Source organism: Thamnophis elegans, chromosome 4 (genome assembly GCF_009769535.1).
Source record: "Thamnophis elegans isolate rThaEle1 chromosome 4, rThaEle1.pri, whole genome shotgun sequence".
Taxonomy (NCBI): Eukaryota; Metazoa; Chordata; class Lepidosauria; order Squamata; family Colubridae; genus Thamnophis; species Thamnophis elegans.
Genome location: NC_045544.1, coordinates 134,958,342 through 135,019,289, shown reverse-complemented (window position 1 = coordinate 135,019,289; position 60,948 = coordinate 134,958,342). Strand labels below are relative to the sequence as shown.

The window sequence follows — 60,948 nt, the reverse complement described above, 5'->3', positions numbered from 1 at the left end:
GGGAAAAGATTGAGAAGGGGGAACAAGAGAAGGAGAAAATATGGAGAAGAAGGAGGAGGAGAAGGGAAGGAGAAGGAGGAAATGATTGAGAAGGGGAGAAGAGAAAGAGTAGGAGAAAATATGGAGGAGGTGAAGAAGAAGGCAGAAAAGAGAGAGAGAATGAGAAAATATGGAGGAGGAGGAGGAGGAGGAGGAAAGGAGAAGGAGAAAAGATTGAGAAGGGGAGGAGAGACAAAAGGAGAAAATATATGGAAAAGGAGAAGAAGAGGAAGGAGGAGGAGGGAAGGAGAAGGAGGAAAAGATTGAGAAGGGGGAAAAGAGAGAGAAGGAGAAAATATGGAGAAGGAGAAGAAGAAAAGGAAGAGGAAGAACAGATGGAGAAGGAGGAGAAGAGAAAGAGAAGGAGCAACTGACTTTCTACCCCACCAGAGAGTTACAATTGGAAAGTAGGAACAGGGTGAGAATAATATTCTAGGTTCAGCCGCTTAAAATTCTTGTGAAGACGCAGGCGTCATTTGGACCGCATGATTTTGGCACGAGAATAATTCATGTGTGGTACATTGGATCGCTCTAACGCAGGAGAACCTCATCCAGAAATCTGTCTCTGCTAGGAGATCCTGGCCCTCCTGTGAAAGAGATTCCAGATTGTGGCTGGGAGATGCCGAAGGCTTTCAAGTGGAGGAAGCCGGGCCAATTCAATGCAAATTATCCAGATGTTTCCAGTTTCTCTTCAGGAGACCCAAGTGAAGGCCAGGAACGCTGCAGTGGGCACCAGCAAGAGAGCGCTTCTCAAAGGCAGCAGGAGGTTTGAGTTCGATTTTTGGACAATCCGGGCACCCAGAGGCTGAACGGGTCGAAAATTGTCCACCATCGGAAGATTTTTCTCACGGTCGAAATACACCTTTTCCCAGAACTCTTCGATCTATGGACCAATAAGAAGGACAAGTATTGATTTTCTATCTTTCCAAGTCAGTGTAGAAAGAGGAGCTTCTATTGACTGGATAATGCACCAAACTATTAATATTCATTCTTTCTTTCTTTCTTTCTTTCTTTCTTTCCTTCCTTCCTTCCTTCCTTCCTTCCTCTCCCTCCCCCTCCTTCCTCCCTCCTCTTTTCCCTTTATTTTCTACCTCGCTCCCTCCCTCCTTCCTCTTCCACTCCTTCCGCCCTTCTTTCTTCATTCCTCCCTCTCTCCTTCCTCCCCCTTCCCCTTCCTTTCCTTTCCTTCCTTTCCTTTCCTTCCTTTCCTTTCTTTCCTTCCTTTCTTTTCTTTTCTTTCCCTTCCCTTCCTTCCCCTTCCTTCCTTTCCTTCCCTCCTGTTGCCCAGTGGTGGCATTCAGCCAGTTTGCACCACTTCAGGAGAACCGGTTATTTACTTTCTGAGCAATTTGGTGAACCGCTTGTTAAATTATTTGAATCCCGCCACTGCTCCTGCCTCTCTCCCTCCTCCCGCCCTTCCCTTCCCCATTCTCTCTCTCTCTTTCACACATACACACATTCCCTTCCTCTTCCTTCCTTCCTTTTGTCTGCCAGCATTCAAGGAGGTTAACAACATTTCAAAACCCACACCGTTGTCCAAAACATAGAAGCAAAAAACTACTGACACAAAAATTAAACCACAGCTGAAAACCCGAGACCACCGTATCCATAAGGAAGGAGAATCGCAGCCCTAAACAGCATTGCCTCATTGGGATCCTACCCTAACCGAGCCCACCTCATTTGCGCACGCATTGCGCTAACACAAGCACATCCAAACAGAGGCACAGCTTATGATGGAACAGAGCAACCAGGGCCCCCACATAGCTGCACCCCATTGCTTTGCTTGTCCCTTTTTTAATGCTTTGAGGGACCCCCTCCCCAAGTCTTCCTTAGCCCGGGTCTCCTACCTGCTCCCACTCAAGTTCAATGGGTTCCTCAAACAGGGTCCAGATCACCTCCTCATTGCAGGCAGGGGTTGTCAGAGAGCCAGTGTAGCGATAGAAGCTTGTGAGATCCTTCTTGTCCGGGATCAAGGATTCCAGGGGCAAAGCTGGAATCTCTACTTTTTGCTCTGAATAAAAAACAGAGAGAATTGAAATGTGTTTGACTTTTATTTCCTTTGGGAGGGGCCATTCATCATCCACCTGTGGCCTTACTCCCAAGTCGACCGCTGTTCTTTAGCTGTTCCCTTCGTCTGGCAACTCTGTGTGTGCGCACACTGGGAACAGGCTCCAGCTGTTCAACTGCCTCGTTGCTGTCTGAAGGCAGCTGATAACTGGCATACGGCTCTGCCCCCCTCTCTGCCTCCAACACAGAGCCCTCATCAGAGTCTTCCCCAGACTCCAGGACTGGCCCATCTTCTTCCCCAACCTCCTCACTGGCCGAATCTGCTGCCAGCTCTGCTGGTCACTAGCGGGACACAACAATTTCTGAGTCAAGGTCTGATTTCGGACTATTTGATTGGCTGGCTGTTGGCTGGCAACATTCAGACTAATTTGCATCTCATAAAAGGTATTTAAAGACCTGTGTTCTGACAGACGAGCACAACTCAAAACGCACAGACGATGTCGCCTGGAATGGTGATGAAACATTTGCAACCAAAAGGCCAAGCTCAATATCTCAGGTAATCCTTCACTTTTCCCCCCATGTTTTGTTTGGTGAACCATTTGAAGTTATAACAGCATTGACAAAGATGACATGACCATTTTTCACACTTGCAGCCATTACTACACCCCATGGTCATATGATCAAAATTCAGATGCCTGGCAACTGACTCATATTTATGACGGTTGCAGTGTCCCGGGGTGATGTGACCATGTGTAACCTTCTGACATGCAAAGTCAATGCAGTAGTCTGATTCACTTAACAATCACGTTACTAACTGAACAACTAGCAGTGATTCACTTAACAACGGTGGCAAGAAAGGTCATAAAATGGGGCATAATTCACTTAACTGTCTTGCTTAGCAACATAAATTTTAATTGTGAGCTGTTCAGAGTCTCATTTGGAGCTGAGTGGAGCCTCTAAAATCCAATGAATTAAATCCAATCATTAAATTCACTTTCGCATTAGGTCTCTTCTCCTTACCTGGAGCCCCAATCTTTTCTAAATTTGAAATGAGTGGTTCATAGTTTGAGTTCTTTTTGCCAGCCTGTAAATAGAGCAAAGCATATTAAGAATTGAACCTGGAACATTTTTTACTAGCTCAAGGTTGACTCGGCTTTCCATCCTTCTGAGATTGGTAAAATGAGGACACAGATTATTGGGGGCAAGAGGCTGACTCTGTAAACCTCTTAGAGAGGACTGTGAAGCACTGTGAAGTGGTATATAAGTCTAAGGGCTTATTGCTATTGCAGGAAAACTCTACCCACTGCCAGGAGTTCGATTCTGACCGGCCCAAGGTTGACTCGGCCTTCCATCCTTCCGAAGTGGGTAAAATGAGGACCCAGATTGTTGGAGGCTTACTCTGTAAACTGTTCAGAGAGGGCTTTATGAAGTGGTATATAAGTCTAAGTGCTATTGCTATTTGCTGTTTGAAGCAAATGCAAAAAAGAGGGTTTCCAGTTTAAGAAAAGCTTTCCTTCCTCCCTCCCTCCCTTCCTTCCTCCTCTCTCTTTTCTTCTTTATCCTTCTTCCTTCCTTTCCTTCCTTCCTTCCTCCTTCTCCTCTTTCTCTTCCCCCCTCTCCAGGCCTTCCGGAAAGCTGTCAAAACCTGGCTGTGCCGGCAGGCCTGGGGTTGATGAGTTCCCCTCCCCTCTCGTATGGCTGTATGACTCTTGTGTATTTTAATTACGTGTATTGTGTTTGTATCCCCTTTCCCCTTTTGAGTTGTTCGCCGCCCTGAGTCCCTCCCGGAGAAGGGCGGCATACAAATAAATTAAATCTTGAATCTTGAATCTTCTTCTTTACCCTTCTTCTTTTCTTTCCTTTCTTCTTCCTTGCCTCCTCTTTTTTTCTTCTTTTTTCTTCTTCCTCCCTCCCTCTCCTCTTTCTCTTCTTCTTTACCCTTCTTCCTTTCCTTCCTTCCTTCCTTCTTCCTTCTTGCCTCATCTTTCTTTTCTTCTTTATTCTTCCTTCCTTCCTCCCTCTCCTCTTTCTCTTCTTTACCCTTCTTCCTTTCCTCCCTCCCCCCTCTTCTCTTTTTCTTCTTCTTTACCCTTCTTCCTTCCTTTCTTCCTTTCTTTCCTTCCTTCCTTCCTTCCTTCCTCCCTCCCTCCCTCTTTCTATATCCCGCTCTCCTTTCCCCCCTCCTTTGGGAGAACACAGTATAGCTGGTAAACGGCAAGAAAGATGAGCCGAAACATTCTGTTGCCCCAGGACTCTAGAAAAATACTTCAAAGTTTGGCAACTTTTGAGCTGGGTGGACTTCAACTCCCAGAATTCCTTAGCTGGCTGGGGAATTCTGGGAGTTGACGTTGTCATAGCTCAAAACTGCCAAGGTTGAGAAACCGTGCTCTGAGAGGAGAAAGCTGTGGTCAAGGGGGACTTTCAGAGGTGGGGGGGGATCTTGCCCATCCCAAAGAGGTCAGACCAAGATGTGTAAATGCAACCTGCCCCATGTAGGAGGATGGCTTAGTAAAACCACGATGGGTGAGGATTATGGGTCTTGTCCTTCAACTTTAATAAGATTTCAACTTTAATAAGATTAAAGGCATTGGATGAGACTGACCCAAGTGAGTTTGTTCTAGGTTTTTATGTTTGTTAAAATATATACATATGATGGAACTCAAATCTATTCCATACCTTTATAAAAAATCCCAGCACGGCTACGCCTTTTTCTTTGATTGCTGATTCCACATTGCTAAATTTCTCCTTAATGTGGACAATGTGAAGCTGTAAGAAAGTCACAGGTTGGATTAACTCAAGACCCTTTATTATTCAGTCACAATGGGTTAAAAAACACTTTTAATAATAAAGGAGAATATTTGTAGATCAGGGTTGACAAGAGGGGTCCTTTGCACTCTCTGTGCCTGGTTGTTTTCTTGCAGATGTTTCACGACCCAACTAGGTAACATCATCAGTGCTAGAAGGGAGTGGGGTGTGCAGAAGGAGGAAGAGGAGGAAGACGACGATGACTATGGGGTCTTTGGTGCCCTCTTAACTTTGTTGTTTTCTCGAAGATGTTTCATTACCCAACTAGGTAACATCATCAGTGCTAGAAGGGAGTGGGGCTTGCGGAGAGAAGGAAGAGGAGGAGGAGAAAGAAGAGGAGGAGGAGGAGGAGGAGGAGGAGGAGGAGGAGGAGGGGGAGGAAAAAGACTGTGGAGTCCTTGGTGCTCTCTGAGCTTGGTTGTTTTCTTGCAGACATTTCATGACCCAACTAGGTAACACCATCAGTGCTAGAAGGGAGTGGAGTTTGTAACATTCCCACAACACACAATCAAAATTTTGGCACTTGGCAACTGGCCTGAATTTACAACAATTGAAGCACCCTGAGGTCATGGGAACCGCATTTCTGACCCTCCCAGCTGTTTTCCACCAATCAATGTCAATACGTGAAGGCAGCTTCATTTAACGACTGCATGATTTACTTAATGACTGTGGCATTTCCCTTAATGGGGTGGTGGAAAGGTAGTAAAATCAGGAACAACTCAAGTAGCAGGTGTCTTGTTTAGCAATGGAAAATTCCGGTTCTTATTGTAATCATAGGTTGAGGATTCCCTATAATTATATTTTCACACACACTTGCACACACACACACACACACACACAAACTTATATAATTATATATGAAGAGACAGACATCACGATCTCCAGAACTTAAAATATATTATCCACTTAGCTTTCGTTAGCCTCATCTAGCATCCTCAGAGTGTAAAAACTACCATTGAAGAGATATTTGCCTTTATACATCATTGATCAATTTAGCCATTGAGTGTGTAATGTATAAAGGCAAATGTCTCTTCAATGGCAGTTTTTAGACTGTCAATATTAGCAGAGGCTAACGAAAGCTAAGTGGGATAGATAGATAGATGGATAGATAGATAGATAGATAGATAGATAGATAGATAGATTGATTGATTTAGATTTAGATTTAGATTTAGATTTAGATTTAGATTTAAATGATTTAGATTTAGATTTAGATATATAGATATATATACACAAACAAACACATACGTATTTATATAAAATGTTTCCTGATGCTAGATTTTGGAGATGAATGTTTCTGGATGCTTTTACCTCCATGGGGTACCTCTCTCCATCGATGCTGTGTTCAGATCCAGGACTCCGCGTCTTCCCCACCTGGCTTCCCCAGTGGAAATGAAACTGTACCGCCTTGTATTTCCCGTTCAGACCCCCACTCTCCACCTTCCCAGACTCATCCAGCAGAACGATGACTGCCGAGAAAAAAATTGATTCAGTACAGCCTAGTCCAGGGACAGGGGTGAGTTTCAAATTTTTTTACTACTGATTCTGTGGGCGTGGCTTGGTGGACATGGCAGGGGAAGGATACTGCAAAATTTCCATTCCCTCCCCACTCCAGGGGAAGGATACTGCAAAATCTCCATTCCCTCCCCACTCCAGGGGAAGGATACTGTAAAATCTCCATTCCCTCCCCACTCCAGGGGAAGGATACTGTAAAATCTCCATTCCCTCTCCACTCCAGGGGAAGGATACTGCAAAATCTCCATTCCCTCCCCACTCCAGGGGAAGGATACTGTAAAATCTCCATTCCCTCCCCACTCCAGGGGAAGGATACTGTAAAATCTCCATTCCCTCTCCACTCCAGGGGAAGGATACTGCAAGATCTCCATTCCCTCCCAACTCTAGGGGAAGGATACTGCAAAATCTCCATTGCCTCCCTACTCCAGGGGAAGGATACTGCAAAATCCCCATTCCCTCCCTAGTCCAGGGGAAGGATACTGCAAAATCCTCATTCCCTCCCTACTCCAGGGGAAGGATACTGCAAAATCTCCATTCCCTCCCGATCAGCTGGGACTCGGGAGACAGAGAATAGATGGGGGCAGGGCCAGCCAGAGGTGGTATTTACCGGTTATCCAAACTACTCAAAATTTCCGCTACCGGTTCTCCAGAACTGGTCAGAACCTGCTGAATACCACCTCTGTCCAGGGGTGGTATTCACATACCTTTCCTACCGATTTGCAAATGTGAGTGGTGTGCATTGGCAGAGCTCTCATGCCACCACCGATGCCCCTGAAATGAATGGCGTTGGGCTGGCCATGCCCCCTGCCCTCCCAGCCCCCCCCCCCTCCGAGGTCAAACACAACCCCTATGCGGCAGTCAATGAAATCAAGTTTGACACCCCTGACTTATCTGGTGTTAAATACCAACGACACATCATTGTATATATATATTTTTTTAGATTATGACTTGGTGTAAATTTTAGACCTTTCATCCACATATTCTCCCATTGTGTGGAATACCTGTGTGACTTGTCTGAGGTATTCCTGCTTCTCACCTGTGTGTCCATTATTTTTCATGTTCCACTTGTGCCTGGATTTGACATCGTAGTCTATAAATTTAAAAGCTTTCAGAGAATCGTTGCATGTTGCCTGCCGGGTGAGAATATTAACCGGCGATTGTTTGTCTTTTCCACATTCTGAATAGAGCTTCGGCCATAGGCGAGGTTCTGTAGGAGGGAGAGGAGAAAAAAGACTTTTGAATGGGAGAGACGTTGGATCAAGACCAGTGGTGGGTTTCAAATATTTTTAGAATCTCTTCTGTAGGTGTGGCCTGCTTTGTGGGAGTGGCTTGCTGGCCATGTGACTGGGTGGGAGTGGCTTGCCAGCCTTGTGACCGAGTGGGAGTGGCTTGGCGCTTAGCAACCAAAATGTTGGCTCAGGAACTCTGGCATTGAAGCGTGCAAGTCTTAAAGCTGTCAAGTTACAAGACCTTTGCACCCCTAACCCTTCAGAAAAAAAACCCCAGGGGTGTTCCAACTTGACAGCTTTAAGACTTGTGGACTTCAACTCCCAGAATTCCTCCTCCAGTCATGTTGGCTTAGGAACTCTGGCATTTGAAGCAGGCAAGTCTTAAAGCGGTCAAGTTACAAGACCCTTGCACCCCTAACCCTTCAGAAAAAAAAACCCAGGGGTGTTCCAACTTGACAGCTTTAAGACTTGTGGACTTCAACTCCCAGAATTCCTCCTCCAGTCATGTTGGCTCAGGAACTCTGGCATTGAAGTGTGCAAGTCTTAAAGCGGTCAAGTTACAAGACCTTTGCACCCCTAACCCTTCAGAAAAAAAACCCCAGGGGTGTTCCAACTTGACAGCTTTAAGACTTGTGGACTTCAACTCCCAGAATTCCTCCTCCAGTCATGTTGGCTCAGGAACTCTGGCATTGAAGTGTGCAAGTCTTAAAGCTGTCAAGTTACAAGACCCTTGCACCCCTAACCCTTCAGAAAAAAAAACCCAGGGGTGTTCCAACTTGACAGCTTTAAGACTTGTGGACTTCAACTCCCAGAATTCCTCCTCCAGTCATGTTGGCTCAGGAACTCTGGCATTGAAGTGTGCAAGTTTTAAAGCTGTCAAGTTACAAGACCCTTGCACCCCTAACCCTTCAGAAAAAAAAAACCCAGGGGTGTTCCAACTTGACAGCTTTAAGACTTGTGGACTTCAACTCCCAGAATTCCTCCTCCAGTCATGTTGGCTCAGGAACTCTGGCATTTGAAGCCGGCAAGTCTTAAAGCGGTCAAGTTACAAGACCCTTCCACCCCTAACCCTTCAGAAAAAAAACCCAGGGGTGTTCGAACTTGACAGCTTTAAGACTTGTGGACTTCAACTCCCAGAATTCCTCCTCTCGCTCTTCATCTTGATGATGTGCCGACGGGCGGGGGGAGGGAGCTGGAACCGGTTCTAAACGGCACTGTAGATTTGTGGAACCTCTTCTATAGAAGAGGTTAGAACTGGCAGAGACCCACCCTGATCAAGACCAATACAACCGTGATTTCTGCAAACTGTGGTTTAAAAAGTTGAGGTCTTTAGGACTTCCTGGGCTATAAGCTGGAAGAAGTCTAAAAACCCCTAAAAGAAGCCACCGAGAAATCAGAATAACAGAGTTGGAAGGGACCTTGAAGGTCTTCTAGTCCATCCCCCGCTGAAGTAAGAGACCCTATACCATTCCGGACAAGCGGCTGTCCAATCTCTTCTTAAAAACCTCCAGTGTTGGAGCATTCACAACTTCTGGAGGCAAGTTGTTCTACTGGTTAATTGTTCTAACTGTTAGGAAATTTATCCTTAGTTCTAAGTTGCTTCTCTCCTTGATTAGCCTCATTCATTTTAAACCATTTTATAACAATGAAATCATCCCAATCATCAAAACCTAAAATCAAAGTTTTCTTTTTATTTTCAGGTGAAGCACAAAGCCCAGAAGTGGTTTCCAATTCAATAAATCCTTTTTTTTTTTTTTTAGTTAAAACAGTCTGTTTCGCCATCTCCTATCTATTTTCAATTCCAGTCCCTGAGTTCAAACTAGCCATGACTAATAGACCTTCATTCTTCCTTGGAACATTAGAAGTAATCCTTGACTTACAACCACTGGTAGATTCCTACTGGCTCAGACCTACTGGCTGAACCAGTAGAAGCTTGGAAATCTGGGTCGCTGGAACCAGCAGCGACCCAGGCCTGCCAAGCCCCCGATCCAGTTCTCCTGGTGGCGCCATAGGCGGTGCCATCTTGTTTTTTTGCTTCTGTGCATGCGAAGAGCAATTTTAGTTGTACTGCACATGCCCCTGAGCGAACTCTTCCAGAACCCACCACTGCTTACAACCATTCATTTAGCGACCCTTCAAACTTACAACGGCACCAAAAAATGGGTTTTCACACTTGCAACAGCAACAGCAGCCCCATGGTCACATAATCAAAATTCAAAATAATGGGCAATTGGTATGTATTCACGACAGTCGCACTGTCCTGGGCAGTGGTGGGTTTCAGCTGGTACGCACTAGTACACCCCGGTACGGGCATACCGGTGGCTGCTGGGAGCAGCAACTATCGTACCGCAGAGGTGGGTTTCTACCAGTTCGCACCTATTTGGTAGAACCAGTTCGTCAAATCTACCAAACCGGTTAGAAGAGGTTCGCACCTATTTGGGAGAACCGGTTCGTCAAATCTACCAAACCGGTTAGAAGAGGTTCCACCAGTGGACCCAGAAAGCAGGCCACACCTACAGAAGAGGTTCCAAACTTTTTTGAAACCCACCACTGGTCCTTGGATATGATTATTCTACACTATCATGCTCATATTTATAAAACTCAGTGCCTCTGTGAAAGGTAAGGATGACGACTGCGTTTGTGGTGCAATCAGAACATTACGTGTGTTGAAGTTGTTTTAACGCAAACCAAAGATGCCTTTTAAAAAAGAAGTTTACATCATATTCTCATGCTTGCCAGTGCTGTGTGTGAGGTAATTTAAGGTGGTTCTGACAAGTGTCGCCGGCATCTTCATATCTGGTCACATGGGCGGCAAGCCACTCCCATCCGGTCACATGGGTGGCAAGCCACTCCCACAAAGGAGGCCACACCCACAGAGTAGGTTCAAACAATTTTTGAAACCCACCACTGTCGTACAGGAACAGTGCTTTGGAGGGCCCACCCTCCCGCCCTCGGTCCTTACCCCTATTTGAGCTAACCAGGCTATTTGCACAAGCCCGCGCAGCGTAAGGCGCCTGCGCGATGCTCTGCCGAGCAGCTGGAGCATCATAGGGCGGTGTGTGCGCAGGCGTGCGCAGTGCATGTGCCCGGCCCCGTTGCAGCGTACTGGTTGCTACAGGATCTGGAACCCACCACTGATCCTGGGGTCATTTGTCACTATTTGTAACCTTCTCAGCTGTATTATGACAAGCAAAGTCAAAGAGGGAAGCCAGATTTGCTTAGCCTGACTCACTTAACAACTACAGCAATTCTCTCAACGATTCTGTCAAAAAAGATTGTAAAAACATGGGGCAAAATTCACTTAACAACTGCCTTGCTTAGCAACTGAACTTTGGGGCTCCGTTGTAATTGTAAGTTGAGGACTATCTATCCTTGAGGCTTGTCTTGTCTCCCCCAACTGGGAGCTGCCTGAGGATTCCATGAAAATGTAGTCAGACTATTTCAGTGGTGGGATTCAAATAATTTAACAACCGGTTCTCTGACCTAATGACCAGCTGGGTAGGTGTGGCCTTGTGGTCATGTGACCGTGTGGGTGTGGCCAACTCAAGGTCACTCAGGTCGACGACCGCTTCGCCATAGCTGTTCCAATGTCATAAGGGTTAACCGGAGAGGCAGTTTCTGTAAGCAGGGCAATAAAGATGAGGCTAGAAACAACACCAGAATGTTTCCTTCCTGCCTTCCTTACAGGATTAGCCCTGTAAAGTGGGAAAAAAACAAAATGGGATCCTTTCCAACAACCGGTTCTTCAAACTGCTTAGAAAGTTAACAACCAGTTCTCCCAGATAGGGGCGAAAACGGCTGAATCCCACCACTGGGCTATATGATGGTATATAACAAATAACTCAGATGACACATTATTAAATTAGGGGCGAGAGTAGGAAAGCATTAAAATGCAAGTATACAATTTAAAAAATGATATGAGAGGAATTATTATTAGAAATAAAATGTAACAGCGAAAATTATTTTGTATGAAAATATAAAGTTGGGATTGCTGAAATGCCACCCCGAGAATCCATTGGAGAAAATAAATAAGCAAAGGCAACAACGGAAAAGAGGAAGGATGAGGAGGGAAAGGAAGAAAGGGTAAAGCAGAGGAAGTAAGGGAGGGGAATTAAGAGTAGAGGAGAGGGTAAGAAGGAGAAGAGAGGGGGGAAGAAGAAAGGAGGAAGGATGAGGAGGGAAAGGAAGAAAGGGTAAAGCAGAGGAAGTAAGGGAGGGGGGAATTAAGAGTAGGAGAGAGGGTAAGAAGGAGGAGAAGAGAGGAGGATGGGGGAAAGAAGAAAGGAGGAAGGATGAGGAGGGAAAGGAAGAAAGGGTAAAAGCAGAGGAAGCAAAGGAGGGGAATTAAGAGTAGGAGAGAGGGGAAGAAGGAGAAGAGAGGGGGGAAGAAGAAAAGAGGAAGGATGAGGAGGGAAAGGAAGAAAGGATAAAAGCAGAGGAAGCAAGGGAGGGGAATTAAGAATAGGAGAGAGGGCAAGATGGAGGAGAAGAGAGGAGGGAAAGAGAGGGGAAGAAGAAAGGAGGAAGGAGAGGAAGAAAGAAGGAGGTTGGGAAGAGAGAAGGAGCAAGGTTGTTGCAAAATAAGATGGAGTTATGGGATGATAAGAAAGTGACCCGAACTGTAATCTATATATTTGTAAAAAAACAACAATAAAGGTTAATGATGAATAGATAAATGTTAAAAGTAATGATAAGAGAGTATATCTGTGAATGAATTTGAAAGAGAAAAATAAAAAACTTTCTTTAAAAAAATGGATTCCATGAAAACATATCGAGGCTATATGGCAGGGCAATGGGCTCAGTGATTAAGATCTGGGCTTGTCGGCTGGAAAGCCGGCAGCCGAGGTTCAAGACCCACGCATCACGCGATGGGGTGAGTTCCTGTACTCACCCCAGGCTCCTGCCAACGTAGCAATTCGAAAGCACGCAACTGAATATTAATTACTTAATATTCAGGTCAATAAAAGCATGAAAGAAATTTAACCTTGCAATTCAAGGGTCTTTTCAGGGCAAGACTGGAATGGCAGCAAATCAGCTCAGAAGCTCTCCAAGAATTCAATATTTTTATTACCATTTGCTCTAATCAGCATTTCATTGCATAACTATTCATAATAGTGACTCAACAGAAAAGGAAATAAAATAAATTGCATTTTCCCACACCTTGCCCCGGTTCATGTTTTACAGTACATTGAACTATGGGCTTTGAAAGTTACCTTGGCAATTTAGGACTTCACACTGTTGTGAGGCATAACACCAGGATCCTGCAAAAGACAAATAGTTTGCATTAGTTTAACTATATTATTCCAAGATGAATGATAGCAGAGAACAGGTATCATTTTCAGAACACAACATTTTGAAACAAGGTATTAATTGATTTAGAATACTATCATCCTTCCTAGGGACGCAAAAATTCACTCTCTGTAGTTAAAAATGGAATAACCTAATGAAGAGGAAACATCAGACTCACACAAAATATGCAATATGAAATGAGAAATAAAACAATAAGATATGATGGGGTAAACAGTGAAAAAAATAAAAGAATAGCAGAGTTGGAAGGGACCTTGGAGGTCTTCTAGTCCAACCCCCTGCTCAGGCAGGAAACCCTATACCATTTCAGACAAATGGTTATCTAATCTCTTCTTAAAAACTTCCAGTGTTGGAGTATCCAAACTGTTAGTTTGTTTCTTCCTTTTTTCTTTATTGTGTATTTTCCCTTTGGAACTAAGATTTTAAAATAGTTGTGGAAAAAAATCCCTGGAAAGCAATCTGAAATTATAATCTAAATATAATCTCACTCTGGAGGTTGAAGTCTATAGGTCTGAAAGTTGCCAAGGATGGAGACACCTGATTTAAATAATTGCTGCAATAAAATGATATTTGACAGAGAAGGAAGGGAGGGAGGGAGGGAGGGAGGGAGGAAAGGAAGGAAGGAAGGAAGGACAGAGGAAAGGAAGGAAGGAAAGAAGAAGATGAAAGAAAGAAAGGAAAGAAGGAAGGAAGGAAAGAAAGAGGAAGAAAGAAAGAAAGGAAGGAAGGACAGAGGGAAGGAAGGAAGAAGAAACAGAAGGAGAGGAAGGAAGGAAGGAAGGAAGGAGGAAAGGAAGGAAGGAAGGAAGGAAGAAAGGACAGAGGAAAGGAAGGAAGGAAAGAAGAAGATGAAAGAAAGAAAGGAAAGAAGGAAGGAAGGAAGGAAGGAAAGAAAGAGGAAGAAAGAAAGAAAGGAAGGACAGAGGGAAGGAAAGAAGAAGAAACGGAAGGAGAGGAAGGAAGGAAGGAAAGAAGAAAGGAAGGAAGGAAAGAGGATGAAAAGGGAGGAAGGAAGGAAAGAAAGAAGAAAGGAAGGAAGGAAAGAAAGAAGAAGAAGGAAGGAATAAAGGAACAAAGGGAAGGAAGGAAGGAAGGAGGAAAGGAAGGAAGGAAGGAAGGAGGAAAGGAAGGAAGGAAGGAAGGACAGAGGAAAGGAAGGAAGGAAAGAAGAAGATGAAAGAAAGAAAGGAAAGAAGGAAGGAAGGAAAGAAAGAGGAAGAAAGAAAGAAAGAAAGGAAGGACAGAGGGAAGGAAAGAAGAAGAAACAGAAGGAGAGGAAGGAAGGAAGGAAAGAAAGAAGAAAGGAAGGAAGGAAAGAGGACGAAAAGGAAGGAAGGAAGGAAGGAAAGAAAGAAAGAAGAAAGGAAGGGAAGGAAAGAAAGAAAGAAGAAGAAGGAAGGAATAAAGGAACAAAGGGAAGGAAGGAAGGAAGGAAGGAAGATGGACGGACGGATGGACGGATGGACAGACAAACAGACAGACAGACAGACAGACAGACAGACAGACAGAGAAGGTAGTTAAAAGGATGTCCAGTTGTGAGGTGGATGGGACCCAGCAATGATGGGGGCACCGTTGGAAGATCAGAAAAAAAACGGGTTGGGGACAGACCCTCCTGCAGAAAATCTCTGCTTGTGATTGTTTAGTTTAGTTTTAGTTTTTTTTTTTTATTACATAGACAACATATACACACAACAATAGAAAAAGAAAAGAAAAGAAAAGCCAAGCCCATCATCACATACAGAATGTCGTTTGGTTACAGGTCTTTTAACATTTATCATTCTTATACATTCATTGTTTCATTTAATAGATTATAGTTTAGTATCATTTCTTATTCCCCTACCTGTAGCAGTCCATCCCAACTATGTTTCCCCTCACATACACAACCCGTATCTCTCTGTTATATATTTAATAGACACAACAATAAAATAAAATTAAAAAGAAAGAAAAAAAACACACAAAAAGAAAAAAAAACAATCATCACATGCAACATGTGGTCTCCAACCTCCCCTTTGTGGGGAAGGTTGTTGAGAAGGTGGTGGCCTACCAGCTCCAGCGGTCCTTGGAGGAAGCTAACTATCTTGACCCCTTCCAGTCCGGCTTCAGGCCCGGTTACAGCACAGAAACCGCTTTGGTCGCATTGACCGATGATCTCTGGAGAGCCAGGGATGGAGGCCACGCCTCCATCTTGGTTCTCCTTGACCTCTCAGCGGCTTTCGATACCATCGACCATGGTATCCTTCTGCGACGACTGCGGGAGGTGGGGGTGGGAGGCACTGTTTTGCAGTGGTTCTCCTCCTACCTCTCGGACAGGTCGCAGTCGGTGTTAGTTGGAGGGCAGAGATCGACCCCTAGGCCCCTAACATATGGGGTGCCGCAGGGTTCAGTCTTATCCCCCCCTACTTTTCAACATCTACATGAAACCGCTGGGCGAGATCATTCGGCGGCACGGGATAAGATACCATCAATATGCGGACAATACCCAGCTGTATCTGTCCGCCCCGTGCCAACTCAATGAAGCGGTGGACGTGATGAACCGGGGCCTTGAAGCTGTTAGGGACTGGATGAGGGCTAACAAGCTTGTGCTCAACCCGGATAAGACCGAGTGGCTGTTGTGTTTCCCTCCCACTAACTTGGTTAGTGTTCCATCTCTCAGGCTGGGGGGGTCAAACATTACACGCCTCAGACAGGGTTCACAACCTGGGAGTCCTCCTGGACCCACAGCTGACCTTCGACCATCATTTATCAGCTGTGACCAGGGGGGCATTTGCACAGGTTCGCCTGGTGCACCAGTTGCGACCCTACCTGAACCGGGAGGCTCTCACAACAGTCACTCGTGCCCTTGTGACCTCTAGGCTGGAATACTGCAACGTGCTCTACATGGGGCTGCCCTTGAAGAGCATCCGGCGACTTCAGCTAGTCCAGAATGCGGCCGCGTGAGCGATCGTGGGTGCACCTCGGTACACCCACATAACACCTATCCTCCGCGAGCTGCGCTGGCTACCTGTCGATCTCCGGGTGCGCTTCAAGGTGCTACTTACCACCCATAAAGCCCTTCATGGTAGTGGATCTGGATACTTGAGAGACCGCCTCCTGCCAATCACCTCCTCGCGACCCATTAGATCACATAGATTAGGCCTCCTCCGAGTTCCATTTGCCAGTCAGTGTCGACTGGCAACTACGTGGAGGAGAGCCTTCTCGGTAGTAGCTCCAACCCTTTGGAACGATCTCCCCGTGGAGATTCGCACCCTCACCACCCTCCAGACCTTCCGCACAGTCCTTAAAATCTGGCTATCCCGTCAGGCCTGGGGTTAAAGAATGTAACTCACCCCCACCCGAATGGTATGAATGTTGTGTTCTATTTTTAATTATGTATTGTCCTTATGTGTTATTGTCTGTATCCCCCTCCCTTTGAGTTGTAAGCCGCCCTGAGTCCCCCCAGGGAAAAGGGCGGCCTATAAATAAATTTTCAAATACTCAAACATGAACCAGATACCTGGCTCATACTACCACATGTGGTGGACTTGCATTGAAGCTAAAAGATACTGGACTAAAATCCACATGTGGTTGGAGAAAATGACACACAAACAAATAGACTTTAAACCAGAGGTCTTTGTATTGGGGATCATACCAGAAATCTACAACAAAGACTTAAAATACTTGATTGTAAATGTGTTAACAGCAGCCAGAATTCTATTTGCAAAAAACTGGAAAAACGAAACAATACCAAAACAGGAAGAAGTTATCCAAAAAATAATGGACTGTGCTGAAATGAGTAAATTGACACTTGAAATTAGAGAACAAGAGGATGAGCAATTTTATAAGATATGGGATTTGTTTTATCGGTGGCTAGGGGGGAAAAAAAACCTTGGAAATGAAAAATGATATACTTATGCCTTAATTGAAGAAGTTGAATGATGATATAACTATGCTGTGAAATAATCTAATAATGATACAAAGAAAAATTAATGTAAGGTCTGGTGATATAATGTATAATGTTAAGAACGTATTATAATGATATTTCGCTGCTGATAAACAACTTTAACAAGGGAATAATTGAAAACTGGTATATATATGCAGTGACGTTTTGATGAAAAATGAAGGAATAAGATCTCTGTTTGAAGGTATGAAATACAAGGACAATAATGAACATAAGTATATTTTCTGAAAAAAATAATACTAATGTTAACTGAATATATATTGTAGAATGAAAATGAGGTTTTTAATTTTACTAGATGAAAAGTTTGAGATGGTAAATATTATTCGAGGATGTGGATCTTAAAACACTTGTAACCAAACGACATGTAGTTTTAGTTTTAATAACATTTATATGCTGCCCGATCCCGAAGGACTCCGGGCGGCTTACAATACAACAATAATTGCTGAGAGTCAACACTGATATAATAGCACAAAATCAATCAAATCACAAGGTTTTCCTCTATTATTACAGGAAGCAGAAAAGCTGCTTCCTTCAATACCCGATTAGCAAATTGCAGAGTTTAAATAAATACCAGTGGCTCTTAACCATAATCATAACAACTGGGGGAGGGCTCTTTGCTCAAAAAGAATACGTTAATGTATAAAAGGATATTTGCAAATATATAAACCGGGAAGGAACCAGGAAAGAAGATAAAACGTTCTGGAGAACATTATCTGGTGTGGGATACAATAAGTGGGATACAATAAGGTGACCAACTCTGAACTCTGAGCAACTGAACAAATTTATCCTGGATGAAAAAAACATCCTTAGAAAATTGAAAAAACAGCTGAGAAGCTGGCAACGAGGAGGGGGGGGGTTAGTTAAATTATTTTGTTCTAATAAAAACGTCTAATAGAGTTGGTTCTTGACTTATAACAGTTTGTTTAGTGACTGTTTGAACTTACAATTGACACTGAAAAAAGCAACCGATGACTGTTTTTCCATACTTATGACTGTTGTGGCATCCCTGTGGTCATATGGTCAAAATTCAGGTGCTTGGCAACTGACTCCTATTTATGACGGTTGCAGTGTCCCATGTGTCTGTGTGTGTGTGTGTGTGTGTGTGTGTGTGTCACGTGATTCCCCTTTTACGACCTTCTGACAAGCAAAGTCAATAGGGAAGCCAGGTTCACTTAGCAACTGTGTGACTTACTTAATCAGCTCCCTGTTGAGATCCGGACCCTTACTACCCTCCCGGCCTTCCGCAAAGCCACCAAGTCCTGGCTGTTCCAGCAGGCTGGGGGAGCTGAGAAGCATCTACCTCCATAGAAATTGTGAATGTTGGTTTTGTTTTTAATATGTTGTCTTTGTCTTGTTCCCCTCTCTCCCTTATCTTTTGTGAGCCGCCCGGAGTCCTCCGGGAGTGGGCGGCATACAAGACAAATAAATAATAATAATAATAATAATAATAATAATAATAATAACTCCGCCATTGCCGGTCCCAAGCCCGGATGAGAAAGGAGGAAGGTTGGGATCAGGTTGGCATCTGGTCCCGTAAAAAACCCCCCGCCAACCCATACAATATGGTGAAAAAAACAAATAAGAATTCCATACCGCATCGGTCGTCGCGCGGGTTAACAAGGGCCGCGGCGGATGTTGGAGTCCCTGGACATCCGTCGACAAGTGGGCTACAAGTGGACCAGCCAACAAAACGACAAAAATATAGTGCAGATGAAAACCGTGCCATAATGGCCTGTTACTACAACTCAGAGCCAGAAAAAAGAGGCTATTTAAAGCGAATGTATGAATTATGGAAACAACAATATCCAGATTCAAATGTTAGTGAACAACGACTAGCAGATCAAAGGCGATTTATTATACGGAATAAAGTGTTTAGTGAAGTTGAACATGAGGAAATTCAGGCAAATTGCAAAACCCAAAAAACAATATCACAAGCGGAAATAACTGATATTCAAGACACAACTAAAGACATTATAGTAGAACTCCCAGAAGAAGCTCTTGGGGAGGAAATAACACCACCACCACTAGAACCAGTTATCACTGAACCAACTGATGAACTAACTCAAAAACAAAAAGAATTGAAGGATAAGATCATGGAGCATTTTCTGCTTAATGAGGAAAGGCAACGTTTACCAACACTAAAAACTGTGCCTAAGAAAATTTTGGCCCCTATCATGAAAATGGTTAATGCAGTGTTTTCAACAATTGAACCGGGATCCATCTTGGAAACAAACCAGTTAATGTACAGCGCAGCTGTAATAGTCACTAATGAACTAGGCATTAAAATTAAAGTACCTAGTCACACAACAGAAAAAGCATCAAAGCCAAAGTGGAAAATCCGTCTAGAACAAAAAATCAAAAAATTAAGGGCAGATGCTAGTAACTTAAAGAACATGCATGAGCAACGGCTTAAAAACAACAAAATCATAGATCGGCTAATCAGAAGATATAGATTGGATACAAGAAACATCAATGAAGCTGTAGAGATTGTAAAACAGCAGATAACAGCAACAGCTAGAAAAATTGAAAGATATGAGGCACGAATCATCCAATATAAACAAAATCAGCAATTTCGATCAGACCAACGGCGTTTTTATCAAAGTCTTAATGTGAATGGTGACACCAAAAGTGAAAAACCAGAAAAGCAGGCCACAGTTGAATTCTGGAAAGAATTGTGGGAAAATGCAAAGGACTACAACAAGGAAGCAAAGTGGATACATGACTTTGAGAAAAGCATTGGCAACAAACAAATGCAAGTATTAGAAATAACAACTGAGATGATCAAAAATCGAGTTAAAAAGGTAAAGAATTGGACATCACCTGGAAAGGACCAATTACATGGTTTCTGGCTCAAATATCTGACCAGTTTACATGCAATATTGGCCAGGCAACTGAATGAAATTTTACAAAAGGGCCAAATTGATGAATGGTTGACAACTGGAAAAACATACTTGATTCAGAAAGATCCAACTAAAGGAACAACACCTGAAAACTATAGACCAATAACATGCTTACCAACAACCTTCAAATTACTCACAGGCATTATTGCAGATAACATGATGGATTATTTGGAAACAAACAACATCTTGCCAGTAGAGCAAAAAGGCAACAAAAGAAGGAGCAGGGGCACAAAAGATCAGCTTCTAATTGATAAAATGATATTAGAAAATTGTAAGAACAGAAAAACGAACTTGAATATGGTCTGGATTGATTACAAAAAGGCATTTGACTCACTGCCACATAGTTGGATCATAAAATGCTTAGAAACAACTGGCATTAGCAAAAATATTACATCCTTTACTGAAAAGGCAATGAAACAATGGAGAACTGAGTTGGCAGTAGGGAATGAGATCTACGGAATGGTTAATATCAAGCGAGGAATTTTCCAGGGTGATTCACTTTCACCTCTTCTCTTCATCATCGCAATGATCCCACTATCAGTAATCTTAAAAAAAATGAAATTAGGCTACCAAACAGCCAAAAAAGCTGAAAAAATTTCGCATTTACTATATATGGATGATTTGAAACTCTATGGAAAGTCAGAAATAGAAATCCAATCATTGACAAATACAGTCCGAGTATTCAGCACCGATATTTCAATGCAGTTTGGCATGGAAAAATGCGCCACTGTATCCATAAAAAGGGGCAAAATCACTGCATCTGAGGGAATTGAAATGCCCAATGGCCAACTAATTAAATGCAAAGAAAATGAAGCCTACAAATACTTAGGCATTCTGCAGTTGGATAACATCAAGCATGGAGAAGTAAAAACTATTGTCAGGCGAGAGTACACCAACAGAGTTAGGAAAATTTTGAAATCTAAATTGAATGGTGGAAATACAATCAAGGCCATAAATACCTGGGCAATACCAGTTATAAGATACACAGCTGGCATAGTTAACTGGACACAAACTGATTTGGACCTTTTGGACCGAAAAACCAGGAAACTAATGACAATGCACTACAGTTTACATCCACGTGGTGATACTGATAGACTATATCTGCCCCGAAAATCAGGTGGCAGAGGATTATTACAAGTGAAGCAAACAGTTGAAGAAGAAAAACATGCACTGGCTGATTATTTAAAAGACACTCAAGAACATCTATTAATCGAAGTAAAGAACAAAAATCTACTGAAGGCCCAACAGACAAAACAAGAATACAGAAAAGATGTGATAAAATCAAGAATGGAGAGTTGGCAGAACAAAGCACTGCATGGTCAATTTCTGGAAAAAATAAAAGATAAAGTGGACAGGGAACAAACTTGGTTATGGTTAAAAACAGGTACATTAAAGAAAGAAACAGAGTCACTAATCCTGGCTGCGCAAGAACAAGCTATCCGCACAAATGCCATTAAGGCCAAAATCGAAAAATCCTCTGATGATGCCAAATGCAGACTTTGCAAAGAAGCTGATGAAACTGTTGATCACATACTCAGCTGCTGTAAAAAAATCGCGCAGACTGATTATAAATTGTGGCACAATTCAGTAGCACAAATGATCCATTGGAATTTGTGCAAAAATTATAATATTAAAACAGCAACAAACTGGTGGGAACATCAGCCTGAAAAAGTCACAGAAAATCAGATGGTCAAGATCTTGTGGGATTTCCGTATACAAACCGACAAAATACTGGCGCATAATACACCAGACATCACACTGGTTGAGAAAAATAAGGTCACAATCATAGACATCGCAATACCAGGTGATAGCAGGGTCGCCGAGAAGGAACATGAAAAAATCGCAAGATACCAGGACTTAAAAATCGAAATTCAACGACTATGGCACAAACCAGCAGTGATAATTCCAGTGGTAATTGGCACACTGGGTGCTATTCCAAAAGCACTGGAATTACATTTAAAACAGTTAAAAATTGACAAAATCACCATCAGTCAAATGCAAAAAGCCGCACTGCTTGGATCTGCACGCATATTACGAAAATACGTTACGACGTCCTAGGCCCCTGGGTGGGGCCCGACTAGTAACCAATGCCAAATCCGGCGAAACAACTGGCCGCTGTGATACAATTGTATAATAATAATAATAATAATAATAATAATGATTATTATTAATCATAATAATAATAATTATAATAATAATGATCACATACTCAGCTGCTGTAAAAAAATCGCGCAGACTGATTATAAATTGCGGCACAATTCAGTAGCACAAATGATCCATTGGAATTTGTGCAAAAATTATAATATTAAAACAGCAACAAACTGGTGGGAACATCAGCCTGAAAAAGTCACCGAAAATCAGATGGTCAAGATCTTGTGGGATTTCCGTATACAAACCGACAAAATACTGGCGCATAATACACCAGACATCACACTGGTTGAGAAAAATAAGGTCACAATCATAGACATCGCAATACCAGGTGATAGCAGGGTCGCCGAGAAGGAACATGAAAAAATCGCAAGATACCAGGACTTAAAAATCGAAATTCAACGACTATGGCACAAACCAGCAGTGATAATTCCAGTGGTAATTGGCACACTGGGTGCTATTCCAAAAGCACTGGAATTACATTTAAAACAGTTAAAAATTGACAAAATCACCATCAGTCAAATGCAAAAAGCCGCACTGCTTGGATCTGCACGCATATTACGAAAATATGTTACGACGTCCTAGGCCCCTGGGTGGGGCCCGACTAGTAACCAATGCCAAATCCGGCGAAACAACTGGCCGCTGTGATACAATTGTATAATATTAATAATAATAATAATAATAATAATAATAATAACTCCGCCATTGCCGGTCCCAATCCCGGATGAGAAAGGAGGAAGGTTGGGATCAGGTTGGCATCTGGTCCCGTAAAAAAAACCCCGCCAACCCATACAATATGGTGAAAAAAACAAATAAGAATTCCATACCGCATCGGTCGTCGCGCGGGTTAACAAGGGCCGCGGCGGATGTTGGGGTCCCTGGACATCCGTCGACAAGTGGGCTACAAGTGGACCAGCCAACAAAACGACAAAAATATAGTGCAGATGAAAACCGTGCCATAATGGCCTGTTACTACAACTCAGAGCCAGAAAAAAGAGGCTATTTAAAGCGAATGTATGAATTATGGAAACAACAATATCCAGATTCAAATGTTAGTGAACAACGACTAGCAGATCAAAGGCGATTTATTATACGGAATAAAGTGTTTAGTGAAGTTGAACATGAGGAAATTCAGGCAAATTGCAAAACCCAAAAAACAATATCACAAGCGGAAATAACTGATATTCAAGACACAACTAAAGACATTATAGTAGAACTCCCAGAAGAAGCTCTTGGGGAGGAAATAACACCACCACCACTAGAACCAGTTATCACTGAACCAACTGATGAACTAACTCAAAAACAAAAAGAATTGAAGGATAAGATCATGGAGCATTTTCTGCTTAATGAGGAAAGGCAACGTTTACCAACACTAAAAACTGTGCCTAAGAAAATTTTGGCCCCTATCATGAAAATGGTTAATGCAGTGTTTTCAACAATTGAACAGGGATCCATCTTGGAAACAAACCAGTTAATGTACAGCGCAGCTGTAATAGTCACTAATGAACTAGGCATTAAAATTAAAGTACTTAGTCATACAACAGAAAAAGCATCAAAGCCAAAGTGGAAAATCCGTTTAGAACAAAAAATAAAAAAATTAAGGGCAGATGCTAGTAACTTAAAGAACATGCATGAGCAACGGCTTAAAAACAACAAAATCATAGATCGGCTAATCAGGAGATATAGATTGGATACAAGAAACATCAATGAAGCTGTAGAGATTGTAAAACAGCAGATAACAGCAACAGCTAGAAAAATTGAAAGATATGAGGCACGAATCATCCAATATAAACAAAATCAGCAATTTCGATCAGATCAACGGCGTTTTTATCAAAGTCTTAATGTAAATGGTGACACCAAAAGTGAAAAACCAGAAAAACAGGCCACAGTTGAATTCTGGAAAGAATTGTGGGAAAATGCAAAGGACTACAACAAGGAAGCAAAGTGGATACATGACTTTGAGAAAAGCATTGGCAACAAACAAATGCAAGTATTAGAAATAACAACTGAGATGGTCAAAAATCGAGTTAAAAAGGTAAAGAATTGGACATCACCTGGAAGTGACCAATTACATGGTTTCTGGCTCAAATATCTGACCAGTTTACATGCAATATTGGCCAGGCAACTGAATGAAATTTTACAAAAGGGCCAAATTGATGAATGGTTGACAACTGGAAAAACATACTTGATTCAGAAAGATCCAACTAAAGGAACAACACCAGAAAACTATAGACCAATAACATGCTTGCCAACAACCTTCAAATTACTCACAGGCATTATTGCAGATAACATGATGGATTATTTGGAAACAAACAACATCTTGCCAGTAGAGCAAAAAGGCAACAAAAGAAGGAGCAGGGGCACAAAAGATCAGCTTCTAATTGATAAAATGATATTAGAAAATTGTAAGAACAGAAAAACGAACTTGAATATGGTCTGGATTGATTACAAAAAGGCATTTGACTCACTGCCACATAGTTGGATCATAAAATGCTTAGAAACAACTGGCATTAGCAAAAATATTACATCCTTTACTGAAAAGGCAATGAAACAATGGAGAACTGAGTTGGCAGTAGGGAATGAGAGCTACGGAATGGTTAATATCAAGCGAGGAATTTTCCAGGGTGATTCACTTTCACCTCTTCTCTTCATCATCGCAATGATCCCACTATCAATAATCTTAAAAAAAATGAAATTAGGCTACCAAACAGCCAAAAAAGCTGAAAAAATTTCGCATTTACTATATATGGATGATTTGAAACTCTATGGAAAGTCAGAAATAGAAATCCAATCATTGACAAATACAGTCCGAGTATTCAGCACCGATATTTCAATGCAGTTTGGCATGGAAAAATGTGCCACTGTATCCATAAAAAGGGGCAAAATCACTGCATCTGAGGGAATTGAAATGCCCAATGGCCAACTAATTAAATGCAAAGAAAATGAAGCCTACAAATACTTAGGCATTCTGCAGTTGGATAACATCAAGCATGGAGAAGTAAAAACTATTGTCAGACGAGAGTACACCAACAGAGTTAGGAAAATTTTGAAATCTAAATTGAATGGTGGAAATACAATCAAGGCCATAAATACCTGGGCAATACCAGTTATAAGATACACAGTTGGCATAGTTAACTGGACACAAACTGATTTGGACCTTTTGGACCGAAAAACCAGGAAACTAATGACAATGCACTACAGTTTACATCCACGTGGTGATACTGATAGACTATATCTGCCCCGAAAATCAGGTGGCAGAGGATTATTACAAGTGAAGCAAACAGTTGAAGAAGAAAAACATGCACTGGCTGATTATTTAAAAGAAAGTCAAGAACATCTATTAATCGAAGTAAAGAGCAAAAATCTACTGAAGGCCCAACAGACAAAACAAGAATACAGAAAAGATGTGATAAAATCAAGAATGGAGAGTTGGCAGAACAAAGCACTGCATGGTCAATTTCTGGAAAAAATAAAAGATAAAGTGGACAGGGAACAAACTTGGTTATGGTTAAAAACAGGTACATTAAAGAAAGAAACAGAGTCACTAATCCTGGCTGCGCAAGAACAAGCTATCCGCACAAATGCCATTAAGGCCAAAATTGAAAAATCCTCTGATGATGCCAAATGCAGACTTTGCAAAGAAGCTGACGAAACTGTTGATCACATTCTCAGCTGCTGTAAAAAAATCGCGCAGACTGAGTATAAATTGCGGCACAATTCAGTAGCACAAATGATCCATTGGAATTTGTGCAAAAATTATAATATTAAAACCGCAACAAACTGGTGGGAACATCAGCCTGAAAAAGTCACAGAAAATCAGATGGTCAAGATCTTGTGGGATTTCCGTATACAAACCGACAAAATACTGGCGCATAATACACCAGACATCACACTGGTTGAGAAAAATAAGGTCACAATCATAGACATCGCAATACCAGGTGATAGCAGGGTCGCCGAGAAGGAACATGAAAAAATCGCAAGATACCAGGACTTAAAAATCGAAATTCAACGACTATGGCACAAACCAGCAGTGGTAATTCCAGTGGTAATTGGCACACTGGGTGCTATTCCAAAAGCACTGGAATTACATTTAAAACAGTTAAAAATTGACAAAATCACCATCAGTCAAATGCAAAAAGCCGCACTGCTTGGATCTGCACGCATATTACGAAAATATGTTACGACGTCCTAGGCCCCTGGGTGGGGCCCGACTAGTAACCAATGCCAAATCCGGCGAAACAACTGGCCGCTGTGATACAATTGTACAATAATAATAATAATAATAATTAACAAACGTAGTCATTCACTTCACAAAGGTGGCAAGAAAAGTCGTATAATCGAGGCAAAACTCATTCAACAAATGTTTCCCTTAGCAACAGAAATTTTGGGCTCAATGGTGGTTGTAAGTCGAGGTATACCTGAACATCTCCCGAAAAAACACAGCTTTCTTCTTTGGCTGGAAAGAGTCAATCTGTCTGTCCCAAAGGTGCTTTTTCAAGAGGAAATTGGACTTTTTTTGTTATTCTTTGGAGACGTTTCTCTTTCTCCTCCAAGAAGCTTCTTCAGTTCTGATGGAATGGTGGGGAATGGAAGGATTTATACTCCTTGCAGACAGCTGGTCATTTGCATCATTTTAGAGAGTCATTGAGGCCACTTGGAGGTTTATCTGTGATATAGGAGAGCAACCTACCAGGATAAGATTCAGCAGTCCACCTGCATTTAAAAGACAAGGGCCACCCTTTTGAGGACAGCAAAGTCCACATTTTGGACAGAGAGGACCCCTGGTTTGAAAGATGCATCAAAGAGGCCATCTAGGTCAAAATTGAGCAGCCCCCTCTCAACAGAGGGGGAGGGATACGACATCATCTATCTCCAGTGCACAACACAGTCCAGGGGTGGGATATGGATCCCATTGCAACTGATACAGTTGCAACGGGGCTCGGCTTCCACTACATGAACGTGCATATTGCGCACATGCGTCCTTCCCTCTTGTGACGCCTCCACGAGCCTCTGCGATGCTCCAGCTGCTCGGCGGAGCATTGTGCAGGCACCGTGTGCTCCGTGCGTGGAAGCGCCGAAGAGCTCAAATACAGGTAAGGAGCTCGGGCAAGTGGGTGGGCCCTCGAGAGCACCGTACCGGAACGGTACCCGGTGCTCCGGGCAGGCAACAGTATGCCTGTACCGGAGCGTACCGCCTGCAACCCACCACTGACACAGTCCTTTTGGTCGTTCCAAGAAGGCTCCACATCCATTTGCATCACTCAGGTGACCCTGAGTACACAGGCAAACCTCCAACAGCCTCAATGACTCCCTAGGTAAAGGTTCCCCTGCACATGTGTGCTAGTCGTTCCCAACTCTAGGGGGCGGTACTTATCTCCATTTCTAAGCCGAAGAGCCAGCACTGTCCGAAGACATCTCCGTGGTCATGTGGCCGGCATGACTAAACACCGAAGGCGCACGGAACGCTGTTACCTTCCCTCCAAAGGTGGTTCCTATTTTTCTACTTGCATTTTTTACGTGCTTTCGAACTGCTAGGTTGGCAGAAGGTGGGACAAGTAACGGGGGCTCATTCCGTTACGCGGTGCTAGGGATTCGAACCGCCGAGCTGCCGACCTTCAGATCGACAATCTCAGCATCTTAGCCACTGCGTCCCTTAACGACTCTCTAAAATGGTGCAAATGACCAGCTGTCTGCAAGGAGTATAAATCCTTCCATTCCCCACCATCCAGTCAGAGCTGAAGAAGCTTCTTGGGGGAGAAAGTGAAACATCTTCAAAAGAAAAATCAGAAAGTTCAGTTGCCACTTGAAAAAAAAGCACCTTTGGGACAATCGTGCCCTGGATGAACTGAGAATCTCCATAGACAGCCCATTTGTCTCTGCACGCCCGTGTGCAAATTCAGTGAATCCTTGTCGCCCTTCAGTCTTGGAACGCTTGCTGGAGATCATTAAAGGCAACAAGCAAAACCTTTTTCTGGTCAGCAAAAAATCCGAGCCTCCGTTCACCTCCTAAAGCTGCTTTACTGCTGGGTCAGCATTCAGGCAGGTGGAAGAAATCTACGGTGAACGGAAGGAGTTTCTCTTCCAGAGCTTGTGAAATTCGAAGAGGTTTTGAGGCTGGTGTCAAAATTTGCTGGGAGCTGCAAATTTTAGAGGATGGCTTGGAGGGGATAAAGTATCAACAAGGACAAATTTGTTTTTCTCCCCTGCTGATAGGCCTTCAGCTCTAAAGTTTCCGAATCTACACAGCTCAGGCATGGATATTTTTCAAACGTGCCCATTTGGATTAATGGAGCAACACCTCAAGGGAGTTGGACTGGGAAGAATACAGAATAACAGATGTGGAAGGGATCTTGAAGGTCTTCTAGTCCAACCCTCCGCTCAAGCAGGAGACAAGTGGCAGTCCAGTCTCTTCTTGAAAGCCTCCAGTGATGAAGCTCCCACAACTTCCAAAGGCAACTTCTGTTCCATGGATTGATTGTTCTCACTGTCAGAAAATTCCTCCTTATTTCCAGGTTGAATCTCTCCTTTTTTCCATCCCTTATTCCTTGTCTGGCTTTCAGGTGCCTTGGAGAATAGCTTGACCCCCTCCTCTCTGGGGCAGCCCCTCAAATATTGAAAGACCGCTATCCTGTCTCCCCTGGTCCTTCTCTTCACTAGACTAGCCATGCCCAGTTCTTGCAACTGTTCTTCGTATATTTTATATGAATCATCCTGGTTGTCTTCTCTGCACTTTCTCCAGTGTCTCAATATCATTTTTTATGGTGTGGTGACCAAAACTGGATGCACTATTCTAGTGTGGCCTTACTAAGGCTTTACAGAGTGGTCTTAGTTAGTACCTCCCTTGATCTTGATTGTATCCCTCTGTTAATGCAATTTAGGATTGCATTGGCTTTTTCGGCTGCCATTGCTCACTGCTGGTTCATATTTAGTTGGTTGTCCACTAAGACTCCAAGATCCCTCTCCCAGTCACTGCCATTAAGCCTGGTTTCACCCAGTTTATATGTGTCCTTTTGGTTTTTCTTACCTAAAGTGTAGAACTTTACTTTTCTCTACATTGGATTTCATTTTGTTAGAGAGGGCCCAGTGTTCAAGTCTGTCAAGGTCCATGTGGCTCTTGAGCCTATCTAGTCCAACTCAAGCAGGAGCTGAGCTCCTATATCATTCCAGACAAATGGCTTTCCAAGATCTTCTTAGAAATTTCCAGTACTGGAGCATTCACAATGTCTAGAGGCAAGTTGTTCCACTGATGATTCGTTCTCACTGTCAGGAAATTTCTCCTTAGTTCTAGGTTGCTTCTCTCCTTGATTAGTTTCCACCCATTGCTTCTTGTTCTACCCTCAGGGGCTTTGGAGAATAGCTTGACTCCCTCTTCTTTGTGGCAGCCTCTGAAATATTGGAAGACTGCTATCATGTCTCCCCTAATCCTTCTTTTCATAAGACTAGACATACCCAGTTCCTGCAACCGTTCTTCATATGTTTTAGTCTCCAGTCTCCTAATCCTCTTTGTTGCTCTTCTCTGCACTCTTTCTAGAGTCTCCACATCTTCTTTTTGTATTGTGATGTTTTGCGATGACCAAAACTGTAGGCAAAGGACCTGGGGGTGAATAGTTCTTGCTCCCAAGCTACTCCATATCGATTATTCCAAGATTTATTTATAAATCAGTGCTTTTCAAACTTGGAAACTTTAAGATGGGTGGACTTCCACTCCCAGAATTCCCCAGCCAGCAGGCTTTAAGGTGGGTGGACTTCAGTGGTGGGAATCAACATTTTTTACTATTGTTTCTGTGGGCGTAGCGTGGTGGGCATGGCGTGGTGGGCATAGCAGGGGAAGGAAAATCCCCATTCCCTCCTGATCAGCTGGGACTCAGGAGGCAGAGAATAGAAGGGAGTGTGGCCAGTCAGAGGTGGCATTTACTGGTTCTCCGAACTACTCAAAATTTCCGCTACCGGTTCTCCAGAACCAGTCAGAACCTGCTGAATACCACCTCAGGTGGACTTCCACTCCCAGAATTCCCCAACCAGCATGCTTTAAGATGGATGGACTTCAACTCCCAGAATTCCCCAGCCAGTAAGCCCACAGATATGAATTCATGCTGATTGGGCAATTCTGGAAGTCCACCCATGGCAAAGCATGCTGGGTAAGGAATTCTGAGAGTTGAAATCCACTCATCTTAAAGTTGCAAAGTTTGCTGTTTGGAAACCATTTCTAGTCTTTGTGCTGGAGACAGAAAACAAATGAAAGTTTGACATTGGGATTTGCTGATTAGATAAGCCCATTGTTCTAGAAATGGCCAGGATATTAAGTACATACAACTAGAAAATTGAGGCTGTACCATGCTATTTTTTATTGTACGTCATTGAAAAAAAGTTGGAAGCTAACTCTTTTTTCCTTCTTCTTTTCCCACACATCTCTATTCCCCTGTTTACCTTTCCCATTTCCCTACTATCTTTATTTTCATTTTATATTGGGAAACGCGATAAAAATTGGAAGAAAAACAAGTTTGAAGCACACTGGTTTAAAAGAAAAGGGAGGAGGAGTGAGCAAACAATTAAGATTTAGCAGGCCTTGTTATTACATCCAGTTGGGAAGGCTTGAGAATGGAGAAAAAGGAAAAGAAATCGAGAAGAAATAAACTTTGGGATACAGGTAGCCAGGGGTGGGTTCCTGCCAGTTCTAACCTCTTCTATAGAAGAGGTTCCACAAATCTACTGTGCCGTTTAGAACCGGTTCCAGCTCCCTCCCCCCGCCCGTCCGCACATCATCAAGATGAAGAGCGAGAGGAGGAATTCTGGGAGTTGAAGTCCACAAGTCTTAAAGCTATCAAGTTTGAACACCCCTGGGTTTTTTTTTCTAAAGGATTAAGGGTGCAAGGGTAAAGTGACCAGATTTTAAAATTGGTTAAGCGGGACACCATTGATGGGGGGGCGGTGTGTTCTTGATTAAAAATTTTGCCACCTGGCGTTGCGGCTGAGGTGAAGCCGCCAAAGCTCCCACTGGCGCTCCTGCCTGTGGTAGCGGTGGTGCCGCCTCCTCCTCCACCAAACAGTTCAGCCATCGGAAGTTTTTTTTTGGCCCGCTTCTCTCGGGCGCCGCTCTCCCTGCAGCCATGCCGTGCAAGCTGCCGTCAGCAACCTGGTCCGGGTGAGTCGAGGGGAGGCAGGCGGGGATCCGGTTGGAAGAGGCTGGCGATGGGGGTGGCTTTTGAAAGGGTTGGGAGGTGTTGGGAGAAGGCAATCGGGGGAAGGCTGCTTTGCAACCGCCAGCAAAGTCCCATCTAAACTTCTTGGTTCGTCCTCTCCGGCCCGCAGCAGACCGTTCTCGGGAAAGCCGGGTTCTTCCTCCCTACCTACCTTCTCTTCCCTTCCTCCCTTTCCCCTTCCTCCCTTTCACCTCCCTCCCCTCTTTCCTTCCCTCCCATCTTTCCTTCCTTCCTTCCTTCTCCTCCCCTCCCTCCAGCCCAGAGGAGAAGCAGATGCTTCTGGAACTTCTTGAGAAGTGTCCTTGCCTGCTTTTCTCCTTCTCAAACACCTTCCAATGACTGGCCAAGCTCTTCTCCCCGGAGTCTCTTTCTTCTGCCTGGGAATGGAATGGGGTGGGTGGGTGTTATTGATTAAAACTTTTGCCACCCTGTTAAGCAATTCTAATAGGGGAACAAATGAAAACTGGTATATATAGGCAGCGATGTTTTGTTGAAAAATGAAGGAATAAGATCTCTGTTTGAAGGTATGAAATGCAAGGTTAACAATAAATAGAAGTATACTCTCTGGGGGAAAATAATGCTAATGTTAACTGAATATATATTGTAGAATGAAAATGAGGCCTTTAGTTATATTAGATGAAACATTTGAGACGGTAAATATTATTTGAAGATGCAGATGTTAAAACACTTGTAACCAAACGACATGCTGCATGTGATGATGGTTTTTTTTCCCCTTTTTTGTGTTCTTTCCCTCTTTTTTTTTTTTTTTAACCCTAGGTTATTGTGGCGTCTATCAAATATATAACAGAGAGATATGGGGTGTGTGTATGGGGGGAAACGTAGTAGGGATGGATTGCTACAGGCAGGGGAGTAAGAAACGATACGAAACCGAAATCTATTAAATGAAACAACGAATGCATAAGAATGATAAAGGTTAAAGCACCTGTAACCAAATGACATACTGTATGGGATGATGGGTTTTGTTTTCCTTTTTTTTGTGTGTGGTTTTTTTTTCCTTTTTTTTTTCCTTTTCCCTCTGCCTTTTTTTTTCTATTGTTATGTGATTATGTTGTCTATGTAACAAAAATAAAATAAAATTTAAAAAAATAAACTTTTGCCACCCGGTGCTGCGGCTGAGGTGAAGCTGCCAATCTCCCGCCGGCACCCCTGCCCGTGGCAGGGGCGCCTCCCGCTCCACTCGGAGCACCTGAGCTGGGCACCGCATTACTCCTGCCCCCTCCTCCTCCGCCATGCTTTTGAGGAGCCATGAGGCCACAGGAGCCAGTAGGAAGGCGGCAGAGGGGGTGGGCGCAGGAGACAAAAGGGCCCATGGCTTCTCAAAAGCATGGCGGAGGAGGAGGAGGAGGGGGCAGGAGTAACGCGGTGCTCTTCAACCTCTTCCCGTTGCCAAGCTTGGCCAATCCTGCTCCACTGTATATGTTTCAATTCTTGCATCCCTATGCGTTCCAGTTTTGCAGACTTTCCCTCCACGAGTTTGATTACAATTTGGGTTTTGAGATAAGGACTGTCTGAACGGCCATCAAATATTTATATATCAGCCATTTTGGTGGCTTTCTGTGGAAGTCATCACACAACATCTGATTCCCCCAGAATATCCCGGGGACTCTAGGGAGTTCCTTCCACCCCCACCCCCACCACCCCCAGCCTTGTTTCCTTCCTCCTATTAACCTTGAGGGAACCATGGGAAGCCACAAGCCTTGAATTGTAGCTGGAGTCCCTATCCTGCCCCCCACAAGCCATTTCCTAGAATAACCTTTCCCTTCCTAGGTTCCTTCTGGAGAATACAATGCAGGGAGGAATGTTATTTAAATCAGGCGCACAGCCCACGTGCGATTCTTTCGGGGATTTGGCATAAGGTTAGAGGAGGAAAAAGGTCATTTATAAAACTCTTTATGAAAAAAAAAATCCTTCCGTTTTTAAGGGCTTAATAATGCAAATTGCATTTGCAACAGCGGAATGCCCAGAGGTGGGTTTCACATAATGTTACCACCGGAAACGGTGAGCATGCACGCATTCCATGCATGCGGTATGCTCACACACGAGGCTTGCACACATGCACGTCAGAAGTGGGTTGCTACCGGTTTGGCCTGGATCGGGCAAACCGGTAGTGGAGGTAGTGGTGGCGGGAGGCTCCGCCCACCCGCCTGGACGCTTCTGGTCATGCACAGAAGTGTTGCGAGCGCACGAGTGCGCATGCGCATGAGCAAACTGGTAGTAAAAATAATGGAAACCCACCACTGATGCGCGTGGCTTAGAATACGTGGCTAAATAGGATGGCATAGAACCAGGGTGGTGGGAAGGGTGGGTGACCCACCCGCAGGTCGCCACTATTGGTTCACTTGAACCAGTCTGAACCGGCTGAATACCGCCACTGGTAATGCCACTTCTGTGCTAGATAGTGGTGGGATTCAAATAATTTAACAACCGGTTCTCTGTCCTAATGACCAGGTGGGTAGGTGGGGCTTAGTGGTCATGTGACCGTGTGGGCGTGGCTAGCTCAACATTACTCAGGTTGATGGCCGCTTCGTCTTAGCTGTTACAATGTAACAAGGGTTAACCGGAGAGGCAGTTTCTGTAAGATGGTCAATAAAGATTAAGCTAGAAACAACACCAGAATGTTTCCTCTCTGCCTTCCTTACAGGATTAGCCCTGTAAAGCGGAAAAAACCCAAAAGAAGATTTCTTCCAACAACCGGTTCTCTGAACCTCTTAGAAAGTTAAGAACCGGTTCTCCCGAATAGGTGCGAACTGGCTGAATCCCACCACTGGTGCTAGATTATCAGATCTAAAGGATGGCTGCATGTTTAGCTGGTCCCTGGTAGAGTAGAAATTTCCCAACAGTAAGAACAATTAACCAGTGGACCAACTTGCCTTTAGAAGTTGTGAGTGCTTTATCACTGGAGGCATTTAAGAACAGATTGCACAACCAATAGAATAGAATGGAATGGAATGGAATAGAAGACTCCGGGGAGGGAAGGGCGGGGCCAGCCAGCCCTTCCAACTAATGGTTCAGCAAAGCAGATGCAAAATTAGCATCCACTTCGCCCAAACCGGTCCGAACTGGCTGAATCTCACTCCTGAGTATATAAATGCTATTGCTATTGTTGTTCTGCCTTCTGGTGCTTTGGAAAATAATGTGGCCCCCTCAAATGTTGGAAGACTGCTATCATGTCCCTCCCTTAGTCCTTATTTTCATTAAACTAGACATACTGAATTCCAGCAACCGTTTGTGGGAAGTTATCATCCAGCCCTCTCCCAGAAGAAAATGAAGTATCCTAGGAAATATTGAAAAGCCAGAATGTTTCTCTGGATGTGAAAAGAAGCATGTTTTAAGAGACAGAATAGTTGCCTGTAGCTTCCTGCCCACCCCCACTTTGTCAATGGGCCATTGAGATGGCCAGGCTAGCCCACTTTACATAATAAAAACTTCACCAGCAGCTACAGAAAGGCATGATAATATACTCAACTGACCACAAGGCATCTGAGAACTCATCACAGCCTAGAGAGTAGCCCCCTGCATGGCACCATGGGAGTCTGACAACCAGTCGGAATACATTTCTTACACAGGAACAGGAAACGGAGAGGTGGGACTGAACAGGGTATGAAAAGCCTAGCAAGCCCCTCCCTCAGCCCTTCTCTTCTTCTCCACCAACATTGAAGCATGGGATCACCTTTTCTGTCCAGGGCTCAAGCCACGTGGTCCTGTCCACCAATAAACCATCTTTCCAAGCAGCCTCCATGTCTCCAGTGTCTTCTTCCCCACTTGGAGCTGAACCAAGAAGGACATTTCTTTCAACATGTTCTTTATATGTTTTAGCCTCCAGGCCCCTAAATTCGGCTGCAGACCCCTGGTTGCTGCTTATAACACGAGAAATGCCCCAGGTGCGGATCTGTCCGAGAGGCGGGGGGGAGGGAAGCTGCGTGCCAGATGTGGGATGTACTTTGTGCTCCACAATGGGGTGTCCTTAACAAACAAAAGAGGCCTCAGGAAAGGTGGAGAAAGCTGGGCTCTGTTTATGCAGCAATCTGCTAAGTCAATCAATCTTCTCCTGTATCTTTACTGAACCTCCTTGCAGCCTCCAAGCACAGCTGGGGCGGAGTTAGCTGCCCCATTGCAAGGTCACATTCCAAAATGAGTGTCGGTTGATTTTTTTTGGCAGCAAGATTTGTGAACGTGTAAGTCTGCAGCGGGATTTCACACGCATGCAAATCCAATTAAATGCGCCTGCACCTGTACAGGTAGCCTTCGACTACAATTGAGCCCGAGGTTTTCTGTAGCTAAGCGAGACAGTCGTTAAATGAGTTTCGCCCCATTTTACAACTTTTCTAGCCCCTGTTGTGAAGTGAATCTCTGCAGTGGTTAAGTTCAGGGGTGGGCTTCAAAATTTTTAGCAAGGGGTTATTTGCTGGGTGAGCGTGGCATAGCCTACTTGACCATCGGGAGGCGGGGTGTTTTTGCCCTACTCCGGGTCTGGAGGATTTCTTCAAGCCTCCGGGAGGGCAAGAACAGCCTCCCCATTCTCTCCCCTCTCCAGGCAAAGAATACTGCAAAATCTCCATTCCTTCCCTAATCCCGGGGAAGGATACTGCAAAATCTCCATTCCCACCCCACTCCAGGGGAAGGATACTGCAAAATCTCCATTCCCACCCCACTCCAGGGGAAGGATACTGCAAAATCTCCATTCCCACTCCACTCCAGGGGAAGGATACTGCAAAATCTCCATTCCCACCCCACTCCAAGGGAAGGATACTGCAAAATCTCCATTCCCACCCCACTCCAGGGGGGAGAAAACTCAAAATCTCCATTCCTACCTCACTCCAGGGGAAGGATAGCAAAATCTTTATTCCCTCCCCAGTCCTGGGGGAAAGATATTGCAAAATCCCCATTCCCTCCCCACCCCACTAACCTGCTTTCCAGCTCTGTTCTCCTGTGCAGGGCAACCAAAGAAGACCCAGCCAGTCAGCTGGGACTCGGGAGGCAGCAAATAGATGGGGGCAGGGCCAGCCAGAGGTGGTATTTGCCGGTTCTTCGAACTACCCACAATTTCCACTACCGGTTCCCCAGAACTGGTCGGAACCGGCTGAATACCACCTCTGGTTGTGATGGGTCAGGTGTGGGTGTGTCATTGAAGGTCTTGTGATGGGGAAATCACATCACATTAAGATCATTGGGAGGTGAACTGCTGGGGGGGGAGTCTTGCGTGGGTTGGTTGAGGGTTGGTGCCCTCTCTGGTTAGCTGTGTGGTTGATTTGGATTCTGAGAAGTTCATCGGCTGGTTGTAGGTCAGTGTGTCTGTTGATGATTGTAAGACATTTATTTTAGTGCCATTGTAACAATCACTAAACAAATGGATGTAGGGGAGAAGGTTCGTTCTCTAAGCTTGTGGGTTGGTTTCCAAACATATCATTGCTAGGCTAAGTAACATTTTCATTGGAGTTTAGGGGATGTCAGTGTCACTGTTCCTCTATTTATAAGGGCTTCAGGTGTGAGTGTGTGAAGTGATGGGTCAGGCGGGAGTCACCAGTGAGAATTTTGTGATGGGTCTTGTGGTGGGATGGTTACATCAGGTGAGATGAACTGCTGGTGCGGTGGAGTTGCATGGGTTGGTTGAGGGTCGATGCTGTCTCTGGTTGGCTGGCTGGATTCTGAGTGATCTGTAGGCCGGTTGTAGGTCAGGGGTGTCAAACTCGATTTCATTGAGGGCTGCATCAGGGTTGTGTTTGACCTCAGGGGACCAGAGTGAGAGTGGACAGCTTGATGACACTCATGTCAGGGGTGGGAGTGGTGGCCCGAGCACTCTGCAAATGAAAATGAGCTCACGAGCTCCGTTTTCGCCTGCGACAGCCTCCTGCAACCCTTTGCCAGACAAAACGGAGCTGGGGGTGGCCAGCTCGCCATCACTCTGGTCAGGGGCACCTGTGCTGGCCCAAGTGCCCAGCCAGCAAAAATGGACTCCCAAGTTCTGTGAAAATGGAGCTCAGGAGGGCCGCCTGCAGGCCTCCCGAGCTCTGTTTTTGGCTGCGATGGCCTCCTGCAACCCTCTGCTAGCAAAAATGGAGCTCCGTTTTCTCTTGCAGAGGGACTGTGGGCCAGTCCTTTGTTGTTTCCAGGGTGGCCCCACGGGCCAGAGCTAAGCACCCCGGGGGCCAGATCTGGCCCCCGGGCCTTGAGTTTGACACCCCTGCTGTAGGTCAATGTGTCTGTTGATGGAATTGCTTGTGGAATGCCCTAATTTTCTTTGGAACTCAACTTTCAGAATTTGTAGGAATTTAGGACACTGGTGCCCCAGGTTATCTGCACCATGTGGAATTGAACGTATTAAAGTCCTGCTTCCTGGCTTAGTTGGCGTTTCCTTCTACTTGGGACTGGCAACTTGACAAGGGGAGAGTTTGCAGCAAATGCTGGGCTTGCCCGTTTCTCTTCCTAAGAAGCCAAGATGATACCCCCCCCCCCCAAAAAGATGTTGAGACTCCAGATAGAATACACAGAAGAGAAACAAAGATAATAAGGAGTCTGGAGACTAAAATGTGCGGTGAACGATTGAGGGAATCAGCTATGTTTAGTCTAAGGAAGACTGGGATGATATGCTAGCAGTCTTCAATAGTTGAGATGCTACCACAAAGAAGAGGAGGTCAACCTGTTCTCCAAAGCACCCAAGGGATGGGCAAGAATTACCATATTTTTCGGAGTATAAGACACACTGGACTATGATGCACCAAGATTTTGAAGAGGCAAATTAAAAAAAAAAGTTTTTGCACTCTGCAAACCTCCCAAAAACAGCATAGCAGCAATAGCAGTTAGACTTATATACCGCTTTCAGCCCTCTCTAAGCGGTTTACAGAGTCAGCATATCGCCCCCACAGTCTGGGTCCTCATTTCACCCACCTCGGAAAGATGGAAGGCAGAGTCAACCTTCAGCCGGTGAGATTAGAACCGCTGAACTGCAGATAACAGTCAGCTGAAGTGGCCTGCAGTGCTGCATTTAACCACTGCACCACCTCGGCTCTTGTAAAGCCCGTTTTTCACAAAAATGGGCCCATTGTCTTTCAGAAAAAGGGCATGAATAGCTTTTAGGAGGCTTCCAGAGTGCTCTTAGGGTTGGGGGGGGGAATTGAGCAAAAAACAGCCCGTTTTTCACTCATTCCTGCCCTCCCCAGCCCCTAGGAGCACTGTGGAAGCCTCCTACAGGCTCTGCACGGCCATTTTGGTGAAGGGGGCAGGGTTTCGGGAGGCAAAAGATGCTGTATTCAGTGTATAAGATGCACCCAGGTTTTTTGAGGGAAAAAGGTGCATCTTATACTCTGAAAAATACAGTAACAGGTGGAAGAAGATCATCGAACAGGTCTTCCAAGTTCAACTTGGAAATAAGAAGGAATCTCCTGACTGAGATTTGTATAAAAGCCCAGAAAGTCTTTTTAATCTGCTTGCACACAAGAGTTTTTTCCCAAATTGGAGGCTAAAACGTATAGCAGTAGACTTATATACCGCTTCATAGGGCTTTCAGCCCTCTCTAAGCGGTTTACAGAGAGTCAGCATATTGCCCACAACAATCTGGGTCCTCATTTTACCCACCTCGGAAGGATGGAAGGCTGAGTCAACCCTGAGCCGGTGAGATTTGAACCGCTGAACTGCTGATCTAGCAGTAGCCTGCAGTGCTGCATTTAACCACTGCGCCACCTCGGCTCTTCATAAAACGTATGAAGAACAATTGCAGGAATTGGGTTTGCCTAGGCCAGGAGTCGGCAACCTGAAACACTCAAAGAACCATTTGGAGCCGTTTCCCACAGAAAAGTAAACCGGGAGCCACAGAAACCTTCCCATGCCTGATTATTTCCTGAGCAGCCCCAGAACTAGCATATGCAGTTGTGTTTTCTTCTGAAACTTTTCTTTTCTTGGATTTATCTACGGTTGGCCTACTGGGGGTCGAAAAGCTCAATAAATCGCGTGCTGGAGGCTATCACACATTGGCGGTTGTGATGCATATTTTGAGGGACATAGAAGAGTGGGAGGGCAACTTATTCTCCAAAGGCAGGGCCTGAAGACAGGACAAGAAGCAACGGATGGGAACTAATCAAGAAGAGAAGCCACGTAGATCTAAAGAGAAATTTCCTGGTGGTGAGACCAATGAATCAGTGGGACGGCTTGCCTCCAGAAGCTGTGGGTGCTCCAACACTGGAGGTTTTTAAGAAGAGATTGAACAGCCATTTCTCCAGAATGGTATAATTGTTCGATTGTTCTCACTATTAGCAACTTTCTCCTTAGTTCTAGGTTGCTGCTCTCCTTGATTAGTTTCCACCCATTGCTTCTTGTCCTGCCCTCAAGTGCTTTGGAGAATAGCTTGACTCCCTCTTCTTTGTGGCAACCCCTGAGATATTGGAAGGTTGCTGTAAGATCACCCCAAGTCCTTCTTTTCAGTACACTAGACATACCCAATTCTTGCAACCATGTTTTAACCACCAACTTGGGGGAAAGGTCTTTGTGTTGCATAGGAAGCAAATTAAAAAGACTTTGCTGACTTTTGTGCAAATCTCTCCAGCTGTGCTCAAACCCATCGGCTGGGAACATTTTCTGACAGCTCAGTCCAAATTTCACACTGGGTGGGTGGGATGAAAACCTGGCTATTTTGTTCATAAATGAATAACAGAATTGGAAGGGACTGTGGAGATCTTCTAGTCCAACCCCCTGCTCAAACAAGAGACCCTATAATGCTAAAGACAAAAGTTGTCCAACATCTTCTTAAAGACTTCCAGTGTTGGGGCATTCACAACTTCTGGAGGCAACTTCTGTTCCACTGATTAATTGTTCTCATTGTCAGGAAATTTCTCCTCAGTTCTAGGTTGCTTCTCTCCTTGATTAGTTTCCACCCATTGCTTCTTGTTCTGCCCTCAGGTGCTTTGGAGAATAGCTTGACTCCCTCTTCTTTGTGGCAGCCCCTGAGATATTGGAAGATATCTCAGGGGCTGCCTCAATATTGTCTCCCCATAGTCCTTCTTTTCTTTAAACTAGACATACCCAGTTCCTGCAACCATTCTTCATATGTTTTAGTCTCCAGTCCCCCAATCCTCTTTGTGGATTAGCCCTCTACCCATCCCAATTGGGAAGATTGCATCAGTAAGATCACCCCAAGTCCTTCTAGACATATCCCAATTCTTGCAACCAACTTGGGGGAAAGGTCTTTGTGTTGCATAGGAAGCAAATTAAAAAGACTTTGCTGACTTTCGTGCAAATCTCTCCAGCTGTGCTCAAACCCATCAGCTCTAGTCTGATTTATCTATCACCTGCCAATTTTATAATGGGAACATCAGTGGGAGGAATGAACAGTCGGGCAATTGGTCAATGGGTGTAACCTTCCACCCTTTTCTGCAGAATTCATTTCAGTGCTGAACTCATGAAAATGCCCCAATAGTTCTCTTCACTCCGTCTAAGACTGTATCAGTCCCATCTACACCTGAAGGCCACCTGTGGACTTCAAGTCAAGATAGGCTAGGAACAATACAATACAATACAAATAGCAGAGTTGGAAGGGACCTTGGAGATCTTCTAGTCCAACCCCCTGCCTAGGCAGGAAACCCTATACCGTTTTAAAGGAGAATTTGACAACTAGACAGATTATTTGGGTAAAGAAGTTTCTTTACCATGTGGAATGGGAAAAAGGATTAATTACCCTTAAGATTAGTTGTTCTGTTGGCTTCACCTAATTAAAACAAATGAAACAGGATATTGGTACCAATACTCCCTGTGGGGAGGTAATTGAGTAATGAATGTCCTGTCTCTGTTTTGGGAGATTGTGCACGAGGCCTACATGACACAGGAAGGGGGTCTACATGACACAGGAAGGGGGTCTACATGACACAGGAAGGCCAGGTACTTTGGGATGATCGATATGTTGGCTAAGAGTATAAAAGACTGTAAACAACTGCCCTTCGGGGTTCAGATTTTGCTTGACCAATCGCAGCTGAACCTTTGCACAATAAACCTTTCTCTCTGACAAAGAGCTGGTCTTGTCTCATTTTCTGCAACATTTCCAGACAAATGGCTATCCAACATCTTCTTAAAGACTTCCAGTGTTGGGGCATTCACAACTTCTGGAGGCAACTTCTGTTCCACTGATTAATTGTTCTCACTGTCAGGAAATTTCTCCTCAGTTCTAAGTAGCTTCTCTCCTTGGTTAGTTTCCACCCATTGCTTCTTGTTCTACACTCAGGTGCTTTGGAGAATAGTTTGACTCCCTCTTCTTTGTGGCAGCCCCTGAGATATTGGAATATACTGCTATCATGTCTCCCCTAGTCCTTCTTTTCATTAATGGGAGTTGTAGCCTAACATCCTTGGCAAGGGGTGAATAACAGAAAAACAGAATTGGAAGGGACCTTGGAAGTCTTCTAGTCCAACCCACTGCTCAAGCAGGAAACCCTATGGAGATGGGGAAACAGGTCGCTAAAGAATTGGGGGAAAGGATTTAGATGAAAATTTCCCAAATATAAAACCTAAAGGCAGTTCTGGGATATAATTCCGGAGTCCTCCGGGATTGGGCGGCCTATAAATCTAATGAATTGAAAAATTGAATTCCTGAGTCATTATTACAGAGCAACATTGCAGGAGCAAAGGCACATGTGCTTTGAATAAAAGCTAAGAGCCTCGGATGGGTTCCAAGCCAAAAATCTCTCCTGTATTTTTAGCTGCTGTTCCAACTCAGTTTGATAAGCGGAAATGGACTTTCAAGACTTCCTGAGAGACAAGAGATATTCAATGCAATTCCCAAGAGGGTTTAGGGCTGGGGGGGCGGGGGGTGTCCTAATTTAAGATCAAGATAAGCCAAGGGTGTGTGCCGATGTTTTGTATTTTGTTGAATTATGGTCTCTTGAGCAGAGCGTGGTTCTTTTTATGGTCTCCCCACATTTTGTAACCGGGTTAATCCTAGTTCCTGAGATTTATGCTTTGCTAGGAGTTTAAGAGCAATTCCACTCAATTTCAATCGGGTTAGGTGGAAACTTCTTAACCAATTTCGTTGTATTTATTTTGTACAATGACAATAAAGACTATACTATACACGGAAAGATATACTATGTAGGTATTAGAATGAGAGATAAGTTGACATTCTAGAATATGATGGTCAGAGATAACTGCACAACACTAACGATGTTTAAAATACATGTTATTTGTTTTTAACCTTTGTTTCATGGCAAGTGGAATGCCAGGACAATTACACTGTATTCAATATATTTATAAGTAAACAATAAAAAATTTTTTTTTGTAAAAAGAGCAATTTCATTCTTTTTAAGCAATATTCAGTTATCCCCAGTCAATTAATGATAGATTCAAAAACCATGCGCTCTCTTAAGCCATGGTTTATTCATAGAATAGAACAGAACAGAAGAGAAGAGAGCAAAACAGAAGAGAATGGATCTTGGAGGTCTTCTAGTCCAGCCCCCTGCTCAACCTATACCAGAACCGCAGTGACGTGCGGTGAGGTTTATGGCTGGTGAGGCAGCAATTTTTTTTAGACTTGTGGACTTCAACTCCCAGAATTCCACAGCCAGCCATGCTCAGTTCCGATTTAAAGCGACAGCATTTGTTTTTCTCCTTTGCTAAATAAGTTTCCTTCTCTCTCTTTTTTTTTTCTTCTCCCTTCCCCTCCTTCCTCCCTCTCTCCCCCCTCTCTCAAACACATACACACACACAAAGTTGCACCAGGATTCAGAAAATTTAGGTTTTCCTCCTCAGCCCATGTTAGCAATACCACTAGCAGAATTTTGGCTGGCAGGTGTAAGTAGAAGTGGAAATTCATTCTACTGAAAACATTGCTTTTGCTTATGATTGGATAAAAATTTCAGAAGACCCAAAGGCATAGTATTAGAGTGCTACATAGTGCATAAACTAAAGAACTGTCTCAATATGCTCCCTCCCCCCCTCTCTCAAATACACACACACACACAAACACACAAAATAGAACCAGGAGGATGAAGTTTGAATTCCTCCCCCTCCCTTTGACCCACTGCCGCCTCTTATAGAAGGCACTTTTTAGAGGCTTTTTTAAACAGTTAAGCACTAAGCAGAGTCATCCATGGTGACTCTGGCAGCAACTAACTCAGCCTGACCTCAGCTCTTGCCTTTTTCCTTTTACATTTTTTTTTCTTTTCATGATGACAGTGGTGAGACTCTGCCTCCCCTTCCTCCCCTGACTGCACGTCCCTGCCAAAACCTATACCAGTGATGATTAACCTTTTTAGTGCCCAGTTTAGTGCCCAAAGCGTGCGTGAAACTCCAAAATGCAATGTGAGCACCTTGCCGCATATGCCCCCTGCCCAGTGGTGGGTTCCTACCAGTTCGCACCTATTCGGTAGAACCGGTTCGTCAAATCTACCAAACCGGTTAGAAGAGGTTCCACCAGTGGACCCGGAAAGCAGGCCACACCTACAGAAGAGGTTACAACGTTTTTTGAAACCCACCACTGGTCCTTGGATATGATTATTCTACACTATCATGCTCATATTGATAAAACTCAGTGCCTCTGTGAAAGGTGAAAAGATGACTATTGCATTTGTGGTGCAATCAGAACATTGCGTGTGTTGAAGTTGTTTTAACGCAAACCAAAGATGCCTTTTAAAAAACAAGTTTACATCCTATTCTTATGCATGCCAGTGCTGTGTGTGAGGTCATTTAAGGTGGTTCTGACAAGTGTCGTCGGCATCTTCATATCTGGTCACATGGGCGGCAAGCCACTCCCATCCGGTCACATGGGCAGCAAGCCACTCCCACAAAGAAGGCCACACCCACAGAGTAGGTTCGAACAATTTTTGAAACCCACCACTGTACGCTGCCTCCTCCTTGCCCATTTTTGGCTTCCAGGTTGATGCAGGAGGCCTTCCAGTCCCAAAATTGGCTGGAGGGGGGCATGCAAGGTCCCGAAATTCAATGCGGGCACCCCCCCCCCGCATGCGTTGCAGAGAACCGAAGACTAGCTTGCCAGCGGGAGTCCTGTGTGCATGCGTGGTGGAGCTGGGCTGGGCTGGCGTGACAGGTGGCGTGCCTGCAGAGAGGGCTCAATGAGCCACCTGTAGCACGCGTGTCATGGGTTCGCGATCATGGACCTATACCATTTCAGACAAGTGACTGTCCAGTCTCTTCTTAAAACCTCCAGTGATGGAGCATTTATAATGGTTTTGTAAAATGCGGAATGGTTTTATAGCCCCCGCCCCAAGAAGAGAGTAGAAAAAAACCCAAGTCTCTTTATCAGGAGGGGGAAAACTTTGGAGAAACGAAAGGAGGGATTTTAATACCCTCCACCAGAAGGATTTAAATAGCTGGAGCTTTGGAGTGGGTTAAAAAGAAAACTGTGGTCCTTTATTTATTAAGACGGGGAATTTGCAACAGTGAGTGGCCCCAGTTTTAAAAAAAGGATTTGGTAAATCCATAGAAGAAAAAGCTGCCAGTAATGGCATTCAGGGATCATGGCTGGATACCACTTTCTTAACCTTGAGATTTTTAAGTTGGATGGACTTCAACTCCCAGAATTCCCTAGCAAGCAGGTTTTAAATAATGTAGACTTCAACTCCCTGAATTCCTCAGCAAGCAGGTTTAAATTGTGTGGACTTCAACTCCCAGAATTCCCCAGCAAGCAGGTTTAAATTAGGTAGACTTCAACTCCCAGAATTCCCCAGCATGCATGTTTTAAACTATGTAGACTCCAACTCCCAGAATTCCCCAGCAAGCAGGTTTAAATTATGTAGACTTCAACTCCCAGAATTCCTCAGCAAGCATGTTTTAAGCTGTGTAGACTTCAACTCCCAGAATTCCCCAGCAAGCAGGTTTAAATTAGGTAGACTTCAACTCCCAGACTTCCCCAGCAAGCATGGTTTACATTGTGTGAATTTCAATTCCCAGAATTCCTCAATCAACATGATTTAAAGTGCATGTACTTCAACTCCCAGAATTCCCCAACATAATTTAACATAATTCTGGGAGCTAAACCCACACATCTTAAAGTTGCCAACGTTAAGAAACACTATTTTAAGCCTTTCCATGAAAACAAAATGCTCCAATAAGGAAAACTTTAGCCGATGCTATTTTGATTTAATGTTGCTTGCTTTTGCCATGATTTAAAATATATTTTTAATTTGAATGTTGTTTTGTCTTTCTCCAAAGCGGAAACTTTCTGATCTCCATGTTTATGAACCTGTCCTTAGTTGTTAACTGGCTTTTAATAATCTTTCCTTTTTTGTCTTCACTGGTTAATGTTTGTTTAGATCTCTGTATCTGAATGACAAGGTTCATTTCCAATGTTTTTACAGCCCTTACAAAGCTTATAAGCCAAGAGGAAAAGTTGATAAGGTGTTTCCCCCCCCCCTCCCTTCTCTTCTGTTAGTTTGAAAAGCTTGATAGGACTCCAGGAAAGCCTTAGATCAGTGTTTCTCAACCTTGGCTACTTGAAGATGTCTGGACTTCAACTCCCAGAATTCCCCATTCGCTGGCTGGGGAATTCTGGGAGTTGAAGTCGAGACATCTTCAAGTGGCCAAGGTTGAGAAACACTGCCTTAGATGAATCTTTCATATTCACTGGAAAAAGAACCGTCGAACGGCCGACTTTTTTGCTCATCAAAGCCCAGCATTTTAGCCAATGAGCCACCCTTGAGATGTATGATACGACAACTTAATATTCCTTAATTTTGGTTTTCTAAGTTTTAACTGCCTTAGAGGCAATGGCAAATGTTTTATATAGTTCTAGGACTTTTTAATACACTGTACAAGAGACACAGAACAACTGTTGTGCATAGTTCAAGCCCTGATTGCCATATTGTCCTTTTGCATTTTTTATGCCGAATTGGAAATGTTTTTGTTGTTAATTTATTTCCAGGGCTTTGTTGAGTTATTCTGAAAAAAGATTAAAAAGCAAACAAGAATGCAAATAAAATAGGCAAACGGAGGAAGTGATACTTAGTCTATATTGATTGGCTAACTACTAAGAAATTAATTAGGGAATAGAGTAGAGTAGAGTAGAGTAGAGTAGAGTAGAGTAGAGTAGATAGAATGAAATAATATGAAATGAAATGAAGATTATATAACACTATACTACACTATATTATACTGTTGAAAGAAATGTCCTTTTGGGTTCAGCTCCAAGTGGGGAAGAAGACACTGGAGACATGGAGGCTGCTTGGAAAGATGGTTTATTGTTGGACAGGGCCACATGGCTTGAGCCCTGAACAGAAAAGGTGATCACAGGCTTCAATGTTGGTGGAGAAGAAGAGAAGGGCTGAGGGAGGGGCTTGCTAGGCTTTTTATAACCTGTTCAGTCCCACCTCTGTTTCCTGTTCCTGTGTAAGAAATGTATTCTGATTGGTTGTCAGACTCCCATGGTGCCACGCAGGGGGCTACTCTCTAGGCTGTTTTGAATACAGGTATGAGTTCTCAGATGCCGTGTGGAGTTGAGTAATATCCCTTCCCCCTACAGCTGCAGTGGGGAAGTCTTTATTATGTAAAGTGGGCTAGCCTGGCTAGTCTTAATGGGCCTATTGACAAAGTGGGGGTAGGCAGGAAGCTACAGGCGACTATTCTGTCTTTTAAAACATGCTTCTTTTCACATCCAGAGAAACATTCTGCCTTTTCAATATTTCCTAGGATATTTCATTTTTTCTGGGAGAGGGCTGGATGATAACTTCCCACAATACTATATTATATTAATATCAGAATAACAGAGTGGGAAGGGAATTTGGAGGTCTTCTTATCCAACCCCCTGCTCAAGCAGGAGACTCAAAGTTGTATAATAAGATATGACATTCCTATTTCTATTAAGGCAGAATTTAATCCGTTTCTCTCCTCTTTTTACTCTCAACCTCCTCCAGTTCTGTGCCCTGATTTTTGGGTCCTCCTTTCTAATTTAAACATATTCACAGATATTTATAATATACTTTTGTGTTTTTGCCAACTACTATTGACAAGATTAGTTATTTATTCAAGAATTACTTTTCTCGATCCAAGAAAAACAAGACAAGCCTTTCTTCTAACTATCTAAACAATGCTGGCATATCAAGATAAGCTTTTTTTTAAAAAATTTAAAAAATCGAAACACGCTTCTCAGGAATTTAGGCTGCAAGCTTCAAACATAATCAGGCCAGTACATTTCACACCGTGAAACTTCCTTGCCGGTAAACATGGATAAAGTGACAGAGTTAAGTTAACGGAGGCACTCTGGATAATGGCCAGTCTGTAGATGTCTTATGAAATAACTTCCAGTCCCAAAACACTCACAAATGAAGGAATCCGAACAGTATAAAATATATTTTTCAGAATCAATAAAGTGGAAACTGATGTTAAACTGGATACATTCATCTCAAATTTGGCCAGCCAACTTGGGAACATTTTTGACAGCTCAGTCCAAATTTCACACCGGGTGGGTGGGATGAAAACCTGGCTATTTTGTTCATAAATGAATAACAGACTTGGAAGGGACTGTGGAGATCTTCTAGTCCAACCCCCTGCTCAAACAAGAGACCCTATAATGCTAAAGACAAAAAGTTGTCCAACATCTTCTTAAAAACTTCCAGTGTTTACAGTATTCACAACTTCTGGAGGCAACTTCTGTTCCACTGATTTAATTGTTCTCACTGTCAGGAAATTTCTCCTTAGTTCTAGGTTGCTTCTCTCCTTGATTAGTTTCCACCCATTGCTTCTTGTCCTGCCCTCAGGTGCTTTGGAGAATAGTTTGACTCCCTCTTCTTTGAGGCAGCCCCTAAGATATTGGAAGACTGCTATCATGTCTCCCCTAGTCCTTCTTTTCATTAAACTAGACATACCCAGTTCCTGCAACCATTCTTCATATGTTTTAGTCTCCAGTCCCCCAATCCTCTTTGTGGATTAGCCCTCTACCCATCTCAATTGGGAAGATTGCATCAGTAAGATCACCCCAAGTCCTTCTTTTCATTACCCTAGACATACCCAATTCTTGCAACCAACTTGGGGGAAAGGTCTTTGTGTTGCATAGGAAGCAAATTAAAAAGACTTTGCTGACTTTTATGCAAATCTCTCCAGCTGTGCTCAAACCCATCGGCTCTAGTCTGATTTATCTATCACCTCCCAATTTTATAATGGGAACATCAGTTGGAGGAATGAACAGTCAATGGGTGTAATCTTGCATAGCCATCCTTTTTCTGCAGAATTCATTTCAGTGCTGAACTCATGAAAAACAGCCAGCTCTGATTTAATTTCAAGCACCAAAGACAAAAAAATGCTGTTGGGTTTTTGGTCAGATGAAATTATCCCCCCACCCCCGCATCTCTCTCATCTCTATTCTAGAGAAGAGATTCTTTCTCCCACTTCTTCCCATTACTTGCTTTTGGGGGGAGGTGTCTCAAAAGTGCTTTTTTCTTTTTCTTTTTTCCCCCCCAATTTATTACTTTTTATTCTTTTACATACCATTTTAATTGTTATTCTTCTTTTATTTGTCATTCTTATATATTTGTTATTTCATTTAATAGGTTATAATATACAATTCGGGTTGCTTTATTTACCATCCTTTCCTCCTGTTGTAACATCACCTTATTTTCCCTTTCTTTTCTCCCTCCCTCCCTTCTCTATTTCCTTCCTTCTTCCTCTCCTTCCCCTTCCTTCTTCCCTTCCCTTTCTCCTACTCCTACTCTTCCCCTTCCCCTTCTTCCCCTCTCTCCTTCTCTTCCTCTCCCTTCCATCCTCCTCTCGTTATCTCTTTCCTCTTTCCCCCTGCCTTCCTTTCATTCTCTCCTCCTCTCTCCCTTTCTTTTTCTATTGTTGTAGGTGTCCCTTTCAAACCTCGGTTTATGTTTCCTTGGGATGGCATTTCCGTAAACCCAAATATAATTTGGTATCATTTTTTTTCTTCCTTTGCCTTCGCTAAATGGTGGGGAAGGGAAGGATTTATATTTCTTACAATAATGAGAATAATGTCTGCAAGGAGTATAAATCCTTCCCCACCATCCAGTCAGAGCAGAAGAAGCTTCTTGGAGGGGAAGGGAAACGTCTTCAAAGAAAAAAAACAGAAAGTCCAGTTGCCTCTTGAAAAAAAGCACCTTTCTTTTGGGACAACCATGAGTCTGGATGGCTGAGGATCTCCATAGACATTTGCTTTTTTTGCATGTTTTTCAACCTGTCCCTGAACTGGGGAGTTTTTGCATGTAACGAAAGAAGTCTGCCTCACACCATCTTTCTTGCTAAAATGATAGTGTGGGAAGTTATCATCCAGCCCTCTCCCAGAAAAATGAAATATCCTAGGAAATATTGAAAAGGCAGAATATTTCTCTGGATGTGAAAAGAAACATGTTTTAAAAGACAGAATAGTTGCCTATAGCTTTCTGCCCACCCCCAGCTAATGGGCCATTAAGATGGCCCGGCTAGCCCACTTTACATAATAAAGACTTCTCCTCACTGCAGCTGTAGGGGGAAGGGAGAGACCGCCTTCTGCCAATTACCTCCCTGCGACCAATAAGATCACATAGATTAGGCCTCCTCCGTATTCCATCGGCCAGCCAGTGTCGGCTGGCAACTACAAGGAGGAGGGCCTTCTCAGTAGTAGCCCCGACCCTTTGGAACGAGTACCCTCTCCACCGTCCAGGCCTTCCGCACAGCCCTTAAGACCTGGCTAGCCCGTCAGGCCTGGGGACAAGGATAGTTGCCCCTCCCGAATGATGAATGTATGTTGCTGACTATTTTACCATATGTTTCTTTGTCAATGTTTGTTTTCCCCTCCCCTGATTTTGTGTGAGCCGCCCTGAGTCCCCTCAGGGAAAAGGGCGGCATACAAATATTAATAAAATCTCAAAAAATCTCAAAAGGGATATTACTCAACTGACCACAAGGCATCTGAGAACTCATCACAGCCTAGAGAGTAGCCCCTTGCATGGCACCATGGGAGTCTGACAACCAGTCAGAATACATTTCTTACACAGGAACAGGAAACAGAGAGGTGGGAGTGAACAGGGTATAAAAAGCCTAGCAAGCCCCTTCCTCAGCCTTCTCTCTTCTTCTCCATCAACATTGAAGCATGTGATCACCTTTTCTGTTCAGGGCTCAAGCCATGTGGCCCTGTCCACCATTAAAACCATCTTTCCAAGCAGCCTCCATGTCTCCAGCGTCTTTTTCCCCACTTGGAGCTGAACCCAGAAGGACATTTCTTTCAACAATAGTTTAGGTATCAGTTGATGTTTATATCAATCGGTATATCACTACTGCTATCATGTCAGTAGGGGGACATGATAGCACTATTCCAGTATTTTGAGGGGCTGCCACAAAGAAGTGGGGGGTCAATTTATTCTCCAAAACACTAGAAGAAACAATGGATGGAAACTCATCAAAGAGAGAAGCAACCAGAAAGTAAGGAGAAACTTCCTAACAGTGAGGACAATTAACCAATGGAACAGTGTGCCACCAGAAGCTGTGAGCTTTCCATCACTGGAGGTTTTTAAGAAGAGACTGGACAGTCACTTATCTGAAATAGTATAGTCTCCTGGCCTAGAAGACCTCCAAGGTCCCTTTAAGCTCTATTTCGATTGAGATTGATTGGGTTTAAAAAAAAAATCCAGAAATTTTTGGGGAAATACTTGGAAAAAAATATCAAGGAGACCTTTTAGCAAAGTCTCAGTCTCTCTCAGTCTCTCTCTCTCCTCCCTCCCTCCCTCCCAATCCCTCTTTCTTTCTCCCTTTCTCTCCCTCCCTCTTTCTCTCTCTCTCTCTCTCTCTCTCTCTCTCCTTTTTTCTCTTTTTCTCTCTTTCTTTCTTTCTTTCTCTCTTTCTTTTTCTTTCTCTCTTTCACTTTCTTTTTCTTTCTTTCTTTCTCTTTCTCTCCCTTCCTTTCTCTCTCCTTTTTCTTTTTCTCTTTCTTTCTCTCTTTTACTTTCCCTCTTTCTCTCTTTTTCTTTCTCTTCCTCTCTCTTTCTTTCTCTCTCTTTTTCTTTTTTCTTTCTCTCTCTCTCCCTCTTTCTTTCTCTCTTCCTTTCCCTCTCTTTCTCTCCTTTTTTCTCTTTTTCTCCCTCTTTCTTTCTCTTTTTCCCCTTTCTCTCTTTTTCTTTTTCTCTCTCTCTCTCCCTCTTTCTTTCTCTCTTCCTCTCCCTCCCTTTCTTTCTCTCCTTTTTTCTTTTTCTCCCTCTTTCTTTCTCTTTTTCTTTCCCTCTTTCTCTTTTTCTTTCGTTCTCTCTCATTCTTTCTCTCTCGTTCTTTCTTTTTCTTTCCCTCTTTCTCTCTCTTTTTCTTTTTTCTCTCTCTTTCTCTCTTTCATTCTCCCTTCCTCCCTCCTTCTCTTTCTTTTCTTTCTCTCCAGGGAGAAATCTGATGCAAGGCGCATCATGACAGCATTGCGCGGTTACAGCTACTGCGGAGAATCGAGGTGACGGATTACAACGGCAGCTGGAGAGGAATCAAACTGGAGATCGCGGGACCTCTTGGCAACGCGGAGTCCAAGATCCCACGCGAAGCTCGGGAGCAAACGACCCAGGACGACGCAGCCCCACGCAGGAGAAACCCACACACCACCAGCCCAGTTCAGTCCGAATCTGCGTAAAACCACCTGAAAATAAACACTGCTCCCCCTAACCCTCTCCTGTCTCCAGTGGGCTTAGTCACCCAGCTTTCTACCCACTTCCAAGGGCGCTTCCGAAAAGCAGGATTTTGCAAGAGGGAGGGGAAAAATATTCTTTGCAAAAGAAATAAATGCAGCATCCCGGAAAATCCACGCAGGAGGAAGACTCACCTTCCGAGGCTGCGGCTGCAAAGGCGGAATAGCCCAGGAAGAGGAAAACCAAGCAGGGAAGACCATCCATGGCTCCTCCGGCGGATGGGCTGCAAAGACCCCGCGTGGAGCCCTCGCGTTGGCGCACCTGGGCTTTTATAGCGGAGGAGGCATGCCTCCATCACCCCCCCTCCCCCCTCACGGCCCTGAACGGGGAGCTCCTCCCCCTTTCAATCCCTCCGGCGATAAGGCTCTGCTCCCCTTTCGCCCTCCCCGCATTTCCTCCGCACCCCTTAATGGGGGGGGGGGGGGGGGTCAAAAGGAGCCAGGCGCCGCCGAGCAGCCGCCGCCGATTCCCCGAGCGAAACTTTTGGCTTTTTGGGAACTCACCTGCGGCGCCCCGGCCGGAGCGGCAAGGGAAAAGGTGCTTTGCTCCGGGCCGCCTCTTCTGCAGTTTGGACCCGTTTGGCTTCGGTTGTTTTTAATATGTCCAGCCAGCGTTTTTGTGTGCGTGCGTGCGTGTCTGCATGAAGATATATATAAATCGAGGAAGACACATACCATCCGTAAGGGTGAAAAAGGATTTTTAAAATATATATAATATATATTGTCTGTCTGTCTGTCTGTCTGTCTGTCTGTCTGTCTGTCTGTCTGTCTGTCTGTCTGTCTGTCTCTAATCTCTATCTATCTATCTATCTATCTATCTATCTATCTATCTATCTATCATCTATCTATCTATCTATCTATCTATCTATCTATCTATCTATCTATCTATCTAATCTATAGCTATATAATCTATATCAATACAATCCAATACAATAGCAGAGTTGGAAGGGACCTTGGAGGTCTTCTAGTCCAACCCCCTGCCTAGGCAGGAAACCCTATAACGTTCCAATCAAATCAATCTATCTGTCTGTCTGTCTGTCTTTCTCTCTATTTAATCTACATCTATCTATCTATCTATCTATCTATCTATCTATCTATCTATCTATCTATCTATCTATCTATCTAATCTATAGCTATATAATCTATATCAATACAATCCAATACAATAGCAGAGTTGGAAGGGACCTTGGAGATCTTCTAGTCCAACCCCCTGCCTAGGCAGGAAACCCTATAACGTTCCAATCAAATCAATCTATCTGTCTGTCTGTCTTTCTCTCTATTTAATCTACATCTATCTATCTATCTATCTATCTATCTATCTATCTATCTATCTATCTATCTAATCTATAGCTATATAATCTATATCAATACAATCCAATACAATAGCAGAGTTGGAAGGGACCTTGGAGGTCTTCTAGTCCAACCCCCTGCCTAGGCAGGAAACCCTATAACGTTCCAATCAAATCAATCTATCTGTCTGTCTGTCTTTCTCTCTATTTAATCTACATCTATCTATCTATCTATCTATCTATCTATCTATCTATCTATCTATATCTACGTAATCTATCTATATCTAATCTATATCTAATCTATCTATATCTATCTATATCTATCTATCTATCTATCTATCTATCTATCTATCTATCATCTATCATCTATTTATCTACCTACCTACCTATCTATCTAATCTCTCTCTCTCTATTTAATCTCTCTCTCTCTATTTAATCTATATCTATCAATGCAATTATATGTATGTATGTATATGTAATATAATATGAAATATATTAATATTATAGAAAATCAACAAAGCAATAAAGTAATGACTATATATATATATATATATATATATATATATATATATATATAAAATAAATCAACAAAGTATGTGTATGTATGTATATTTCATACATATTATTACAAACTTACAAATATAATTAATATAATTAATATTGATTTGTAATGGTAATAATATGTATAAAATATAGATATTTCATTATGTAATATAATTAATTATATTTTACACATATTACTACTGTATTGCAGATTAATATAATTAATATTACTTTGTAACAGTACATGTATAAAATATACTTTATTATTTTCTATATATCATTAGTTTATTACTTTGTTGATTTTCTATATATAAATATACTAACACACACATACACATATATTCTCTCTATACTTTTATATGACCTTATTGATCATATATATGGATGTATATTTGTATGCATGAATTTATATAACAGAGTAACAGAATAATGGAGTTAGAAGGGATCCTGCGGGTCTTCACTGGCCTATACCATTTCAGACAAGTGGTTATCCAACCTCTTCTTAAAAACCTCCAGTATTGGAGCATTCACAGCTTCTGGAGGCAACTTCTGTTCCACTGATTAATTGTTCTCAATGTCAGGAAATGTGTGTGTGTGTATGTATGTATATATATATACACACACACACATTGCCAAAGGTATTCGCTCACCCATCCAAATAATCAGAATCAGGTGTTCCAATAACTTCCATGGCCACAGGGGTATAAAATCAAGTACCTAGGCAATCATGCAGACTGTTTTTACAAACATTTGTGAAGGAAGGGGTCGCTCTCAGGAGCTCAGTGAATCCCAGTGTGGAACTGTGATAGGATGCCACCTGTGCAACAAATCCAGTCGTGAAATTCCCTCGCTCCTAAATATTCCACGGTCAACTGTCAGCTGTATTATAAGAACGTGGAAGTGTTTGGGAACGACAGCCACTCAGCCACGAAGTGGTAGGCCACGTAAACCCGCCCAACATCAGTGTGTGACCTCACAAATGCGCTTCTGGAAGAATGGTCAAAAATCCCCATAAACACACTCGTGAACCTTGTGGACAGCCTTCCCAGAAGAGTTGAAGCTGTTATAGCTGCAAAGGGCGGACCGATGTCATATTGAACCCTATGGATTAGGAATGGGAGGTCACTTACAGTAAGTTCATATGCGAGGAAAGGCAGGTGAGCGAAGACTTTTGGCAATATAGTGCATGTGTGTGTGAGCGTGTATATACTCTGTGTGTCTGTGTGTATTCCTTGTATACTTTATATAGGTACCCTTCATACACTTCAATAAAGTAATGAGAAAAGCTCAAATAAGGCTTCTTTCTCCCAACATTTCAAAGATTCACCGTAGTGTGGTTTATGCAACGTCCTTCCAAAAAGGAAGATTGGCAACAAATGACAAATGAGTACTATGTCATATTTAATTTAACATTTTGGATCTGTAAAGCTGCCCAGTGTAAGTGACTCTCAGGAGAGCACAAGATTAAAAATCAATAACGAGGCAGTTATCAAAAAGAAATACAGAAAGCCTGGCACACACACACCCCCAACGAGCACAAGAATTATTGTTATGCATCCGAATAACAGGAAAGCAAACTATTCCCTCTTTTTAAACAAGGTAAAGGTTCCCTTCGCACATATGTGCTAGTCGTTCCCGACTTTAGGGGGCAATGCTCATCTCCATTTCAAAGCGGAAGAGCCAGCGCTGTCCGAAGACGTCTCTGTGGTCATGTGGCTGGCATGACTCAACACCGAAGACGCACAGAACGCTGTTACCTTCCCATCAAAGGTGGTTCCTATTTTTTCTTTTCTTTTAAATTTTTTTTTATTATAATCACTTATACACATTGACAAAAACATACACACAAAAACCTACACTTACAAATAGCTTCGGAACTACACATTCCTTCTTACAGCAGATATCTATCAGTACATCTTTACAAACGCTATTTCCCTCTCAATACGTTCTAGTTTTACACTTATAATCCTATTATTTCTTACTCTTTTGCTGATCAGTCTATTTGTATCTTGACAGTCTTTGTTGTTCTTCTGCTATTATATAACTTTTCCTACTTTTGTAAATCCTACTTTTCCTACATTCCTATCGCTAATTCCTACTTCGTCTATAATGCAAACTATGTTTTCCAAATTCTTATTTCCTATTTCTGTCCTCTAACCACTTATACCATTTTCCCCAAGTTAAATAGTGCTCCGTTTCCTCCTTTCCTTGAATTTCCTTGGTCAACTTATCCATCTTGGCACATTCTAAGATCTTCCGTATTTTCTCATCTTCGTTCGTCCATTTCTGGGCATACGCTAATCTGGCTTCTGTAATAATGTGTAGAATTAGGTATAGAGTCTCTTTATTGTAATTGGTTGTAGTTAAACCTAATAAAAATGCCTTTGGTTTCAATCGATGTGATTCCAACCAGTTTTTGATTTTAACCCAGAATTGTTTGGCCACCTCGCAGGTCCACCATGTGTGACAGTATGTCCCGTATGATTCCTATTTTTCTACTTCAATTTTTCACGTGTTTTCAAACTGCTAGGTTGGCAGAAGCTGGGACAAGTAACGGGAGCTCACTCCGTTATGGGGCGCTAGGGATTCGAACTGCCAAACTACCAACCGAGAGCCGAGGTGGCGCAGTGGGTAGAGTGCAGTACTGCAGGCCATTTCAGCTGACTGTTATCTGCAGTTCGGTGGTTCAAATCTCACCGGCTCAAGGTTGACTCAGCCTTCCATCCTTCCGAGGTGGGTGAAATGAAGACCCAGACTGTGGGGGCGATATGCTGACTCTGTAAACCGCTTAGAGAGGGCTGAAAGCCCTATGAAGCGGTATATAAGTCTAACTGCTGTTGCTATTGCTAACCTTTCTGATTCTCAAGCTCAGTGTCTTAGCCACTGAGCCAACACGTCCCTTCTTCTTTTTAAATAGAGTATCATAAAGGGTTGCAAACAACTAAGGTTGGCTGGTTGAGGATACGTATACAGGAGCCCCATTTTCCCTCTCTGTAAAGGGTTGGCAACATTTCCATTGGCTACTGGTAAACGCACCAGGAAGCCAGTGAGTAACTTTGGGGGAATTTTTTTTTTCTAATTTAATGCCTGAATTTTCAGAACGCTTTTACATACAGGTAGTCCTCGGGTTACAACCACCACGGAGCCCCATTGTATAGTGAAACATTTGCTAAACGAACTTGCCCCATTTTGCGACTTTTCTCGCCGTCGTTGTTAAACGAATCATTGCATTTGTTAAGTGAGCGATGCAGTGGCTAAGTGAATCTGGCTTCCCCATTGAGGTTGGCTTGCCAGAAGGTCGCAAAAGGAGATCCCCAAGGGACGCTGCAACCATCATAAGTGTGAGCCGGTTGTCAAATCTGTCTGAATTATGATGAGACGACCACGGGGATGCTGCAACCGTCGTAAGCACGGGTGGGATTCAGCTGGTTCAGATCACTTCGGGAAAACCAAATGCTAATTTTACATCTGGTTCGCTGAACCAGTAGTTGCAAGGATTGGTTGCCCTGCCCTGCCCCGCCCCTCCCAGGAGTCTCCACATGGCCCATTTTAGATGCCAGGTGTTGGGAGTATACTCCTAGCGTTAGGTAGGCAATATATATATATATATATATATATATATATATATATATATATATATATATATATATATATATATCTACAACAACAAATGGTCGTTGTTGCTTTAAATGAGTGGATGTACTTAACAGCTTTGGACCCCCTCCAACCACTCCAGAGATGAAGTCTCTTGATGAAGCTCAAGTAGGATTGACCTCCACCTGACCACAAGACACATTGTTTGATGTTCTTCCTGTTTACGCTCCTTAAGACTTTTTGGTCAAGTCTCTCTCTCTCTATCCCTCCCTTCCTCCCTTCCTCTTTCCTTCTTACTCTAACATTCCCTCCCCCCCTCTCCCTCCCCCTATCTATCCTATCTATCTATCTATCTATCTATCTATCTATCTATCTATCTATCTATCTATCTATCTATCTATCTATCATCTATCTATCTATCTATCATCTATCTATCTATCATCTATCTATCTATCTATCTATCTATCTATCTATCTATCTATCTATCTATCTATCCTATCTAATCTATCTATCTATCCCCCTCTCTATCTCTATTCCTCTCTCTATATATATCCCCCTCTCTCTCTATCCCTCTCTCCCCCTCCCTCTCTTATCTCTATCCCCTCTCTCTATCTATCTCTATCCCTCTCTCTCCCCCTCTCTCTATATCTTTCTATCTATCCCCTCTCTCTATCCCCCCTCTCTCTATCCCTCTCTGCCCCTCTCTCTCTTATCTCTATCCCTATCCCCCCTCTCTATCTATCGCTATCCCTCTCTCTACCCCCTCTCTCTATATCTATCTATCTATCTATCTATCTATCTATCTATCTATCTATCTATCTATCTATCTATCTATCCCCTCTCTCTATCCCTCTCCGCCTACCTCTCTTATCTCTATCCCTATCCCCCCTCTCTCTATCTCTCTCCCTCTCTCTCCCCCTCTCTCTATAAGTTTCTATCTATCCCCTCTCTCTATCCCCTCCCCCTCCCTCTCTTATCTCTATCCCTATCCCCCCTCTCTCTATCTATCTCTCTCCCCTCTCTCCCCCCTCTCTCCCTCCCTCTGTCTCTATCTCTATCCCACCTCTCTATCTCTCTCCCTCTCTCTCTATCCCCCCTCTCTATCCCTCCCACCCACCCTCTCTCCCTCTATCATCTATCTATCTATCTATCTATCTATCTATCTATCTATCTATCTATCTATCTATCATCTATCTATCTATCTATCTATCTATCTATCTATCTATCTATCTATCTCTACCCCCCCACCCCCCCCCGCGCTCTCTCAATGGGTACCTCCGATTTCTTTTTAAGTCCAGGCCTCTCCTTAATCCTGGTTAATGGGTTAACCTCTTGACCATTAAACCTCATCAGGATGTTCCTTCTCTGGGTGCCGCTTGGATGTTCTTTCCATTGTTTGTATGATCCTATTGATTGAAGGCTGATCTAAGTCCAAGGGATGTATACATCTTTGTATCCGTGTGCTGCTGTCGGATGGAGATAGGGCAAGGTGGGAGAGGGAACGATCTGTGCTGCCCTTTTCCTACACATCTTCACGTTGCCAAGTTTGGCAAACTCTGCCCTAATCAACCCCAAATCTCCGAATGCCTTTAGATGCCTTTGATCTTTTCCCAAGTCTAAACACAACCCCCACCACCTACCATTTTCCCTTATCTGTCCCAAACTGTTAGCAAACTCTAAACCTGAAGGTTTAAAGGGGCCAGATGAATCAAAGTTGGAATTAAGATGGCCAGGAGAAATATCAACAACCTCAGATATGCAGAGGGGACCACTCTAATGGCAGAAAGTGAAGAGGAGCTAAAGAGCCTCTTGATGGGGGTGAAGGAGGAGAGTGCAAAGATTGGCTTGAAACTCAACATTCAGAAAACTAAGATCATGGCATCCGGCCCTCTCACTTCCTGGCAAGTAGATGGAGAAGTAATGGAGGTAGTGAAAGATTTTATTTTCCTGGGCTCCAAGATCACCGCAGATGGGGACTGCAGTCAAGAAATTGAAAGACGCTTGCTCCTGTGGAGGAAAGCTGTGGCAAATCAAGACAGCATAGTAAAAAGCAGAGACCTCACCCTGCCAACAAAAGTGCGTCTAGTCAAGGCTCTGGTTTTCCCAGTTGCAATCGATGGCTGTGAAAGTTGGACCATAAGAAGGGCTGAGTGCCAAAGAATGGAGGCTTTGAACTCTGGTGCTGGAGAAGACTCCTGCATTGAGTCCCTTGGACTGCAAGGCCATCCAACCGGTCAGTCCTAGAGGAGATCAACCCTGACTGCTCTTTAGAAGGCCAGATCCTGAAGAGGAAACTCAAGTACTTTGGCCACCTAATGAGAAGGAAGGACTCCCTGGAGAAGAGCCTCATGCTGGGAACGATGGAGGGCAAAAGAAGAAGGAGGGGACGACAGAGAATGAGGAGGCTGGATGGAGTCACCGAATCAGTCGGCGTGAGCTTAAATGGACTCCAGAGGATGGTAGAAGACAGGAAGGCCTGGAGTAACGTTGTCCATGGGGTCGCAATGGGTTGGACATGACTTCGCAATTAACAACAACAAAACTTTAAAAGTCCTGCTTCTTAAACTTCCTTAAAATATTCACCTAGTGCTTCGTGCTGAATACTGACCTGGAAAAATTGCAGGGAATTTTTACAAAATGCATTTCTTTTCTTTTTCTTCCAATAAACTTTTTATTTTATTTTTACTAAACAAACAATACACAAAAACAATCATCTTACATTACCTCTTGTAGAAAGTGTGTCAATTGATTACAATTAGCTTTCGTTCATCTCTTCCAGAATCATTACTTACATTCATATCAAATGTCAAAGTTCTTAATGATTCTTACTTTCAACATACCATAGTTCTCATTTGACTGAAATTTAGTGTCCTTTTGCCTAGAATCCATAGTTAAAAAACACAACCACCTGATGGCATTTCATTAATTATTACAAAGTCATCCAATAGCCTTAAACCTTTATAACACATTCTAAACAAAAATTAGTTGACAAAATATCTAAGCCCTTTTCTCCCCTCAAATCACTGTTTACAATTTGTGTCCACGTTCCTTTTGTTATGGTGGTACATATATGTATCATTAACTGTATCCCTTATCCTTATCATTCCATTGTTAGTTGTTATGATTAATATTGGGTAACAAAAAACCCTTTACTGTTATATCTATTTTCTTCTCATCAAACCAACATATATGTATTGCCCTTGCCAATTATTTTTTAACAAAATGCATTTCTTGTATAGGGGGGGGGAGGGGGGAGAGGGGGAGGAAGTGGCCACATAAGGAGCAAGGCTTAGTTGCTGAGTGAGTAAGTCTTCTTCCCGTCGACGTAATAGGAAATTTTAATGGGATCTCCTGGACCATTAAAAAGAAAGTTTGCAGACAGGCAGAGAGTCAGTTTGATCTAGTAGTTTAGGCGCCAGGCTAGAAACTAGGAGATGGTGAGTTCTAGCCCTGTTTTAGGCATGAAAGCTAGCTGGGTGACTTTGGGTCAATCACTGGGAGATGGTGAGTTCTAGCCCTGTTTTAAGCATGAAAGCTAGCTGGGTGACTTTCGGTCAATCACTGGGAGATGGTGAGTTCTAGCCCTGTTTTAGGCATGAAAGCTAGCTGGGTGACTTTGGGTCAATCACTGGGAAATGGTGAATTCTAGCCCTGTTTTAGGCATGAAAGCTAGCTGGGTGACTTTGGGTCAATCACTGGGAGATGGTGAGTTCTAGCCCTGTTTTAGGCATGAAAGCTAGCTGGGTGACTTTGGGTCAATCACTGGGAGATGGTGAGTTCTAGCCCTGTTTTAGGCATGAAAGCTAGCTGGGTGACTTTGGGTCAATCACTGGGAAATGGTG

General features: G+C 43.4%; 1 protein-coding gene across 1 annotated transcript; it reads right to left on the bottom strand.

Moving 5' to 3' along the window:
- Positions 1-335: 335 nt before the first annotated feature.
- Positions 336-51,975, bottom strand: CA4 (carbonic anhydrase 4). The gene is made up of 8 exons (XM_032216414.1): positions 51,816-51,975; positions 12,806-12,853; positions 7,400-7,570; positions 6,160-6,317; positions 4,723-4,812; positions 3,067-3,130; positions 1,887-2,050; positions 336-922 (listed from the first exon to the last, which is right to left on the bottom strand). Exons 1-8 carry the CDS (start codon positions 51,883-51,885, stop codon positions 731-733), a joined length of 957 nt encoding a protein of 318 aa, XP_032072305.1. The 5' UTR covers positions 51,886-51,975; the 3' UTR covers positions 336-730.
- Positions 51,976-60,948: the final 8,973 nt, after the last annotated feature.

Coding starts and splice junctions, on each gene's coding strand:
- CA4 (XM_032216414.1), bottom strand. CDS start 51,885: ATGGATGGTCTTCCCTGCTTGGTTTTCCTCTTCCTGGGCTATTCCGCC. Junction 7,571..12,805: donor TGAAGTCCTAAATTGCCAAG/GTAACTTTCAAA, acceptor TCCCTCCTACAG/AACCTCGCCTATGGCCGAAG. Junction 3,131..4,722: donor TGCTGGGATTTTTTATAAAG/GTATGGAATAGA, acceptor CTCTATTTACAG/GCTGGCAAAAAGAACTCAAA.